The 72,089-nt window shown below is 36.3% G+C and overlaps 1 protein-coding gene and 1 long non-coding RNA gene across 4 annotated transcripts in view; both read left to right on the forward strand.

The window, feature by feature from the left end:
- Nucleotides 1–6,353: 6,353 nt before the first annotated feature.
- Nucleotides 6,354–48,960, forward strand: Stx7 (syntaxin 7). Of its 3 annotated transcripts, none has more exons than XM_027938502.3 (10): nucleotides 6,354–6,473; nucleotides 13,082–13,232; nucleotides 38,122–38,191; nucleotides 40,083–40,176; nucleotides 40,978–41,115; nucleotides 41,936–41,988; nucleotides 42,355–42,451; nucleotides 43,350–43,422; nucleotides 45,081–45,163; nucleotides 47,636–48,960. In XM_027938502.3, exons 2-10 carry the CDS (start codon nucleotides 13,148–13,150, stop codon nucleotides 47,726–47,728), a joined length of 786 nt encoding a protein of 261 aa, XP_027794303.1. In that variant the 5' UTR covers nucleotides 6,354–6,473; nucleotides 13,082–13,147; the 3' UTR covers nucleotides 47,729–48,960. The 3 variants fall into 3 exon arrangements, with proteins under 3 accessions (XP_027794303.1, XP_071469114.1, XP_027794304.1); XM_071613013.1 differs by lacking the exon at nucleotides 47,636–48,960 and adding an exon at nucleotides 46,984–47,620; XM_027938503.2 differs by lacking the exon at nucleotides 6,354–6,473 and adding an exon at nucleotides 10,935–11,008.
- A 22,866-nt stretch (nucleotides 48,961–71,826) lies between these two features.
- The window catches only part of LOC114095319 (uncharacterized), a 2,307-nt gene continuing 2,044 nt past the window's right edge, over nucleotides 71,827–72,089 (forward strand). The window contains exon 1 of the long non-coding RNA XR_003583226.2: nucleotides 71,827–72,089. This exon is cut by the window's right edge and continues 1,224 nt beyond it. This is a non-coding gene — a long non-coding RNA (uncharacterized lncRNA).

Raw genomic sequence — 72,089 nt, forward strand, 5'->3', positions numbered from 1 at the left:
GTTGCTGAGCCTGGCCTGGAACTTCTGATCCTCCTGTCTTAGCTTCACAAGTTGCTGGTATCATTTTTTTGAATACAGTATGGAAATGGGGAAAAAAAAAACTGTTAGGGTCTATAAACAAGTCAGGATGGCGCCTGGCATTTTGCCAGAGGGAGTGGTTTGTGAAGTAACACCAGCGAGCCATTAAGTGTGGAGATTCCTTATTGGTTGACTGCTGTATCTAGTTTATGTTAATTAGGATAAGCTGTTTGTAATGTATATATACCCCTCTTGTCCTACAATAAATGGCTCCCACTCCTGCTGTATCAATGTGCACAAGTTGTTCGCCACCCCCCGGTTATTTTGCTGCAGCCGGACTGAGGCAAAAAACCCAGTAAATTTGTTTTGAAGAAAACTCCATAGACACCATCTTGACTCTATTGATGACAGAACCTAACATTACCAATAATAGATCATGCTGATACCACGTCCAGGATATAGTGATAAGGGTGCGAACACTTCATCTCTGTGATAGTTTTTTTCCAAAAATCTACAACCCAGTCTAAACATGTGAACACAGACAAATAATTTTTCAGGGACACCCTGACAAATAAGGAAAGATTAGAAAACCAATATGGTTTGGGAGAAGACAAAGGAAACTACTCTATAAAATGCAATATGTTATGCTGGATTGAAACCCAGAACAGAAAATGGATATTAGTGGAAAATGAAGGAAGTTCAAGTAAAATCAGTAGTTTAGTTGATATTACTGTACCAATGTTAATTGCTTTGTTTCGTCAAATGTACCATGGTTATGTAAGATGTTTACCTTCAGGGTATATGAATGAGATGCAGGAGAAAGAACATGCTCATATACAGGATGCTGGAACAACAAACATAAACTGGGACTGTCTTAGGCAAACTGGACACTCAAAATAGTCATTCTATTTCACCAGTATAAAGAACTTGGAAACTTGGACTTGATTTTGAGAGCATGTTTCCCATAATGCACATTCCAAAGTCTTCACAGATATGAAATGTAGAAAAGTTCCACTGTCAAATAAATTCAGAAATACTGGGTAAAAGAAAGATACAATTGTTTCTTTACTGAACCACTTCTGAAAGCCTTTAATTTATAAACATGATTCCATGAATCGTCACAAATGTCATATGTTTCTCAAACATTTCTTTGTTTAAAAAAAATACCTTGATTCCTTATCCCAGCTCACACAATTTTCCTCCCACCAAGATTTTTTTTATTTTTAATTTTTTCTGGGTATTTTTTTTTTTTAATTTTTAAATTTGTTTTGATTAGTTATACATGACAGTAGAATACATTTATGCACTTTGATATATCATACATAGGTGGGATATAATTTCTCATTTTTCTGAGCAAACATATTGTAGAATCATAATGATCATGCAGTCACATATATACATAAAGTAATAATGTCTGTTCTGTTCAACTATCCTTCTTATCCCCACGTCACCTCCCCTTCCCTCCCTTCCCTTTCCTCGACATGATCTAAGGTAACCCTATTCTTCTGTAGTGCCCTCTGCCTTATAGTGAGTTAGCACCCGCATATTAGAGAAAACATTTGGCCTTTGGTTTTCTGGGATTGGCTTATTTCGCTTAGCATGATATTCTCCAACTCCATCCATTTACTGGCAAATGCCGTAATTTTCATTCTTATGAGTAATATCCCATTGAATATATACACCATATTTTATTTATCCATTTGTCTAAGCTCTTTTATTTTTAAGCAATATATTTTAGGTCATGGTGTAATTGTGGGGATGGTATAAAGGGAGTGCTGGCTTCACATTCATGCTTCAAGCAGTTCAGTAACAACTTTGAGGATGATGAAGTAGAGTAGAATTAGATGTACCAGTCACAATGGCTATGGCAGTGGGTCAGGACACAGACAATGTGGGACAAAGACAGCTCATATAAACAGCATTTAGGAGGCAAAATTTGAAACAAACTGCTGTGGTTTGAATGTGTCCCCCTAATTTATGAGTTAGAAACCTAATCCTCCAATTTATATGCTAATATATTTGGAGGTGAGGCCTTCAGGATGAATAGATGAGGCCATGAGGGTGGTGCCCCATGATGGCATTAGTGGCTTTATAGGAAGAGCAGGCGTGTTTGCCATGTGTGGTAGAATGAGGCCCTGACCAGAAGCCAAGAAGAGGCTGGTGCCACACTCTTGGTCTTCCCAACCTCCAGAATCATAAGCCATAATAAACTTCTCTTCTTTATAAATTACTCAGTCTCATACATCATTATGGCTACAGAAAATGGACTAAGACACAAAAATACTGCTCTGCTATCAACATAGGATTTCTACGGAATGTCTATGTCTTACCCTATGGTTAAAGGTTAGAACAAAATCGATCCTAAGGCTTAGTGGTTTTTTGTTTGTTTGTTTGTTTGTTTGTTTTGGCATTGTGTGGTCTTGGAAAACAAGAGACTGCAGAGACATGCAAGGTTCTTAAAATTAAGTTGTAATAAAATTAGTTCTTGTCTAGAATTTATGAGCAAATTCCCTGCTTCATTTACTTCTTTTGTGTCACTTATTTCTCTAGTTTCCCACAAAATCACACAGTCATCACTGAAAAAAAGCTGCTTCTGCTGTTTGCTCCTCCTCCTCCCCTTCCCCCCTTCTCCTTTGACTTCTTCTAATTCAATGACTATTAAATGAATAGGGAATTATTCCCTTCTGCTCCCTAGAATTGGTATTCCAGACACAGGTGATACTGCAGCAGGCAGTTCGCCATCATACAGGGCAGAAGTTATATACGAAAATTTTATCTTAGCAGGGTGTGGTGATGCATGCCTGTAATCCCAGCATCCGGGGAGGCTGAGACAGGAGGATCCAGAGTTCAAAGCCAGTCTCAGCAACAGCGAGGCACTAAGCAACTCAGTGAGACTCTGTCTCTAAATAAAATACAAAATAGGGCTGGGGATGTGGCTCAGTGGTTGAGTCTCCTTGAGTTCAAGCCCCAGTACCTCCTCCCCTACCCCCCAAAACAAAAGTTTTTTTTTTTTTTTAATAAGAAAACAAATATTCTAATAACAATTCACACTCAATGATTTACTTTTGATTGCTCCTCAAAATCTTCCCAAGAAGGCCTATAAACCCCAAATGACTAAATCTGAAGTGCTTTAACCATAGATAATTCACTTTTGCAATTGTAAAAGGATTTGCTTTGCAATAGGTGAATTTATCACTTGTTGATTTAACAACTAATAGACTTAATCACTTGCTGGTAATTATTGAACTCCACTTGGCTCAAGAAATCTTTCTTTATTCCACTGACAGGAATATACTAAAATGGAATACTATAAATGTTTGAAATGCTTTTGAAATTCACTGATCCTCTGTGTTTCTAAATTTTGCAGGGTTATCTATACTTATTTTATTCCATGTGGATACAAAAGGGAGAAATCGTATTCCTAAGTTTTAAAAAGACCAGGAAAGAATTCATTCATGACATATTGTAAAATATAATAAATTGGGACAAGCCCAGGAGTGGGATTAGGACTGCTAGCTTTGGTCCTAGTATAGTCAGTAACTAGCTGGACAACCTGAATTAGACACCTAGTCTCAGGGTCTTCCATAAGGCATTGTACCTTCCCCTCCTGAAGTCCAGCATTCCAGCAAAGGTAACATGAATGGATGTTTAAAAGTGGGCTAGAGCTCACATAGATGTAAGTTCCTTTTGTGATAGTTAGTTGAATGCCTGAGACAGTCTTCCTGAGTTCACCAATATATTCTAATTCTCACATCCAATGCACAACTTTGTTCTTAAATTATTTTATTTTTTGGTTAACTGACATTATAGACCATTAATTCTCTTCAAAAGTTTTTCTTCATTCTCTAATTCACCTTTTCCTGGTTTGTTTTGTATTTGTTTGATTCTTCCTATTCATGGTTTTCCTTTCACTGCCCATTTCTTAAACACAGATAGTCTGTGACATTCCATACTGAGTTAGTGAGCTCATTTCTTCCCAGAGCTCTAGGCAGGACTCTATCCTGAACTCCAGCTCACATTTTCAAGTGCCAGGAAGACAATTACATGGATATTTAACATGGATATTTAACATATCTGGTTTCTTAACAATATGTCAAAAGCTAAGTTTATTTTCACTATGTTCTCTCACCTTATCACTACTATACTCATACACAATTGCTGTATTAGCAACTTTACATCTCAGAGAGCCAGCTACATCATGTTCAGCTCAGTTCCACAAGTCATAAGATTAGGAAATATCTCTTTCATTCTCATATCTAGTAGATTTCCAAGTCTTCTTAACGATTTCTCAAGTCAATCTCCACCTTTTCTACTACAGTGTTTACCTTAGTTCAGTCCATCAAAATCTCTGATGTCTTTTTTTTTTTTTTTTAATTGAGAAATGCTATCATTTCAGAGACTTCCTAGGTGGTCTTTCTGCCTTTATCCTCAAGTGTTTTTTCCCTTTAATTTTCCCAACCTCCCACAGTTTTCTTCATGGCATAGAATTATGAGTACCTCGTACTTTTGCTTAAAATTCTTTAATAGTTCGACTTCTGTAAGGTAGTCATTGAACATGAATAGAGGTTTTTCATTTTAAGAACCCCATTTGCCTTTTCAGTCTCCATGTCTCTAATCCATACACTATGCTTTATTTAAATAATTTACATAGGAATCCCTAAAAGTTTACACTTGCCTATTGCATTACAACATTTTACATATTGTTTTTTTTGCCTGAAATATCCTTTTCCATCTTGTATTCAAGTGAAATCTTATACATGTTTAAAAATCCTATCATACTTCCTCTTTGAAATTGGCCCTGCCCCAAAGTAAGGCATACTCATCTCTAGGTTTCTACTGTGCTTTATCCAAATCTCTATTAGCACATATTACAGTGCCCTCGGAAAGCATCCTTGAGATCCTTGATGGAAAATACTATAGCCTATTTGTCTTGAAATCTCTGTGCAATGGCAAAGAACCTAGAACATGGAAGGATCCTATTGAAAATTTCCTGAATGAATAATATGGAAGGAAATACTCTAGATTCTGAATTAGCATATTTGTACCTGTGCTGTGTGACCTTGATGTGCTTTGAGGTTTCAGTTTCTTTAATATGTGAAATGAAGAAGTAAACCTAGATTTTCCATTAGGGACTCTCCACCTTTAATTCCTATTATAGAGGTTCAAATATATATAGTGTCTAATCACAGAATTTTTTTTTAAATACAAGAATGTAAAAAAAGAAACTTCACACAAAAATCTGACTTCCTGTATGTCTTGAAAAAGCAGTAAATTTAACTGTATTGGGCCAATATTTCTATAAGTCCCCATCAGGGACTGGGATATAGCTCCGCTATACAGCACTTACCCATCAGGCCCTAGGTTTGGTCCCCAGCACTGGAAACAAAGAAAACCAAACAAACTAAAACAAAAACAAAAATCCACAATGTTTTTAGTTGAATCACACTGCCTTTAAGGGTGTATGAGCTCTGAATAACCAACATGCCTACTTCTCTCTAGAAGAGGAGCATTTACAAGAGCCAGAGAGTAATTTAGAAGAGCCAGAGAGTAACCCTGACCTTATTAATTTAATTATATGTGTATGCATAAAAGCAAACAATCTATAATTTGCTCATGTAGTACTAAAATATTCTGGTTTTGTTTTTTGTCTAAGTGCATCCGGACTTTTGATATCACATATCATGGTGTTCTTTCAGAAAATATTACCTTAATATAGGCAAAGGCTAAGCCAATACATCTTCTAATTGATTTGTTGGAGTATTTTGTTTCCTTGAAGCAACTGATGCTTTTCAATTAACAATTACATTATGTTTGAATAATTATCAGTGGAACATTTCTGATCGTTTTCAAACTCCGTGAAAACTATACCCTGCGTTTCAAAGATGACTTGAAATGTACTAGGATGACTCGCATGCACTACGAAAATCTGTCTACCAAGTGAGCACTTGGAGGGGACTCCTCATTTATTCCTTCGTAGTTCTTGCTAGGATTCCATATTTGTGTTCGCATTTTTAAATGGAGCTGTGAATACAGCCTACTGAGAGTTAAAGGTTAGCAAACAGGATAGGAATGAACTGATGGGGCGGGGTGAAGACACGAATCCAGGGGTTAGCTTCACCGAAAAAAGAACGCCACCGCCCTCCATTTCCTCCGCTTCGGTTCTGCACGCAGGTCTTCATCATCTGTACTTCAGGCTTCAAAGAATAGCTCTCTTGGAATTTTGCTGGTACCTCCATTCCTTAGCTTGAAAAGAAGGGGTGGGAAGGGCCGCTGTCACTCAGCCCCACAGGCCAATGGGAGAGAAGTGAGCCCCGCCTCCTTTCCTGGGCTGGACTCCGAGCCTGCGCGCCGGGCGCCGTCTCGCCACCGCCCATCAGCTGAGAATTGCTGCTGGGGGCTCTGGGGCCGGCGGATGACAGTCGCCGTAGGTGGAGGAGGAAGCGGAGGAGGTCGGGGTAAGCCTGGAGAGCGGGCAGAGGTTATTCAGGGCTAGGTGTCCCGGGCTCGCAGTGTTCCTGCAGCTGTCGCGCGTTTGTGAGCGTTGCCTGGTGGCCACCGCCCTGCGGCAGGCTCCCGAGAGGCGAAGGGCCGCCCTGCGGGGGCCCTGGGAGCGCCAGCAGCTGTCCACGCCCCCCACTCGGCGCGGCTGCGCGGCGCGTTGCGTTTTCCCCACACGCTCCGTGGGGCTCAGCAGGGCCGGGCTGGGCGGGTCAGCACGACTGACCGGGTCAGCTCCTCCAGCCCCACAGGCTTCCCCAGTCTGGTCCGCCCCGCCTTCCTCGTTGGTCCAGCCGTCACCTTCCCGCCGACACCCTGGTCGCACTGCCGAGGCCTTCTAGATCCAACCAGTTGCCCTGTTCCTCATTTTTAACTCACAAATTGAAAAAAAAAAAAAAAAGCCACTTATGTTATAGAGGAACTGAAACGCTTATGTAGCAAACGAGCTATTTGCATTTTTTCCGAGGCTCATCGTGTTTGGTTTTGTTTGGCTTGATGATTGACAAGCTAACTTTTTTTTTTTTTTAAATTATTATTATTACCTTCTCAGTACATGTCTTTAATAGGAATATAGGTAAAGATCTTTAAAACAGATTCTTTCAAGGATTCCCACCTTCCCACCTTGTTTTCAAGATTACTTAAATTCAGACAAAAAGGAAACAAAAAGAATACCCTTCTGGTCAAATGCTGTCATTTTTTATTTCCTCTCAAATTTCTTATATTTGTTTGGAGACATTTTATGTATGTGTGTGTAAATATGTATATATGTAAATATATTCATATATGAAAATATATACATGTATGTAAATATATGTATCATTTTGATCACTTCAGATCCTTGTATTCTGATTATAACTATGATTTACAACTTGGCCAGAATTTGAAGGAAAGGAAGTAATCATGAAATGCTGTGCTGTTTGGTAATGTTGAAGGTGGATGTTTCTTTTGCTCATGTGTGCTCAGTGCCAAATCTGGCAAAGATAGATATGAATGTTAAATTGTGTCTTGTGATGTGAATGAGCCTTTGGTCTGCAGGCACCTTTGAGAAGTTGGCCTCAGACTTGTGACCAGTTAAGAATTAGGCTGTAGTTCAAAATTTCTGTAGAAATTAATGTGACACTATATTAGCTCATTAAAGTCTGCCTCATTTTTCTTTAGATATTTTATTTGTGCTGCTCCTGATTAACACAGGCAATCCTAATTTTGTTATGATCCCTTAACCTGAGTGCTGGTGATTGAGAAATGAATTATATAAGGATCTGCAGTAAATGTGGATAAAATTGGCTGTAGTCCCATATGACTTGAAACTTTAATATGTAAAAGAGTGAAAAAAAATTCTTGGTGCAGTGAACTAAAATCAAATACTGTAGTATGATAATTAAAGAACTGAGCTAAAGAATGCACTTCCTATAGTTTGTGTAGAGAATACTCAGTTTGGAGACTGAGCACCCTCATATTCACTGAGCATCTACTATTTACTGGGCTATGGGCCATCTCTCCTCTGTTTGTATTCCAGAGGTAAGAATAGATAATGAACAACGTATTAATTGGATCATTTCAAATAGCAATGAGTGTTTTGAGGCAGTAAGTTAGATTGGTGGAGAGTGTGAGGAGTGGTGACTTCTTATTTCATATCAGGCCTCTCTAGCATGTGATTCCACCTTGCTGGGAAAAGGAGCCAGTCACATGGAGATCATGGGATTCGAGTCTTCTAGAGAGAGAATGGCAGTCAGAAAGGTTCAGGGCTGTAATAAACCTTTATCATTCAGGTCTAAAAGAAAAGTGAACTCACCTATTGCCTGTACAGCTGTTTTAGAAATGATATTATTTACCATCAGACTGGGTGTGTGCTTTGAGGAAGTAAGTACATTTGTTTATTCATTCTACAAACATTTATTCAGCATGTACTATGTAGCTAAATGCTGAGAATAGAGCAAGTCCACAAACAGACAAAAAAAAAACAACAACAAAAATACATCTACTTACAAACACACACACACACACACACACACATTTGGGGGCACAGGTGGAGGAAAGTACAGTATTTTATGTCAGTGCTGTTATTGACAAAGTGAAACTGACCACTTCTTTGCCTAGGCCAGATTTTAAAAAAAACATGAAGCTTGTGCTTAATAGAAATCTTAAGGATGTTGCAATATGTCCAGTACTAACTGAGGATAGTGTTTGACATTCAAGATTCTGTATTAAAATTCCCTTTGTTCATTATTGTTCCTTAGAAGCAGTCTCGAGAAACCTCTCTTTATGAGTGTTGTACTTTGATCTTCCCTTCCCCTTTTTCTCTTTATAGTGCTTTTATATCTTCATAGAAAGATAATTATTGAGATGATGAGTTGACCACTGTCCAGCAGAATTTTCTGCAGAAATGGAAATGAAGAATAAATGAGCTATCCAAGCTGCTGGTCACTAGCCACATGAAATTTTTGAACATTTGGAAGGTGGCTGATATGACTTGCATTTGTCTCTTAATTTTCATTTTAGCAGTCCACTGACACTAGGAATTCTTAATTGGCTTTCAAAGAGTGCTGTAGTGCATAGCATCTTGGACTGGGACTGGAGATAGTGATAACATTTGAAAAATAGCATTGATTTAGCCTACGTGCAAAGATTGTAAACTTTTATAGTTATTTCTATATCCATTTGTGTGTATTTTTTTACAGTAAAGTTAGTTATTTGGTCTCTTTATTTCTCTTGTCTCATATCTCACATCTCAACAGAGGAGCCTTTTAGGTATCACTTATTAGTAGAAAAGGAATGTGTTGTTCAATTGTTACCTCAATCAACTTATGTTGTCCTAATTTTAGGAGTGAAGATAGCAAAAGTTCATATGGGGCCTACAGAAAGGTGGTAAATTGGCTAATTCGAATTTAATGGGTGCAACTTCCTTAATTTTGTTATACAGAAAGGTTTATTGTTTTAAGAAAATGAGCTCTAAGATTTAGTTCAAATTTTAGCTTTCTTGTTTATCCTCAACAAGTTACTTGCTCTCATTATGCTTCAGTTTCTTCATGTGAAAAACCACAATAATTATATATCCTTCAGAGACTTGCTGTAGGAATTAATGGAAAATGTTAAAAGCATAATGGGTAAGAAATAGGCCTCTTGCAAATTGCTTTTTATTCTTCACTCAAGACTTACCTGGGGTGGTCACATCTGTGTTCTTTGTCTAAGAAGTTCTGGACAATGGAAGAGTAGCAGCTCTTTGGATAAATGAGCCCAGATTGCTCACTAACAGGAACTTTTAAAAATTTAGTTGCAAATTTATTTAGCATTTCAATTGGGATGATGACAACTGGTTGTCTTGTGTCTAATTGATTCTTTGGAAAGAAGACAGCTACTCTTGAAACACTGAGAAGACTTAGGCTAGATGTGCATGAGTTTTGAGGGTTGAGGAAAATACTACAAATCGGTACATGAATTAACAGGACTCTGATAATACTCTGTCTGTGGAGAGAGGTAGGTCACAGTTGACTGTGTGGTTGAAGAGTTTAGAGGCAGGCCCTGCACATACATAAGCACATCACACCTTTCCTCTGTGTAGGCTTTAAGGGCATTTCGTTCCTGGACATGCATTATCTCATTTTGGTCCTGGCAGAAGACCCAGATGATAAGTATCTTGCTCAAGGTCAAGATTTCCCATTGCCAATTGCATTGGCAGCTGTACAGGCAATAGGTGAGTTCACTTAGTTTCAAAGACATGTAAACTTTAAACTAAGACAAAGTTAAGAGTATGACTTGGAGATGTGGATGTGATACTCATTCTGTCCATGGTTAAAGTGGGTGGAGGACTCCCCCAAAAGAACACATTAATAACAAATAGAACATTTTCTTATTCACAATGTATTTGTGTTAGCTATAAGCCAGTTTTTCTAGAGATCTAGTTGATAAAAGGCAAGGAATAAAGATGTAATTGAGCCAAGAGAAAATTTTCTTTATCCATATAATAGAATATTATTTGTCAGAAAAAGGAATGAAGTATTGATACATTTCTGCAGCATAACTAGCCCTTGAAAACATTGAGAGAAACAATCCAGTCACAAGGAACACATATTGTACTATTCTATTTATATGAAATCTCCAGTATAAGCAAAAGACAGAAAATAAATTAGCAATTGCCACTGGTGGGGGAGGTTGGGTAAAATGAGAATAACTACTAGTAGGTGTGAACTTTCTTTTTAGATTAATGGAAATATTTGAAAAGTAATATGGTGATGGTTATACAACTTCATATTTTAAAAAAATTAGGTTGTATACTTTAAATGAGTGAATTGTGTGTGAATTATATCTTAATAAAGCTCTTATTTTTTAAAAATGCAGAATCAAGAGATCCATTTGGTAGGATGCTCAGAGTAATGTTGGTCTGACTGAATCTTCACATCTGGTCTGTTCTGTATTGGCTCCAGCTCCTCAGGAGGCTACAGGCACAAGTCCTGGAAGGAAGTTTAATTCTTCTCACCCTGCTGCAGTGGCTCAGGTGTCTGAGTTGAGATTTGAATTTGCCCTTTAATGAAATTGGTTTCAGTTCTACATGTAGGACTTGGTTCAGAAGAGACAAATTGAACCTGTGAAACAAGGAGAATAAAAAGCATCTAGAAGCCCCCAGAACCTCAGGTGGCCCCGCACATTCCACAGTGCAACAGAAATGCAGGCATGTTCTGCCATGCCATGGACTGGGCAGATTCCTGCTGTTCTACCAGCTTATTCAGTGTTCAGCGCTGTCCCTGAAGACAAAGGCATATGCAGTCGGTGTCCTCTGTACCCCTGAGCTCCACATTTGTAGATTGAACCAACTGTGTGTAAATGTTATATTGTTTGAATCACATCTGTATAGAACATTTACAGACCTTTTCCCCACCCCATTATTCCTTATACAGTGCAGTATAGCAACTATCTACAGCGCATTTACATTGCATTGGGCATTATAAGTAATCTAGAGATGATTTAAAGTCCAAGAGAAGGTATATGTGAGTAATTGCAAATAAATTTTTTTCATAGGAGGGACTTCAGCATCCTCAAAATTTGGCTATCTTTGTAACCTCTTCTCCCCTATTCAAAATCTCCAGTGGTCTTTTTATTGCAATGTATTTTGACCAAGCCTGGCATCCAGGGCCCTTCCTATTCTGTGGCATTTGTTCTGTTTGGTAACTTTTAATATGAATCCTGGATTGAATCCCCCCTTCCACGAGTGGAAGGGTTTTGTTACCTTGAACCAACTGGTGAATCTTCATAAGCCACAGGTTGCTTACCAATCATTAGACAATCTCTGTGAAAGTCTTCTCATTTCAGATATGTGGTAGATGTTAGGTTGTTCTTCTCTTTTCCTGTCATTTCTGCCTCCCTTTTGTCCAGCCATGAATCATCAGATCCAGGACTGGACAAGATCCTCCCCTTCTTTGGCAAATACTTGAGTCCTTTTCACATGTTGTGGGTCTATCAGGCCTGGTCTTCATGTTCTCACCTTTGTTACCCATACTAGTAATACCCAAGTCTCAGGATCTCATGTTTCTCTTTCATAGATGCTTTCGGAATAAGGGCAATAGTAAGTTTTCCTTTCTGTGGCCTTTGTCACTTTTGCCGAGCACATGACTTTTTATTGAATTGCATTGTTTTTTGTTGGTTTACCTTATTAATTTTATCCTTTCTCCTAATTGACAAGCTGGATTTGAGTTTTGTATCTGCTAAGTGCTTCATTTAGTGGTAGACTTGGAGCAGGCTCTTACTAGTATCTGATGACTTTGCAGTGTTCTGATGCAAACATAGTGGGGAGATAGATGTAGTAGTTGAAATTCTTTGTTTTCACAGTGCTGTGCTATGTGAATACCGCTTTGCAACTTCCTTTCTAAACCCAGAATGGTATGGTGTGGATTGAAGACAAGAAAGAAGTTCATCTTCCTTTCCTTCTGTAGCAACCCCTTGCTTTGCCTCATATTTTGAGATGCTGGCTGCTGGAAGAGAAGAGGAATTTATTCTCCTTGCTGTCAAGAACATGATGAGAAAATTATAGGATATCTTTTCTCTTCTCAGTTGTGTCTCTGCCCTTTCAAAATTTAATCTTTCCTACGAAAATTAGAAACCCATTAATTATGTGTCCCTGAGCTGCCCCTGTGTATGTTACATTAGATACAATGAAGTTTCTGGGAATAGCCCAAAGTCTTGTTTTCTGTTAATAATTACATGTCTAATCCATGCTGAGAGTTGTTTTGAATGTTGGAGAAAGATTAATAGCATGTGGGTCCTGCTTTAGAGTTGCTTGCAGTTTCTTTAAGGAGGAATTATACACAAAAAATACACCTGATCTTCCTTAGATCAAAGAAATTTTCAAAGAGAATGTGCAATTAGAACCTATTTTAATTGTTAAGCATGTTGAATACAACTTTTCCCCTAAAAGTCCAGCCTTGTTTTTTGTTTGTTTGTTCGATAGGCATGAGAGTTTTGCTAATGATGTGTCCTGTTGCCAGATTTCAACCCTGTAATCTCCCAGATTGATGACTTGGAAAATGTAAACAAATCACTTTTAAAATACAATTATGTGACTATGTCTTTCTAGATGACCGCTTAGAAAACTGAACACCCAACCAACATCTGATGAATTTAGTGAGTCAACAAATCAGCCATGTCTTACACTCCAGGAATTGGTGGAGACCCTGCCCAGCTGGCTCAGCGAATCTCTTCCAACATCCAGAAGATCACACAGTGTTGTGAGTTGAGTTTCAAATTGACTTCACTATTTGTTTTCAATTCTTAACTGAACTTAGTGGAGGTTCTTAAAAGGATAATTTCAGCAGTTGTTGGAAGGTGGAGCATTCTTCTAAGGACAGAGTTTAAAGTAATAGAACTCTTTAGAATGAATATAAGAGTTAAGTATAATAGAAGAGACGATACTGCATTTTTCTGAAGAATGCCAGAGCCAGTCACATAATACATTATTTCATTAATGAAATAAAGACTTAAAAGGATGAGAGATACTTGTATTTGTTCTAAAACCATTGGTTCTGTATTAGATTTGAGATTTGCTGACTCAGTTCCATAGCAGAGTAATCCTTTTTGTGTTGCTATAACAAAATACTGGGAGTGGTAGGTTATTAAGCAAAAAAAAATTTTTTTTTTTTTTTTGGAACTGGGTATTGAATCTAGGAATGCTTGACCACTAAACCACATCCCTATCCCTTTTTTTAAAATCTTTTTTGTATCTTGAACAGTGTCTCACTATCTCACTATGTTACTTAGGGCTTCACTAAATGGCTGAGGCTGGCCTTGAACTTGCAATCCTCTTGTTCTCAACCCCCTGGAGCTGCTGTGCCTACCACACATTAATTATTTAACTCACAGTTTTGTGCTTCTAAGAGCATAACATCTTCATCTGCTCAGCTTCTGGTGAGATCCATATGGCAGTAGGGATCACATGGCAAGAGAGCAAGTCGAGGAAGCCAGTCTTGCTTTAGTTCCAAGAGAGAAAATAATTAATTCCTCCTAGCAACATAATCACTTCTCAGAGGCACCTCCCAACAATTTGGGGACCAAGCCTCAGCATGCATTTTGGTAGGGACAGACCCTGTTCAATCCATAGTACAATGGAAGTTTTAATCTGTTGAGACAGATATTATAGAAGATTCCCCCCAAATTATCCCTTGCTACACTTCTCAGAGACTGATTGTGATGTTTTATTAGAAATTATTACTCCTCAGAGTATATGTACAAATTAAAGGAAATATTCAAGTTTGAGCCTTCAATATTTTATTTATTAATTTTTTTCCTAAATCACAGCTAAATTATACATTGTGAATTATTCTAGTCATCTTGCTATCATTGATGTTCCATCAGGGCATTGCCAGAATTCTTTGAGAGTATGTTATTCTTCAGCCTACATTCTTAAGACTACTTCTTATTATCAGAATTTTAACACACTGCTGAAATATAAATGTTTGTAAATGACTGCATTGTACTTTATCTAATCATTAACCTCCTAACAGTTAACACTTTACCTGAATGATTTAAATGAGATGCCAGTGGTTTGGAGGCAAAAGGTGTAATTAGATTATGGATGGTTCTACAAAAGTGCCACTGTGTACAGCCATGTAAAATAACTCTTATTCTGATTGGGATTTTTCTTTGCTATTCTTAGAGGAACAAGGAAGTGAATATCCCTGAGTATAATGCTGTCCAGAACAGGCAGTGTAGAAAGGGTCCATTGTGGACTGTTCCAGTTTTTCCCAGGGCACCATCACTGATTCTGCCTTCCTCTTCCAGCCTCAGATCTGTTCTGATGGTGGCTACGGAGCCACTCCTTTTTGTGACTCCTCCTGCTGGTTAGAAATGTTGCTGATCTGCATCAAGTGAATCTAGGTACCTGTGTGAAAATTAAGAAAGTTCATAATTTTAATTTATACATGTGGAAAATCAAGACATTTGTGAAGAAAGGAGACCAGAGGCCCCCTTCCAAAAAAACAGGGTATGTCTCCTCTGCTGGCAACACTAAATGTTGTCAGGAATTTGAGGAAGATAATGAGGAGTGACTACAAGTGTTCTCAGATTGTAGAAGTAATAAGCACTAGGTGGTGTGAAAGTACAGGGATTGGAGACTGTGTGTGAACTGGAACTGGAAGGAGATAAGGGAATCAGGCCACAGTCACTAAGAGCTCAGTTAATCTAGCCAGAAGTGATAACTTCGGCCAGAGTTGAACATTCATGGCCGGGTTGCTAGCTCTGTGTATGGTTTTACTGTGACCCCCCTCCCCCCCTTCCAACTATCCCACGTTTAGAACTGTTAAGAAGACCGGGACCATTAAGTCAGGAGAAAGTACAGTCACCATCCTTGATAAGCAAAGCAATGTCCTGTGTGGAAGCTGTGTGTTCTGCATGAACATGGGCCTCCACACCTGTTCAGAAGCCGCAGGTAGCCAGGACTCAACTGAGAAGGGCTTTCATATAATACACGTTGTTAAGGGATGGGATCACCTCCCTCAGGAAGAGTGAAAGCACTGTTACTAAGTGAACAGAAAAGGTGGCCAGATGCTTCTCAGGTCTGTTAATCAGAGTTTTAAATGCTGGAATAATGGTTCAGACTAAGTGATTTTTAATTTTGATATTGTCCCCATTTGTTCAGCAAATAATTCTTTTAACACCTCATACTTGCTAGAAAACTTTCATACCATTGCAATTTAGCAATAAGTAAAATCTATAAGGTCCTATTCTCATGTCGTTTAGAGTGGATTAAGTAGGAACAGGTTATATAAAAAAATAATGAACAGTCCAATTTCCTATGAAGAAAATATAATAAGGTAAAAATGATGTGAGAGCAAGTACCTGGCAGAAGCTGCCTTCACTTAGGTAGTCCCTAAATAAGGACAAGGACGGGCTTGCAGAGAAAAGATATAGGGAAAGAACATTGCAGATGTAGGGAATGGCTAGTATTAAAAACAATAGTGTATTACTCAACTGTTAAAGAGTGACTTTATGACGCTTTCCAGTAAATGGATGGATCATGCTAAATTAAATAAGCCAGCCCCTTAAAACCAAAGGTTGAATGTTTTCACTGATATATGGAAATTAACTTTCAATAAGTGGGTAGAGGAGAGGAATAGGTAACAACTGGGGTTGTAGCTCCATGGTAGGATCAAGGGAAGGAAGGGGGAATAGGAAAAGGAAAGATAGTGGAATGAATCTAAATAATTTCCCTGTATACTATATGAATACGCCATAGTGAATCCCACCATTGTGTACATCCACAAGAATGGAGACCTAATCGGAATAATATACATTCCATGCTTATATAATTATATCAAAATGAATCCTATTGTCATATATAACTAAAAATAACCAATTTTAAAAAAGAGAAAATGACCTTTTAATGCTTTTTAAAAAATTCTAAAGCAGTCCAGAGCCTGAGATAGTCAGAACAATGGAGCAAGGGGCAAGGGTGAGAGGAAGAACCAAGCCAGTATGTCCAAAGTACAGCACCTGAGGCCAGAGTGGCTGGAGAGGGCTGGCTTAGTGGCATACAGCTGAAAATTCTAGTGACTTAGGAGGCCAAGGCAAGAGGATCACAAGTTGGGCAAGTCAGCAAGATCCTGTCTCAAAATAAAAAGGATAAGGCTGGGGATGTAGCTCCATGGTAAAGTGTCCTTGGGTTCAGTCCCCAGTACCACAGAAACAGAGTAGCTGGAGAGGAATCAGAGAGGAGGCTATGTGACTCGTGTAGGGCTTTGTAGGCTGTGTGGGGAGTTTAGATTTCATTCTAAGAGGGAGTAGAAATCAATTGAAAACTTTTAAGCAGCAAGAAATACAATCAATCTGTGCTTTGAAACTATTACTTTGACTGCTACTTAGGGAGCATAGCCAGGGGATATAGTGGTCATTGTAGAGGTCTGTAGAGAGAGAGATGCTGGCTTGTACCAGGGTGATAAAAAGGATGGAAAGAAGCAATGGGTGTATTTTGGAAGCAGAGCCAGTAGGACTTGCTTATGAAAGTGAGTGGTGCTGAGAGAGAGGAGTCAGAGGTGACTCTGTAAGTTCTGCGTTGAGCAACTGAGTGAATGGTAGTAAGTATATGTGAGATGGAGTGGGCTAGTCAGGGGGAGTTCTGTTTTGGCCTAGCAAATTTTGAGATGTCTTATGGACATCTAAGTGACTTATGAGATGTAGCTGAGTGGTAAACTGCTTGCCTAACATGTGAAAAAAAGTCAGTAAGGGAGGGAGATAACAAATGGTTTAGGTATATGCCTTTGGAAATCAAAGTGTCATCAGGCATAAGTGGTTATTAAAACCATAAATCTGAATTAAACCTGAAAGTGTGAGTTAAGAGTAAAGGGCTAGAGAATTAACAACTGTTAAAACAGGAGGACAGGGTAAAGCAACATGGGGAATCTGAGAAGACATAACCAGGGAAGTAAGAACAAAAAGAGCATATGGTAGATTACTAGACATTAAGGAATGTTCAAGAGTGAGGCATCATCTGTGGCTAATGCTACTGAGAAACTAAGATAAAAGCAAAGAATTGGATTCAGCAAACTGCTAACTGTGAAAAGAGTGGTCTCATGTCTATTTTCAAAGTGTAGATTTGCAGAGTTCTGCACACCTCAGCTTTATTGATCTCAAGGTTATACATAGCCATTAGGGAGGCTACAAACCTCTTTGAACTGTTGTTCACCAAAATTGGGGATTGCTTTCATTAGAGAGAAAAGGGATGGCTCAGTATTTAGTAGCTAGCAGACTCTGCCGTGGGAGTAGAATGAGGGTCAGGGAAGGTGTTACATTTTTCCACCAGAAAAAGAAGATTCTAATGAAAATATAAGTATAAAACAGATGTATTTGAAGGCCAGAGGGGATTGGGAATGTACTGCTAGTGAGAGATTTATCTTTTCTCCACTGTACAAGGCATGGCTGATCTGGATGGAAATGGTTGAACAAAGATGGGAGAACTCTCCAACTGGCCTGTTTTTAAGTGAAATATGAGGGAAAGTCATCAGAAAATTAGAGGGAAAATAGAATTTTATGCAATGGAATGAAAGTTTATAAAATGGAATGTTTTGGAAAGAAAAAAAGAGTGCACTGCTTATGGTTGGGAAAGTTGAGACACTGAACATACCAGAGGGAGTGGAAAAGGAGGATTTGACAGATTGAGTACACGTTTGAGATTGTTGGGTCATGAATTTAGTGAAACCAGTCACCACTGTGTAATTGTTCTAATTTCTGAGATTCAAAAATATCTAAATGAAGAGAGGTTTAGATTTAGACAGAGCAAACCACTGTTTAAAATCTAGCCCATCATCCAGTACACCTTCCTGGTGAGGACTATGCAAAAACCATGTGGAAGTGAGAAGCAGAAGTGAGAAACTTTAGTTCATTCCCCCCACCCCCCAGCCTGGTGATGCTAATAATACTGGATGGATGTGATGAATAAAAAGTACTCAGCACCCTCTTTAGGCTCTTTTCTTCACGCTAGCATTTGCATCTTCTGAATTCATGTCAGTGCAAATTATTTATTTTGTAGAAGAATCTAAAGATAGGGCATTGTAAGTACAGTAGTTAGCATGTCAGCATCTGCTCATCCAAAGCTAAAGGTTTCCTGAGGGCTGTAATGAGGAAGTTCACTTTCATCTTGGACTCAGTCAGATATATGACAGCTTGTAAAACATCTGAGTTGTATCGTTTAGTTTATACCAGAAAACAAAACAGCAGTCAAAAAGATTTTTGGTTCTTAGAGAACCGCCCCCCCCCCAAAAAAAAAACAATAAGATTGGAATTTTGTTTTATTTTACCAGTATTGTAATCTGGCAATTCTGTTTGTTCAAGAACAGGATAGAAGAAACAAAGTGTTTTTAAACCTAAAAGTTGTTGGGTTTTTTTGTTTTTTTTTGCTATACCAGTTTTTGTTAAAGATATTCTAAAGTGCTATGTTTGCTTCATTAGTACAGTAATTAAACCATATTACAGTGATATAACTTGAATATATTTAAGTTTTATAGTTGTTTACATACATATGTAATAGGTATATTTTATGTATTGTAGATATATGATTATATTAAAATTATGTAATTATAGAAATTAAAATCATAATTATTATAGACATATACTTATTAAGATAATGCAGGTTTTAAAGAATAAGTTAAAGAACTGTAATGAGCTAGAAGTTTATTGTAGAATTTCTCTGTGGAACATTAAAATGGTTAAGCAAATACTTTTATCCTTTGGAAGCACTGACTCTACAGCAGAGTCAGTCAGTTGTTTTTGTCACTGTCCTCTCACTGCATAGACATTTTTCTTTATTGCAGGCCTCTCATGGCATCTAGTCATTTAAAAAAAAATATTTGTTTTTAGTTGTAGATGTACACAAACCTTTGCTTTATTTATTTATTTTTATGTGGTGCTGAGTTTCAGACCCAGTGCCTTAAGTGTGATAGGCAGGCACTCTACCCCAGCCTGCATCTCATCATCCTTCACCCAGTATTCCGGGCAGTCATTCCCAGTAGACTGAAACTGACATGTAAATAAGACTGTTATTCTAGATCTAGAAGATCATCATGCACATAAGGAATACTTACATTTCATTCCCAAACTCCAGATTGAGATTTTCAAAAGTAACATTTTTGTTAGCAACCTGGAAATAAAATATCTACCAATTAGCTTTCTCTGTCATCCCTCTGAATTTTCTTTGAGACAAACTCCTACCTGTGATATGTAGCATAAAAGTAAGCAAGCCTTTCTGGGTTGAAATGTCTGAGCCTATTATGTGAGTAAACCTCAGAAGAATGTTTTCCCCTGGACCATTCATCCTTGCTCAAACACCAGCAATGTAGAAAAATGTCTCTAGAACACACAGAGAGAACTCACATTTTTAAAAGAAGCAGAAGATATGTATTGAAATATGTAACATGTATAAAGTTGGAATTTAAAATTAAACTTTTAAAAGTAGAAGCATGCTCATATTATGTAGTACACAGATTATTAATGTGTAGTTCAATGAATTATCCATCACAACACCACATGTCAAGAAATAGAATATTATGCACCCCAGAAGTCCATTTCATGCTTATATGCCATCCGTGCCTTCCAGAGTATCCCGACTTTTAACATCATTGATGAATTTCCCTGGTTTTTGAACATTAATCGAATCAAGTGGTATGTTTTACTTTGTATTGGGCTTCATTCTCTCATCATGTTTGTGGGAATTATCCATTTAGCTGTAGGCCATTAGTTCTCATTTATAGTATTCCACATTCAAATGTACCACAAGCTGTTCTTTCCAATATTTGTGGACATTTGTTGTATTTCTACTCTTTGATTTATTTTGGTTTTGTTTTTTGCTATTATAAACAGTGCTTCTCTGAACATTCTGTATTTTTCTGTTGCATGTGTGCACTTCAAATTTGAATTGTTGGGGCATAGGATATGTGTTTGATCAGCTTCAGTAGATACAGCAAAAATAGTTTCCTAAAATAGTTGTACCAGGTTGTACTCCCACCAGTCAGTGCATTAGAGTTAAATTGCTCAAAATCCTTGCCAGCTTTTACAGACTAAAATTTTACCCATTTTAGCTATATTTTTATCGCATTGTGGCTTATATTGTAATTCCCTGATTAATCAGAGTTTTGAGAAAGTAAACAAGTTGGGAAATTCAGTGGATAATAGGAAAATTTCTATGTGTGTGTGCACGTTCATTTCCTGAATTGGATCCAAGTAGAATGAGCTTGAATAAGTTGTTCAACTTTCCAGGATGTGGTTTTCTTACATATTTTTTCTGTGGGCTCAATTTTGGTCTCTCCAACTCTAAAGTTTTGTTTAGATTTTTATTCTCTTAGAGTCCTGAAAGCTCTTGTAACATATGCAGGATTATTACTAAAAGGCCAGTTGTCATATCTGGGTCCATGATACATACCTATTTATAAAATTCCACAGTGAAAACAGCCATTTACTAGACCAACTAGAGTCCCACCAAGATTTGTGAACTTTTTCTAAGCATTAGGAAATGGGATTGTTGTGAGTACGAAAGTTTCTACTGCAAATCCTATCAGAATTAATAAAACTATGAATTGTAGAAATTGATGAATAAAAATGAGAATAACTGACTCTAAAATGCAGTCCTTGAGATAAAATTTTCCCATACTTACGTGTTATAGTAAGTCTTACTGCTAATGCTCATGAGAATTCCTGCATTTGAGAATTTTTTAAACAAATAATTTGAAAAAGAAAAATGGGGAGTGACTAAAAGTTAACCGCTAAAAAAAAAATTAAGCAGATCCATTGGTGACATAAAATCAATGCTTCAGAATTCACGATATAGAAGTTTCTGCTTAAATATGTATAATGTATCACATGTTCATCTCTGTATGTTTTCCCTAAAATTTGGGATGTAAGAACTTTCTAGGGAGACATGAAGTGTAAACTTCAGCCCATGTTATGTTAAGAGAGGTGATGGAAAAACATTTTTGTTAAATGATTTATTTCACTTTTTGTTATTTGCCTCCTTCAGAATACAGTTATTACTTCAACACAGTCTTGTTTAGAACTGAAAAAAACACTGTGTTGTTAAGTAGCTTTTCACACTGTGCAAATGCTTTCCCTGTTTTAAGAAAGATCACTTTATGACTTTTGTCGGCTCAAGGTTCTTAGGACTTTGAGATGAAATTAAAAGTCTGTATAAATGTATACCGAGTGAGCACAGTTCTTCACTTCAGGGTCTGGTGAAGCAGACACTTGTTTTTGCGTGTTAACACATGACTTCTCTTTTTGGTGAGCTTTTCATTAGTAAGAGTTCCAGTCCTGAGAAGTTAGTGGGTTTACTCATATTTTTTTAAAAATATGAGTGAACATAAGTGCTGTGTCTGACTGAACTGTGTATTTATTCTGGAATAGGGGATGGGGATGTATATCAATGTTTCTTTTTCTTTTTCTTTTCTGGGTTAGTAAAATAGGTAAAATAAGAATGCAGCTTATACAGGAAAAGTATGCTGTCTACTTCTAATGTCATATATCTGAAAATATTTGGTTGAGTTTATTTTCCCTTGAGGAGAAAAACTCAATAGCTTTGATTTCATTATTGAATTTTTCCCAAGCTTAAGGTGTGAAAATTAATAAATGATCCAAGGCAGTTTATTTTTTTGGTTCTGGGGATAGAACTCAGGGGCACTCAAACACTGAGCCACATCCCCAGCTCTAATGTGTACTATTATATATTTTATTTAGAGACAGGGTCTCACTGAGATGCTTAGTGCCTTGCTGTTGCCGAGGCTGGCTTTGAACTCAGGATCTTCCTGCCTCAGCCTCCCATGCCACTGGGATTATAGGCATGTTACATGCCCAGCTCCCAAGGGAGCTGAAGAGTGAAAGTCTTCTTCTTTCCAGTGACTTTTTAAAAAAAAAATATGAGTGAACATAAGTGTTGTGTCTGACTGAACTTGAGCAAAACTCTTTGTTTTTTGAATTAAATCTTTTACAATGTGACTCAGTGGTGCTGCAGGGAACCTTATCTGACTAATCCTGTCTGTGAACCATCTTTGTGCCTCTGCCCAGAGCATGAACTTTCATATCCTTGGTCCTAACCCTGAACTCTGACAGTGAGAGTCTTCCCTCCCTACATTTAATGTAAATGCAGATTTCATTTGTCTATGACCCGTTTGCCCATCTCTCCATCTCTGCTGTCACCACCCAGAAGGAAGCTGCTGTTATTTCTCTGGAAGCCTACAGCCTCCAAATTGTTCTCCCTCCTTCCATTCTTGCCTGTCTGTAGTCTTTTCTACTTAGTATCCAAGGCATACTTTTAAACCTGTCAATCAGATTATGTCATTCCACAACTTAAAACTCAGCAACAGTGCTTGAAACTTACTATTACATGTGAATCCCAATGTGCCCCCCCAGAGCATCCTCCATATCTAATCCCTGCCCCACTCATCATCTCCTACCTCTCTCTTCCTTGCCATTGCCACAGTCTAGCACATAGGCCTTCTTCTTGCTTCTTGAACAAGCGGGCTCATTGCACCCCAGGTCCTTTGCACTTACTGTTCCTCTGCTTCACACTTCTCAGATTGTTATGTAACTGGCTCCTTCTTGGCATTCAGGCCTCTGAGCAAAAGTCACTTCTTTAGAGATGTCTTCCCTGACCATTATTTTGTTTCCTCCAGTCATTCCTTTTCTCACTAATTTGTTTTGTTTTTATCAGTAAATTAAAGTACTATTATTGTTTGTTTTTTTCTGTGGTCCTTACTAAAATGTCAGTGCTTAAAAGAAAGGTTTTAGTACGTGTTGCCTACAGAACTATTTACATATTTTTTAATGAAAAGGAGGTCATACTGTACTTATTTTTGGCTGTTTTTTCCCCCTCCATGTCGACTGCATGTTTTTCATTATATAGATACACCAGACATCACGCAACCAGTCCTTCGTTAATGGACATTTTATGCTAAGACTGCATGTTTAAAAGTTGAGCCTTCCCCACAAATGAACCTCTTAGTTCTATATAGATAAAGTGTAATGCTCATTGTATGACAGAAATCTTTGTATGTATATTTTTCGTTACATTTATTTTTAAGTTACTACAATAATTATTAGTTTTTATCACCATAAATATAATCTATGCTCAGCAGTTGTATTATGGGACTGCTTTTTGTTTATTAAAATACATTTTGTGGTCAGTTGTGTAATGGCCATTCAGCTGCCCTGTAAGCCTACCCCCTTGTATTTGTGGTTGGCTTGGCACTGTGCAAGAGTCAGACTGTAGAAGTTAGGCACAGCTAGTTAGTTTTGATTTCCTGAAATGACAGTTTTTGTCCTCATTTCCTTAATTCTCTTATGTTTTTACTAATCCCTAAGCAATATTTTTATTAAGGAATAATTAATTGCCTTTTGTACTATTGCAAACAGGGTTTTTCTTAAGGCAGTTGGTTAATTGTTCTGCTTATTAGCTGCTTTGGAAGAACCCAGATGTGCTACAAAATACTGTCCTGTGAGTCCAGATGCATTTATTTTCCCAGTCTTCCTTCTTGTTCTGGTGACATACCATTATCATTATTTGAAGGAATCATCAATGGAATAACATACGAATCATACTGAGTCTTGTTCATCAGCACATATGAAGTCAAAGATAATGTGCACAGTCATTGCTGAGATCCACTTCTAGTTCACAGTCTAGAAGCCTTCAGCAAAGTCGAGCTTATACCTGTTTAATGTAAGCGCTCAGAGCACTGCCCTCCTGCAGGTGTGGGTAGAAAGACAGACAGGGGGTCCAGATACATTGGTGAACTTGTTGTATTGTAATACCTGTACTCCCTGCTTTATTTAAGTCTCTTTCTAGAAGGCATCTAAACTAGTATTTTTTAATGCTTATTTATTTGTGTCCCAGGGATTGAACCCAGGGGCACTTAACCACTGAGCCACATCCCCAGACCTTTTTATATTTTATGTACAGACACCGTCTCACTAGGTTGCCTAGGGCCTCGATAAGTTACTGAGGCTGGCTTTGAACTACCAATCCTCCTGCCTCAGCCTCCTGAGCCTCTGGGATTATAGGTGTGTGCCACTACAACCAATCTGCTCTTTTATTAACTATTCACTCTATGCCTTATATCAGGTATTATGTGTCTTTTTTTTTTTTTTTTGGTACATTGTTATCTTCCAGTATCTGGTGAGATTTAAAAAAACAATATATTAGGTTTGGAGCAGTTAAGTCATTGGCTCAAGTTCATACAACTGTGGGAACGCTAATACTTGAACTCAGGACAGTCTGATTGACATAGCATTAGGATTTTAAATTATATCTTATTATGCCCCAGGGATTATTTATGCATTTATGTTCATTCATTCATTTCATAAGTATTTATGAAGTACCTATGATGAGCCAAGCAGTCTGGATACTAGCAATATCAGTGAATAGGATAAGCAGAAATACCTGTCTTCATGGAGTGAGACTTTAGTGAAGGAAGACAGACATAAAATAAACAAGTCAATTATATAATATATTAGAGGATATTAAGTATTATGAAACACAGCAAAGACCAAACTGTATTGCTCTGGTAGAGGGGACTGTGTTTATTAAGAGGATATCTGGGGAGTCAGGCTTTACTGAGGAGTTGAAAGTGGAACAGATATTGGAAGGAAATAGGGAATGGGTCCTGCAGAATTTGAGGGAAGAACATTTTACACGGGAAGAGCATGTACAATGGCCCTTAGTGGAAGTTCACCAGCTGCACTAGAGGAATGGTGGGGTGGGAGAGTAGGAGCCTGGGTCCGGTTGGGTAGGGCCTTGCAGGACTTACACTTTTAACTTGGATGGAATAAGAATTGGAGCTGATGATGATGGTGTATGAGAAGAGAGGCGCAGTTTTAGATTTGTCAGTAGCCAGGACAGAGGGAGAGGGGCCAGAACAGATATGGTGGCAGACTGCAGAATTTTAGTTTAGTCAGAAAGCCCGTGAAGACATGGGAAGTGAGGACAAGAGGCAGGACCAATGTATGGTAGCTTGGTGGACCATGTGTCCTTGTTAATGATCTGGGCATACATGGGATGATAATTTGTAAGTGACCCACGTGAAATCAGGATTGTGGAAGAGGTATAGCTGTTGGTGATGAGAAAGTGTCCTGGGAGCGTGTGACTGAGGGAGACAGAGAGTTCTGGGGAGAAGAGAGCAAAGAACTAGACCAGGACAGTTGAAGCATTCAGCCCCAAGCACTTAAGACAGGCAGTGGAACGAATGACAGTGGGCCAGAGCTGTGGTCTCCAGGGTGAGGGCCAAGGCCAGGAAACCAAAATGACCACAGCTGCCCTGGAAGGTGTAGAGGGTCTGGTGCTTTCAGTGTGTCTGTCTGTCTTGTGCTCCTCGTCATTTGGTCTTCATGTCCGAATTCACTTTTCTTTTTCTTTCCTGAGCTCTTCTAATTTCTGCTTCACCCGTGCCTATTATTTGTCCATGTCCTCTAGGAGCTCTTTTGTGATCATCCTTTAAAACTTCAATTGTGTCAATTTTTTTGTGTTTTTTTTTTTAAAGGAAAAAATTTTGTGGGTGTTTTGGATTATATTTTTTAGTTTATCCACTTTGTGGCAGCCTTGCTCCTGCTGTGTATCCTGTAGGAGTTTTACCACTTCTTCCACACTTTAAAGTGATCTTTTGTGAGGTTGTTATTCCTCTTTTTTATTCAAATGGAATGAGTTTGATTTTCCTGGCAGGAGGTTCCTGTGACTCTGGCAGGAGAGTGTCTCCTTTCCCTGCTCAGGCCTCTTTCTGTACTGTCCTCAGGGACTTGATTCTCTCCTCCTCTGCTTCTCAGAACCTCACCTGGTGTAGGAGGCTTCCCCCTCCAGTCCTAATGTCACTCCATCACCTCATGAGTCTCAGAATGCACAGCCACCTCTTTGCAAGGCCTTGCCCTCCTTTTAGAGAAAGGTCACGTCAGCAGTTTGTTGACCTCTTTTCACCTGCCCTGGCAGACTGCCCACTCCTCCTCAGTTCCCCCTCAGGGTGAGATCTTCTCTCTGCTAAAAGTTGAGTGTTCCTTATCCAAAATGCTTGGGACCAGCAAGTGTTTCAGATGTCAGACTTTGCATTTTAGTATATCTGTTTACTCTTAAAGAAATACCTTGGGGATGAGGCCCAAGTCAAACATAAACGTCATTTATGTTTCATAGATCCCCTTGTACATGTAGCCTTCATGTAACTTTATATGATATTTTTAATAATTTTGTGCATGGGATAGGGGTGTAACTCAGTGGTAGAGTGCTGGCCTAGCACCCACAAGGCCCTGAGTTTGATCCCCAGCACTTGTAGCATCTTGTTGCCACTCAAAAAGTTTTAGAATTTGGAACATTTCAGATTTTGGATTTTCAGATGAGGGATGCTCAATCTATAGTGAATGCTGGTGACCGTATGTAGTTCTGTCTGTCACCTCCTTCCCTCTGCAACTCCCATTACTCCCGCCTAACCACCAGGCTTCTTGCTCAGGATCTGCTCTTTTCTGTTCCTTTTGGCCATATTTATATCCCCACATTGGGGATATTTTTCTAATTTCTATAAAAATGTAGTTTTCATGACTGTTCTCCAGCCAGCCCCCTCTATTCTGTATTGTTTGCAGAGGGAAGATGGGGATAGCGTCAGAAACAAGCTTCTGCCCTGTTCCTATGGAAGCAGATATATTCAGTGTTTTAGATACATCTAGATAGTAATATCTTGGCAGTGAGAACTGATCAGAAATTGGGAATGAGGTAAGGGTTTGAGAATCATTGCCATATATACCGAGGCACTTGTGACATGGCTAATCCTCAGCTGCTTTGATAGCAGAATTTTGGGGCCATAATTTTGGGTGATGAAAAGGAAGCTCTTAGATGTCCTGGGCCATAGGAGGCACCAGGAGGACTGCAGAACTGCAAGGTACTTCACCATCGCCATGTCCCTGCCTGTTTGCTCCTAACACAGTTACACTCTGCAGAGGCTGTTCCAGTCTACCTCAGAACAGGTGGACTGAGCAGGTCTGTGTGATAAAATGTGAGCAAAGAATATCTTTGCTAAGAGAGACAGGTTGTAATGTTCAGGCCACCAAAAATCCCAGATTATTATTTACACACAGTTTTCAGGTAACCCCACTTTATTGTTAAGAATCATATCTTCAGATTTAACTATTTAATCTACAATAGTGTTGAGCTGCCCAAGTTTACATTTTGTTAACGTGTATACTTTTCTGCCTTAGAAGTATCTGGGAAGAAAACCAATGAAAAATTTAAAATAAAGCACATTCTAAATTCAGTATTGCTTTGCAGAAGTTGAATTTACCTGTAGGGATTCTGAGCTGGGAGTGAAAGCACAATAAACTGGGACTTGGGTCCCTGGAGGCAGAGGCTCCCCAGTGAGCTTCTCCACCCTAGACTCACACTTTAGAGGATCTGTCTTCACAATTTGCATCATTGCTTTTACCCACTAGCAAGATAAGCTTCTTCCTGTTCTGGTCACAAGACAGAGCAAGAGATAGCTCATTAAAAAAAGCCACAATTATTTTAGTAGCTGCCTTTCAGATCTTCTAGAAAGTGTTTTCACTTGTGAACTGCTTTTGAGAACTTTACTTTTCTTAGTTTTTCTTGATACATGAAATAAGTGAATAAAGTTCATTTGTTTTGTTGTTGTTAATAATTGACTTTTTTGTGTTGATAATTGATTTATTTTCAACTCATTGATATTTTCAAATAATGTATTTTCCTCTACACCTTTTGCTTTTTAATGAACCTGAATTCTAACTCTAAATTTACCAGTAATAGCTTGTTTCATTCTTATAGAGATCTATACTGTTTCCAGAATGTATATATTCACATATATCACTTTGTTTAATACTCAAACTCTGATGCAGAGAATTTTTGGTAGATGAAGGAAGATTTGAACCTAAACAAAGATATGAGTTTGTTTCTTATGACATTCACTATATGTAACTGCATTATAGTAATCATATATGTGTAAATATATGTGTGTGTTTGTAAAACCACACACACACACACACACACACACACACACACACACACATATACACATACATTCTTTGCTAGAAAGCTTTATTTTTTTAACCAGTGATTGAGCTCAGGGTGCTTAACCACTCAGCCACAGTCCTTTTTATTTTTATTTCATTTTTTTAAATTTTGAGACAGGGTCTCACTAAATTGCTTAGGGCCTTGCTAAATTGCTAAGGCTGGCTTTGAATTTGTGATCCTCTTGCCTCAGCCTCCCACACCACTGGGATTACAGGAGTGTTGTTATACCTGACAGCTAGAAATCACTACTCCACTAGATGGCAGCAGACCCACGTGGAACTGAATGGATTTTCCCTGCTGCTGCTGAAGAGCCAGAAATGGAACTGTTTCATTTTGGAGGAAGCAGTAATACCTTTTTAGCATGCCTCAAAAGTAGTTTTTTTTTTTTTTTTAATCCTTCTGTTTTGAAAAATGTAATATATTCTTTAAATTTCCTCTCTGAAAGTGAGTAATGGTGAGAATGGGTTCAAAATTGTAGAAAGTGCAAAAATAATTTGTTCATTGTAGTCTCATAAAGATATATCTTGATTTAATCTTATCTCTGTGAATTAGATAATTTTTTCTTCGAGAATCTGATTACTTCATAGAGATAAAATTAATAGTTCCTTTTATAATTTTAGATTTATTCCTTTATTTTCCTATTTAGTGAATTTTTCTCTTTAACTGAATTTAAGTCTGCACATTAGTAGAATATAACTATCCTAAAACTCATATGTAACACCCCAGGTAAGATAATACAACAGAACCATAAAGACCAGACTTTGGGAGAAACTAGGAGGATTATTAGTTTTCTAGATCACCATCCTGCTTGTCATCTGCCTAGAAACCTCTTGTCTTCCTTTTTCTCAGCTCTTTTTTCTCAGACATTTTTACCATTGTCAACTGGGATATGAGAAAATAGCCTTTGAAACATTTATCCTACTATTCTTACTCTTCCAGAACCTGGAGAATAATGAAATAATGGAGTGGTAATACAGCAAGTACTCTACAAAAATACTCGACATAATGAAAAAGTAACTGATTCTGTATCTAAGTTGAAAATTACAGAGATTCAACTCAGTATATGTGCATGTTCAATGGAAATTTTGCAGCTTGATAAATATTTTAGCAGACAGTGCTAATAATACAATGAGTACTTAGTACATTTAACATATTGAGTCTAGTTCATAAATATAAAGTTTAGTGATTTTTAATAATTCAGGACAGGGAGCAGCCAGTTTTTTCTGTGAAGGGTTAATTACTAAATATTTTATATTTTTAGACGTATGGTCTCTTGCATAGTCTTCATTTTGTTAGTGGTATTGATTTGGGTTTTTGTTAACTCCCTAAATAAAATACCCATTCTTAGCTTGGAGGACTGTACAAAACTAGGTTGCTGGCTCATCAGGGTCCATAATTTGCTGACCCTCGTATAGGAGGGTAATGTTAGTCCTATGTAGAATGATGTCTCTGGAATCTTTAAGTTTTATAAAACCTGAAGAAAGGGAAGACATTTATCTATTGATTTGTTTCAGCTGGACAGAAGGATGCTATGCGCCACTGCTTGGCATGAAACTTACTTGTAGCACTGTTAATACTCTGAAAATCTAAGCCCAGTTCCTTTAGATGACTTTTTAAAGTGAGACACACTTCGTTTTTTCTTTGCTTTGGCAACTATCACACAGCTGGATTATTAAATAATCTCTTAAAAGTCTTTTATTCTCTGTTCTTTCAGCACATTGAAAAATATTGCTTTGAAAACCAAAAGGTCTACATTCTAATCCCAGTTCTTCTACAAAGCTACAGTTTCTTGAATATATCAAGAAATTGGAGTATGCTTCCAATTTCTTTGTAAAATAGGATTAAACTAATGTCATATGATATTTTTTCTCAAATTTGATTTGGTGATTTCACCTTTATATTTCCATAGGGCCTTTATCAGCTGATCAAACAAAGCCTTTAGTTGTTCCTTAAGTGTAGACCTATTCAAGCAAAGAACACTGCCAAATTAATGTTCTTGTCAAAAAACCTCCCATTGTTCCTGCCACATAGCAGACACCCAGTAAACCTTGAGTGAATAACAAGTGCACATAGTTATTTTTTGGAATTCATCTCTTATTTATGCTTTGTGTTTTAGAAATACATGCCATTTCCCTTTTTTAAATGTATTCTTATTGTTATACATGATAGTAGAATGCATTTTGACACATCATACATAAATGGAGTATAACTTCTCCTTTTTTTGGTTGTACATGATGTAGATTCACACCAGTCATGTCGTCATATATGTACATAGGGTAATAGTGTTCAGTTCATTCTACTATCCTTTCTACCCACATACCCTCTCCCCTCCTTTCACTCCCTTCTGCCTAATCCAAAGCACCTTTATTCTTCCCTAATGCCCCACCCCTTATTGTAAGTTAGCATCAGCACATCAGAGAAAACATTTGACCTTTGGCTTCTGGGGATTGGCTTACTTCACTTAGCAAGATATTCTCTGGCTCCATCCATTACTGGCAGATGCCATGATTTCATTCTTCTTTAAGGGTGAGTCATATTCTGTTTTGGGTTTGGTTTTTTTTTTTGTGTGTGTGTGTGTGTATATATGTAAAATGATGTCTCTGGAATCTTTCTGTTTTATAATACCTAAAGAAAGGGAAGACATTTATTTATTGATTTGTTTCAGCTGCACAGAGGATGCTGTAATACACTGCTTGGCCACACACATGCACACACACACACACACACACACACACCCCACATTTTTTTCTATCTGTTTATCTGTTCATAGTATAGGTATTATGATTTGAGCTGCTAAAAACATTGATGTGGCTGTGTCACTGTAGTATGCTGATTTTAAGTCCTTTGGGTATAGACCAATACATGCCATTTCTTACATTAAGTTTAATCTTTCCAGTGTTCTACTATGGTAATGTTATAAAAATAATCATTGAGAATCAACAGTATGGTAAATTCTGAAGACATAAAAATAAATAAAATATAGTACTTGCCTTTAAGGAGTTTAACTGTTAGTTGTGGAGACTAATAGGTAATCTCTTTATATCTCAGTATGGTAAAAACGTTTGAATTTCTAAACTGAAGTGTTCTGTTTCTAAACTCAATGCAAGTACAACCTCCATTTAAGATATATTTGGATATCTTAACTTAAGATATATTTAGATATCTTCAAAACTCAATGCAAGTACAACCTCCATTTAAGCTTTGCAAGTTATACTCTGTTAGGACACCCATATTAGAGGTTCTTTTGTGTTTGGGGCATTTTTATAACATTCATTTTATTTATTGTTACTACCTTCTCTTTGGATATGATTTTGTGACTTTTTTTCTTTCCTTTTACAGATGAGATACTACGTGAGTGTAGGGTCTTGTCTTCTGTTTGCATTCATGAGAAGTACCTAGCACTCATTCAGTAGATGCATCATCTTAGGCAATAATGTAATGGTTGCATTCCTAAGAGTCTTTATTTTATGAGGCATCATATTATTTAAACAGTTGTTTGAGTGAAAAATGAGGTTGTTAGCCAAAGCGTTTGATTTGTAAGGAATATCAATATCCATAGAACCTAAATAATACTGAGTAAATCCAACTTTTGCTCACTAACTAGTTTGTATATGAGTCTAGTATTTTGTTTTTGTGATAGTTACTACTACTGTCTTTATTAATCACCTGAATTACTTGCACTGAAGGCATACAAAGCTCAGAGACTCTCTTAAAACAGGTTTGTTACTTTAACAACCAGTTTTTTCCCTTCCAAAGACTGGTCTGTGATATTACATTTTATTGGTCATAATAACCAACAAGATCCCAATTTTATAGAAATTTGGGGTATTAATGTGACCAAAAATAGATTGCCTTTATAGTTTATCTCTTTTTGTGTCCTACAATGAACATGTTTCTTCTTTTTCATTCTTAAGCTTAAAAAAAAACCTTGCTAACATGCTAATACTCTGTCATACAACCAGAATTCCTCTCCTCTTTCAAAAAAAAAGGGGGGGGGCAAACTAAAGAATATTCAGTTTGTCTAGTACAAAGCCTAATGGGCATTTTTTTAATCCATCTATTATCTTCTTTCAGATTGAATTGCAGTATTCCATAGCCTGTGGGCTAAACCCCAAGTCAGTGCAGCCACTAACAACACAACCCATATGAAACAGTAGAGGAAATGGATAGGGAAGTCGACACAGTTAAGATATCTAAATATATACATTGTGAGGCAAGAAAGAAAACAGTCACAGGCTGCAGTGCAGTATTTATTACTAGTTTCTCCTATAGTAATTATAGTAATAACTCCGTGCTCCTTTTGTCTTTATTCAGCTGTTTGGGATAAATCACACATTCAGTCTTGGGTTCCTATTGCTCCCGTTCACATGCTCTGTGGTTCTGATGGTTATGATTGAAAATGGCAGTATTATCAGGTTCCCCCCTTTCCATCTCCTGAGGTTACATCCCCCGCTCTTATTTTTGTATGGACATACCCTTATTTCCTCTTAATAATGACTTCAGTTGACATTATACTACCTTGACCTTAAATGGCCAGATGGAGTCTTAGCTTCTGCTTCACTGGGGACATAACTACATTCCCATGAGTGTTGTCTCCAAGTCACCTTGAAGTATGGAAGAAAATTACAAATGGGTAATTAGGTGGAATTGTGAAGCATTTTGCTCTACTGTCACCCTTTAGTTCTCAAGTCTAAGCTTTTTTATGGTTATTTGTGAAGTCGCACCTTAGAATGGTTCTTTGAGAATATAAAGATCCTGTAGTGTAGCACATTAGCTTCACAAGATTTTTGTCCCCTGGGAGGCATTATAATTGAGTCTTCATGGACTATCAAACACTTCTAGAAGTCCAGCAACTTCTAGATAATGGAGATCAGTGAATCCCTTTGTCCTTAAAACATCCATTATTTTTTTTCTCTGTAATTTCTTGATCTGAAGCACTCATGTATGGGACGTCATTATTGGGATTAATTCGTGGAATTAGGAATGGTAGAAGTGTGGGGGAAGGGTAGAATAAGCATTACAAAAACCCAAAGAAGGTCTGGGTTGTGGCTCAGTGGTAGAGTACTTGCCCGCATGTGTGAGAATTCGATCCTTAACACGTCATAAAAATAATAATAATAACTAAATAAAATAAAGTTATTTTTTTAAAAAAAGAGTAGCACTATTTTAGTGAGTAAAAAATTCTGCCTCCTCTAAAGTGGAAGGGACATAATCATCTTGCCCCTCAAGAATGGCAGGCACCCTAATCACCAGTAAACAGATCACATTTTGCACTCGGAGTCACCATCTGAATTAGCTTTGGCTGTTAGCCATCTGCATCCTCCAGACAGTCCACTTAGATGGGAACTGCAGACATCACCACTCCTTGCTCCTTCGCAGTGGCATTTCTGAGCAATTGCCTAGGATTAGGTATTGCTCTTAATGTACTCTTTTGTCCAAGTGAGTGTATTAGCTTTGCATCACTGTGACAAAATACCTGAAATTAAAGGACTTCAAAGGAGAAAACACTTAGTTGGGTTCACAGTTTTAGAGCTTTCAGTCCATGGTTGCCTAGCCCAGTTGGTTTTAAGCCTATGGTGAGGTGGGGTGGTACAACATGGCAGAAGAACACGGAAGAGAAGAGCTGCTCACCTCATGGTGGTCAGCAAGTAGAGGGGTTGGAGGAAGAGAGCAGGGAACAGAATGTATCCTTTGAAGGCATGTTCTCCTTCCTTCCATGAGGCCCCACCTTCTGAGGTTTCTGCCATCTCGCAATAGCCCCTAAGGTTATTTATAAATCCGTAGTGGATTAATCCATTGAGGAGGTCAGAGCCCTCCTGATCTAATGACCTCCCAAAGGCCCACATGAACTTTTGAAGACATTTCAAATCCAAATCATAACAGTGAGGAATCCCTAAGGACCCCAGTGGTCTCTTGCTTCCTATAAGAGCTGTTTCTCAGGGAGTATGGGGGAGAACTGGGGACAGGTGAGTATCTGTTGAGAAACTGGGGAAGTTACCTTGTAATGGATTTAGGCTCCCACTGCGCCTACCAGAAGCAGTTCTTTCTCCTTACTTCTTAAAGCCTGAATAATTGTATACCATACATTATAGTTATTTTTGTCTTTCCAGTTATCTTTTTCTTTCCAAGATTGATATTTTTTTAATCTATTTTTGCTATTGAATTTATTCATAAATATGGAAGTTCCTTTGGTTGGTCGGTTTCTACTAGATTGTTAGTCTCTAACTTTTGTTTTTAAGGCTTTTGATTTTGTAGTAACAGCCATACTCATTTCTTTTCCTAATTTTTTACCAATCTGGTAGGTGAAAAGTTGATTATCAGTGGAATTTATATTTTTTGCCTTTTATAAACTATAAGATTATAACTTTTGTCCATTTTATAATGGAGTTGTTTTTCTATTACCAGTTGTAGGATTTTTTTCTGCATTATATTTTCATCACAGTCTACAGTTATTTTTCTCCCATGTATACACACACAGGTTATACAATATATATATATATATATATATATATATATATATATATATATATATATTTGTAATATATGTGCATATTTTTCACATAACATTTTAAAATTTTATGTGGTCAAATTTTTCAGAACCTTGATAGTTTTTATTTTATATCTTGTTCAGTTAATATTGTATTCCCAACTCCAAGATCATACATCAGATCACATGAGAAGTACATATTTATATTTACATGTAGTAATTTATTTTCAGTTTTTAATATTTAAATTCATAATTCATTATAAATTTATTTTGCTAGATGATGTGAAATAGGGTTACATAATGTGACTTTCTTATAGAAGAAAAACCCTCTAGAATGGAGATAAATATGCCTCTGTTGTATAGAGAGCCATGTCACACTTTGTATTATCAACATCTTTTTGTTTTTTAAATAAAAGCTGTAAGTCCCATAAGGCATCCCAGGAAAATCTGTTAAGGTTGAGAGGGAAATATGTAACTGATTATAAGCAGCCACACATTAAACACAACAAACAAAATTTCTCATCCCACAAAAACAAACTTGATCCCCCCAAAAGCAAGAAGAAATTCCTCTGAGTCTAGCAGAATGTTGAATAACTGTAGCTATATACAGTTCCTCTTAATTATTTATATTTTCCACTTTAACTTGAAAGCAGTGTTTATTGTCTCATACTCAGTGAACAAAAGTTATCCTGCATTTTGGAATAGTTTATCATTGCCTTGATGCTATAAATAAATAATGACTGTTTAAAGCATTAGGCTTTATAAATAAATTCATTTTAAACAAAAACAGTGGGTGGTTTGGATTGTTCTTCTCTAGTTCTTAGAAATGAGAAAGTTATTTAAGATGAATTTTCAACTTATTTCTTCTTGGCATTTTTTATGTATAATATTCATAAAAATATGAATTTGTAAAGAACCTTTTTTTAATTGCAGTGATCATAAGCTTATGAAGTATGGGCCTAACAAAAATATGAATCTCCTAATTTTTCGTCTTAAATTATGTACATAATCTAAACCTAGAGAAAGGGAAAATTATAGTACAATGAACCGTTCACCTGGGTTCAACAAAAATTGTTGACATTTTTCAACTTTTGTTTAATATATCTCTCTATATATATCCAGATTTTTCCAGTTTCTACACTGTTTTTTAATGCTTTTTAAAAAAAATTTAGAATCCAGTAAAAAAAAAATATATAGTTCCTTTTAGGTGTTTCAGTCTTTTAGTTCTTTAATTTTAAAAAGCTCCTCTGGAAATGGGGATGTAGCTCAATGACAGAGCACCTGCTTAGCCTGTGTGAGACCCTGGGTTCAATTGCCAGCAACACAGTAAAAATAAAACACTTCACTGCCTTCTTTGTCTTTTTCTTCTTCTTTTGCGATATTGACATTTTTGAAAGTCCAGCCAGTTTTCTTGTACATTATTCCACAGTCTAGATTGATCTGATCTCTTCTTCATTATTAGATTCAGGATAAAACTTTTGGCAAGCAAAATACTGAAGTCATATTGTGACTTCTCTCCTGCGTCAGGCCAGGAGGTTGACCATGTCTGTGCATCCTGTTCTTGGTGCTAAATTTGATCATGTTTTAAACAACAGATTTATCTATGATGAGGTTATCTTTTAAATGTCATCTGTGTCTTTGATAATTTGAAGTTGAATGAGTATCTTCTGATCTTAGTGTCCTTTAATGATCCTTGCCTGAATCAGTTAATATGTAATAATTGAAAAGTGATTTTTTTTTCTAATTTTGTCATTCCTTCCTCATTTACAAACTATAATCCATTCACTTTATATTATATATATATATTTTTTCATTTTAACATTTCTTTTTTTTTTAAATTTTTTATTGTTGGCTGTTCAAAACATTACATAGTTCTTGATATATCATATTTCACACTTTGATTCAAGTGGGTTATGAGCTCCCATTTTTACCCCATATACAGATTGCAGAATTACATCAGTTACACATCCATTGATTTACATATTGCCATACTAGTGTCTGTTGTGTTCTGCTGCCTTTCCTATCCTCTACTACCCCCCTCCCCTCCCCTCCCCTCCCCTCCCCTCCCCTCTTCTCTCTCTGCCCCCTCTACTGACATTCATTTGTCCCCCTTGTATTATTTTTCCCTTTCCCCTCACTTCCTCTTGTATGTACTTTTGTATAACTCTGAGGGTCTCCTTCCATTTCCATGCAATTTCCCTTCTCTCTCCCTTTCCCTCCCACCTCTCATCCCTGTTTAATATTAATCTTCTTCTCATGCTCTTCGACCCTACTCTGTTCTTAGTTACTCTCCTTATATCAAAGAAGACATTTGGCATTTGTTTTTTAGGGATTGGCTAGCTTCACTTAGCATAATCTGCTCTAATGCCATCCATTTCCCTGTAAATTCTATGATTTTTGTCATTTTTTAATGCAGAGTAATACTCCATTGTGTATAAATGCCACATTTTTTTTTATCCATTCATCTATTGAAGGGCATCTAGGTTGGTTCCACAGTCTTGCTATTGTGAATTGTGCTGCTATGAACATCGATGTAGCAGTGTCCCTGTAGCATGCTCTTTTTAGGTCTTTAGGGAATAGACCGAGAAGGGGAATAGCTGGGTCAAATGGTGGCTCCATTCCCAGCTTTCCAAGAAATCTCCATACTGCTTTCCAAATTGGCTGCACCAATTTGCAGTCCCACCAGCAATGTACAAGTGTACCCTTTTCCCCACATCCCAGTTGTCATAGTTACTTGCTTCATGAGTTTTAAGCCTCACAAGTCTATGCCAGTAAAGTTAAAATCTATGTAGTATTTTATTTATTTGCTGTCCTGATAGAGTAGGGAAATATTATTTTTTGATAATAAATGCAGTTGCACATTTTTACATTCCCACTCAATTTTCTTTCAAAATTAATCCATTTTTGTTACTAATTAGATTTGAATAAACCACTGATTTTTTCCTTCTCTTCTCAGTGTTGTATATCATTATCTTTTTCCTTTTCTTTTTAAACTGCCAGATTACCTAATTGCTTCTAACTTGATTATTTCTGTAGCCCTAACATTTGTAAATAATAATAAATAAATAATTTGTAAAAATTACACTTTTATTTTTCATTATAATAGCTGTGGAAATACAGAGGAGCCTAAATCAACTTGGAACACCTCAAGATTCACCTGAATTGAGACAACAGCTGTAAGTATTTAATTAAACAAGAAAAGAAATGAAAAGTAAACCTATTTCTATTGTTATATGGCTCTATAGAATGTGTTTACTGGAAAAAAAATAGAAAACTAAAAAGGTGTCTTTGCAGCCTTACCCAGACCAAGCTATCATGTATTCTTTTTCCCTGTCCAGAAAGGCATATGTTTTTATTTTAGAGATCTGGCTTATTCTATCAAATCAAAATTTCTTTAGTTAGTTTTTCTTACATTTTAAAAATAGGTTGGTTTCATAACTTTTGAAAAATTACCCTCTAAGCTCCTCAATTGATGTGATTATTTCCCACAGTCAACAGTCCATGCAGTGATGAGATTTTTACTTGGTTCTGGTACATATCCAGTTATTTGAACTGTCTCCCCAAAAGTTTATACCTATATCCCTGAATTTCAGAGTGTTAGCATCTATTAAATGAAAGTTATAATTAAGTTGCGTAATACATGTTCCAGTAAATTAATATGCTCTATGGACAATAATAATATTTGTCTGTGACATATTATAGAGTTTACAGTGTTTATACATATCATCTCATCTGAACTGTACAAAATTAGAATGAGATAGATTAAAAGAACTACTTCTAGTTTGCTTTTGGGAATTTGATGAATTGCCCAACATTATTCAGAACCTGACTCTAAGTCCTCAATGTTGTTATTGCTACAGATTTCATGTAGCATATATGTAATAAATGATAGCTCCAACTAACAGTATCCACGGAAGGAAAATTACAAAGAAGGAGAAAGTCAAAGGTAGGTAATAGCAATTAATATTTTTTAAGAAGTGCAACTTGAAAAATTTACTCTTGTCTATAATTTATATTTTATTTTTCTGTAATGGATAGCTGTCAGCATGGTAAAAATGCTCCAAATCTAATAGTTGCATATTAAAGTAAAGTAGAATGGAATTGCACAATGCTTAACAGTTATAGTATTAAGATAAGAGTTAATTGTTGAAATTCTGAGTATATAGATATGATTATTATTGTGTCCTTTTGGAACTTTGACAATAATACCATTCCCAAGATTCAAAATATGGTAGAGATATAAATAGGTTATAATTCTTGTTGATCCCATACAGATATCTATACTTAGACATATTCTCAGTCTCTCTTTAGTGTGGCCAGTCCATGTTTAAAATACATGGCATTATATATGAGAGCACTAATGTTTATAAAGCATCAGCTTAATACAGCTTATTTTTTTCAGTGTCAAAGTTCTTAAGTTAAAAATTGTACCTTATAAGCTAGCTAGGAAGATACAAACACAAGTATAATTTACTTCTTTTCTTGTGTTTCATTCCCTTTACAAGAAAATGCTGTTACTTTTTCCATATCAAGTTTAAATAATAGTAAATTTATACTATTATTACGTATTTTTCCTTTTTTAAGGTATTTAGAGGATATAAATGTCCATATAAAGAATTAGGAAAGACCACCGTGTATGTAAGATGTGGGAAATAAGTCAAAGGCAACAGCTAACTTCCCAGGTGTAGGACTCAGAGTAAAGTCTCCTACACTTTCAGTACCTCAAACATAGAGGACCAGACAACCAGCAATCTCTCTGTCAAATTCCCTCCCCACTGGAGTCATTTGTGTTCCTAAAAGGCTACTGATATTATTTTGCAAGCTTGATTGTCACGTGTAAATGAAGAACTTTTGCTAAATGTTTACCAAAATATAGGATCAGAAAATTCTGTTTTGATAGAGGAAATTTAGAACCAGTTTATAAAACTACTTCAAGTAGTTTAAATGCTTGGTAAAAAGAGATCTTTTCGAAATCTGTTCATCTGCATTGATTCAAGTGGCAGAATTGTAGCTTAAAAAAATATATGGGTTCTTTGGCTGTAATGCATGTTTTCTTTCTCACTTTAGGCAACAGAAGCAGCAGTATACTAATCAACTTGCCAAGGAAACAGACAAGTACATTAAAGAGTTTGGATCTCTACCCACCACTCCCAGTGAACAGGTATCAGGCTTTAAGACACATCATTGATGTGTTGAACGTGAAAGAAGTCAAAATGATTGTAGGGTCTTTGAACTGTGATGCTAGAAAGGAAATGAGGGGACAAAAAATAACTTATTAGAGATTAGTTCATGGAACAAAAAACTGTATTTAATTTCTCAGGTAGTATCTTGTGGTTTAATAAAGCAAAAATTATTGCAATGTAGGAGCCCTGACCCATAATTAAGTAAGTGCCCAGAAAGTGCTTCCTGAGTAATTGCTTCCAGGCCTTCAGACTGATTCTGTGCATCTCCCACACTTGTTCAAGATGTGAGGTCGCCTAGGGGCATATTTTTATGTCCTTTAATGGAAGTTAAGCTATTACTTAGGTAAGAATAAAAGATTTTATTTCCCAAAACAAACTACTTGAAAATAACCTCAAAGACCCAGGTTTTAGCAGCTGTGAAAATCTGAGGTGAGAAATCCAACAGAATGGGCATTTTGCCTTACAGTAAATGCCATTAAGGAGTTTGAATCTCTGCCCACCATCCTCAGTAAATAGGTATCAAGATACATTTGTGTATTAATGTGAAAGTAGTCAAATGCATTGTAGGATCTTTGAACTGTGATTTGAATATTCTGTCAAAATGTTATTTGAACATACTGTCAAAGTGTTATTGAGAGTTAATCAGTAAGTCCCTGTAATTGCAGAGAGTGCAAATTTCATGATGAAGTAAAGAGCCAGCCATTGGTAAAACAACTATTGCAAAATCTGTTGAACTTCACAGCTTGATTCTAGTACACATTTTCCTCCCTTTCTTCCAGCGTCAAAGGAAAATACAAAAGGATAGATTAGTGGCTGAATTTACAACATCACTAACAAACTTTCAGAAAGTCCAGAGACAAGCTGCTGAAAGAGAGAAAGAGTTTGTGGCTCGAGTAAGAGCCAGCTCCAGAGTATCCGTAAGTATTCTTCCTTACGGGTAGAAATACTCTGAAAGGGTCCCATAAAAGTCTGCATTAGCATGATTTTATATATCATAAAGATCTGTGAATATCTTGGAGATCTACATTTGAATATTTATTTTCAGACTTTTCTGCTCTATTTTTAAGAAGATTGTGGGTTATGTATTGTTGTGGTTGTTTTGTTCATGCCATGGAACAACAGATTACAGATCATATAAAAATTATAGAAACATATTTTGTCAAAAAAGATTAGGAGTTGAATCCTGGTAGTGTTTTCACAGTGACTTGATCTGAAGCTTCCCACTGTGTACATGCTAATGTAGGTAGCACTTTACTCCTGCATTATTTAAAAATAATATTGAGGTGAACAGAACGAATGTACTGTAGAAATACTGAAAACCAGTATGATCCTGGAGAAAATAAATGAAAATATGATTTAAGGTGGAATATTGAGTTAGTCTAATTTTAAAATCTAATTTTAATTGAAACCATCACAAGTTGTTTTGTTATTCTTTAATATAGGTTCCACAATTATATTAAATTTTAACCAAGTAATATTTATTATTTTGCCTTTGAGAATATTTAATGAATTCCTTCCTTACCAACTTTCATTACTACTTGAAGCAGTTGGCCTAGAAAATTAGAACAAGAACTTTTCTTTCTCTCCTTCCTTACACACACACACACACACACACACACACACACACAGAAAATCCAAATACATAAATAAATTTAGATTATTTTAAGGGAAAACGTTTTTTCATTGTCTGTGATTTCTTTGATCTTTCTTAATCCAACCTATTACTAAATTATGCAGGGCACATTTCCTGAGGATGGCTCAAAAGAAAGGAATCTTGTATCCTGGGAAAGGTAAAAAAAAAAAAATACAAAACAGTTTATAGATCAAAATTATCCAAATAAATATTTATTGATGTAATTTTTAGTATAGATTTTTCTTTTATATGAGGTTTAAGTTGGCTAAAAAGAAACCCAGTTGCCAAATACAGCTTTCAAAAATAAAATAATAAATCTAAAACCATATAAGATAAAATAATGAGTAGAATGAAAAATGAGTATAATTTGAGTTAATATGGCTATTGTTTTTTTAACACTTTTAAAAATGAGCAATGCTGTGACTTTGAGGAATGAGGTATCCTATTTAGTGTTTCTTAAATAGAAAATAAGCCCCATTATCTTGAATGTCAGTTCATATATATATTCTTTTCTTTTTATTAGCCAAACACAGCCTCCAGTGCAAGTGCAAGATGAAGAAATCACAGAGGATGACCTCCGCCTTATTCATGAGAGAGAGTCTTCTATCAGGCAGCTTGAAGTAAGCTCCACATCACAGAGTTGAGCTGCTGCATTATTGTCTTAGTTGATGCTCAGAGTGCTTAGATAATGCTGGGGAAAGGTCAAGATTGAAACATTTACTTAAGTTTTCTTTCATCAAGACAACTACAGTCTGTTGAGGGCCTCCTCTGTGCTAGTCCCTGTGTTATAATTTCTTCATGTTCATTATCTTATTTAGTAGTCCTCATTAAGCTCTCTGAACTAGTTAGTTAACTATATCATTATCATTGCCATTTTACAGATGGAAAAATTAAGACCCATAATGAATATGTAAATTGCCCCACCTGCTTAAATAAAATATTTAAACTTTACTCCTAAATTAAGCAAACTGATAGTTATATATTGAAGATAAGTAAATTTCTAACTTTATTTTCTAATAAATTTACTTCTTTATCCTGTAAGTGAAATTTATAACTTGACTAATCCATTGCATATTTAAATTTATTAATGTGAGGCTTTAAATTTATATTAAATTTAAAGTTTTATTCTTTTAAATTGTCTAATTGGTATATATTTTTGCTAAAAATATATCATAAGAATATTTACTCTTCAAAGCAGGTACTGCTTTGATAATAAAAATATCAGATTGCATAAAATGTATTTTGAAATCCACAGCCTTTCTTTTATTATAGATCCTTCATTTCCATCCTGCCTCACTTCATATTTTTAATGTTGTAACCTTATTTTAGAGACATAGTAGCTGTTGTTCAGTCTTTTTAGTTGAGATTGCTTGCAGTACAATGTTTCCTGATGTTAAATCTAAGTGCATTATTGCCTATGTTTGAATATTGGTTTGTATATTTTAAAAAAATCTTCCCTTTATAGATTGGTAGCTAAATTTCATATATTACATAATTATATATGTCTTTTTATCTTAGGCTGATATTATGGATATTAATGAAATATTTAAAGATTTGGGAATGATGATTCATGAACAGGGAGACGTGATAGGTAAGCCCTATTCTTGCAGACATAATGGGGTGGGTGTAAGTAAGTTACATGTAATTTACCTGTAGTAACTTTCTCCACAAAAGAAAACTGCTTACATTTTTTTTTCTCCGTGGGTTCCCTGGAATCAAAAGCATAACCTCTACAACAAAGTGTCACCCTTGACCTCATCCAAAACAGACCTCTTGTTGTGATCGTAGTTGAAATGATCATCTTCATTTATTTCAGAAGCCCCAAATTAATCAGGGCTTACTGCTTCTGAGACCATAGAAGGCACCATGTAACATCATTCCAGTTTATTTCCAAGGCCTCTCTTTTCAGACTTATCTCAAGTTAATTCTTATCATGCTTTGGAACTTTAGGGCTACTTAGGGCATTTGTAATTGTGCATGCTGTCTTGTCTTCTGGCCTATAGAGAATAGGCAGCCATTTGCCTGATCATTCATGCTAATAGCTTTTGGTATATTCATTTCAGTAGATTATTTATATACCAGGATTTTTTTTTTAAAGAATCATTTTTAAGTTACCAAAATTACTTGTAAGTTTAGATATAATACTTCTTCACTTAAGTTGTAATTATCAGCATTGATCCAGGATCCTGATAATTTTTACATTTTGAAATATGGTGCCTATGTATAAAGATATATTTAATGTTTTCCTGGATTTGGTTCAATTGAAATACTGCACCATTAGTTTAATATAAATATTATTTGTTCATTCTTACTCTCCTCTGTAATCACAGGATAACATTAAAAAAAAAAAAAACAATTTAGTCATTCATCCAATGAATGTTTATTGAGCCGTATGTCCAGGCACAAATTTAGGCCTTTAGTATTCAACTGAAATTAAACAGCAGATAAAAAGCCCTGCCATTATGGTTCTTATGTTTGGGGGAAAGAGACAGTTTAAAAAAAAATAAAAGCAAAGTAAGTAAATGGTGATAAGCAGTATGGGGAAAGTAAGGGTAGGATAGGGAGATGGGACCTCTGGAATCAGCACAGAGGTGGGCTGATTATGGCTACAGAGCAAATGACAGTTTTCAATCTCTGAAAGTAGATTTCAAATTTTAAAGTAGATTGGGTTTACAAAGATAAGGGGATAAGAAACTGAAAAACATTAAGGACTAACATGATAATTTGATAACTAAATATATGTATATTAGGGACCAGACTTTAGCATTTGGGTTGTTTTTGTTGTTGTTGTTGCTCTATAAGGAAATGATATTCTTTGGAAAGTCAAGGTACTATCTTTTTCCCCAAGTGATGAAAATCTTTGGTAGTAAGAAGAAGAGGTTTGATCTCCCGCTTTGCATACTGGTCTTGAGATAGAACAAGCATTGGAGCTTGAGACTGAGACAAGCCCTTTTTACTGACACTGATTTGATAAGGTCAGGGTGATAGTTCTTTGGGGGTCCTTCCAGTTAGAACTGGAGTTGTATTAAAATGAGGGCAATCAGGGTTCTTTTGTTCAAATTTTTTTGTATTGCTTGGACTAACAGAAATAATATAGGAAAGAATTATAGCCAACTTAAAAAGTTCAACTTTGTGATAAACTACTATTCACCTTTGAAGAATAAGCATATGTATTCATATTTTGAATGAAAATGGAGCATCAGTATGTTTTTAACAGTTTTATGTGTGTGTGTGTGTTTTATTTTAAAGATAGCATAGAAGCCAACGTAGAAAGTGCAGAGGTACACGTTCAGCAGGCGAACCAGCAGCTGTCAAGGGCAGCAAATTATCAGGTAATGTTAACTGTGATAGATTTTCTAATAACTTGAAATGGAGAGAGAGAGAGAGAGAGAGAGAGAAAATATGAGATATGAGAATCACACACACAGAGATCAGTCATGTTTAAAGTGACTATAGATGTTAATTTTTAAATCTCATGGATTTAAAATTTTAAATCTCATGAAGCTAGAAATATGCCAGGCAGTTTAAAATTGGTTTTCACCTGGATATGCTCAGGGTTGAACCAGAGGTACTGTGATCTCCAAGGGTAGTGTTAAAAGTTTAGTGTTAAGAGTTCTGATTGTGGCAGTAGACAGCTCCAAGCTTTCTAGTGGTCGTCTCTGAGATCATTGTGACATTTCAACCCAGAACCCTCCATTTCTCACTCTTCCCTTTTATCTTTTCTTTCTTGTTGTCAGTGGCAATTTGGGTTAATGGTGGAGATGCTTGTCCTAGAAAGATTGCTTCTGACCCTAATAATAATTTTATTAGCTTGGAGTGTTATTAATCATTAGATATTATCCACATTCTGCCCTTCTCCAGGAATGAATGTATTTCTTTATTGAATCAGAATCCATATTTATGTGTCAAATACAAGTTGTGTCATCTATACAAATATTAGGACCATGAACTAATAATGTATCATATTATACTTAAACTTTTGATATTTAATAAGTATAATGCCAGGATTGGGGCAACCCCTAAATAGCACAATAGCATTTGTTTTCTCTTTTAGAGCCCAGTTTTTTTTCTTGTCATGATAATTATCATTTTTCTCAGATCTTGTTACTTTCTTATAAAATACCTAAGATATTTTCAACTTCTTAGACATTTTCCATTGTTTTAAACCTTTCTCACTTAGCAGTTGCCTTTCATGTCACTGCCATTTTTACACAGGACAAATCACTGCATAAGTGACATGGAAAGAACAGTGAAGCTGTATGTAGATTGCTGAGGAAAATAGTGATAGCCCATCATATTTGCTGTCAGTGTCTCCGATTTACCATTGTGTGTATAATTCAGATCTGCAGCTTAGCAGCATCTCCTGATGTGGACTTTAGATGTCCCTCATGAATAGTTGAATCACATAAACACAGGGTAATCTGTAAATACCAGGGGTCTTTTGGAGCTGTTAGTGCATAACTGCTGAAACAGAGTATAACAGGATTCATCAGTGACTAGATTTATGTTGTTTTGTTTTGCTTTTGGATTTTTCCTCCTTACTTTCCCTCTTCCTTGTGGAAGGTCAAGCCTACATGCACCCTGGGGGAAAGGCACATGTCTTCCCAGGCTGCACTCCAACTCTGAGAGCTGCCTCCAGGCTTCATTCCCACAGGCCTCAAAGGGGTGACACTTGGCTAGACCGCCCAGGTGTTGAGAAAGGAGCTAGCTTTCCTATCATTCCACTTGGAAGCCTGGTATTAAACTTATGCCCTGCAAACCTTGGTGCTTCTAAATGGTTGGCTAGAAGCATAAACATAGAACTGTGAGCATAAAGAAAGTTGATAAATGCTCTTTATCACCCAAGGACTTCATTCCCCAACATTAGGGGAAGTACCTCTGGGCACCAAATGAACCATGACTGAGACGAGGTGATACATGGGTCTGTAACCAAGTAGAGTCTGGGAGAAATATTTATGCCTGATTGATATCAAAACTTCAGAAAATTGTGTTTAATATATGAAGAAGGCACAGTTGAATATTTAATATGTGAAATACTTAAAGAATTTATATTTGTCAGGGTAATTTCAGAGTCTGACATGTATTGTTTTGTAAATGTTATAGTACTGCTAATTGACACAAAGTACATTTATAAATTTTCCTACTTTGTAAGAAAAAGGATTCCTGCATGTTGGTGTGAGATGCACAGCCATTAAAGAAATACAGAAATCTACAGCAGAGCCAGGAACGAAGAATGTAACAAAATTCTTAACTTCTGTATTTTGAATGACAACTTATAATTTTGTTAGATCTTCAGTGTTTTATTTGTGTGTTGAGATTTGGAATATAATTTCCATTAATATTAAAGAATGGGAACAATTTTGCAAACTAATAAATTTACTATAGGAAAAATTGCCAAACATTTATGCTTGCTGATTGATATTTTCAGAGAACTCATATTTTAGAGCAGCTATTTGATATAATTTTTTAAAAAATGTATAAGCTTTTAAGCTGTTCTTTGTTTTAATTTATAGGTAACCTGTTATCTCTTAACTCTGTATCTTTTTTAAGCTCAACCACGTGCCCAGAAAAAATAACTGACATTTAAAAATTTCTCCCTGACTTGTAGCATTAATTCAAGAATATTTTTTGAAATAATAGTACCATATGTGTTGTAGAGATTTTTGAGAAACAAAACACAGCCAGAAATTTGAGGTCAATAAACTGTTATTGATTTTACTCTTGAAATGAACCAAATTATCTTCAGTTGCCATAGAGACACCCCACTGAATCTGTAAACATGTTTTTTGTTTTTGCACCTGCAGCGCAAATCCAGAAAAACCCTGTGCATCATCATTTTTATCCTTGTCATTGGAGCTTTGATTATTGGTGTCATCATATGGAGATTGACAAGCTAAAATTAAAAAGGAACACACCATTGCACTACATTGTCTAAATTATGTAGGAAGATCCTGTAATCATGTTTTTATTATTATTTTACAGTTCTTGCATTAAGGATGGTTCTCATACTTATTTTTATTGGCAGGGGGCTCCTTTGGATTAAATCTGATATTTTCTAATACTGAAACTTTTTCTAAATATTGCTGGTGAAACTTCCATACTTTTTGATTTAGTAATTGTTAGTTTTCTGCCCACATTGTATATGCCTTGCATTTATAATTTATTTACTCTATTTGACTCAGTTTTAAAATTAGTACATTTAATGGTATATGTGCTCTGTTCATATCTGTCACTGTATAAAATGCACTTGATTTATGATATTTTGATTTAAAAAATCTCAAATTTAATTTTGATTTGGGCCAGCAGAGGAAATAATTCTGGAGAATTTACATAATTAACCTATCATTTTATGGGATTGTTTTTCTAGTTCACAACAGCACAATTTCTCGATTTCATTGTTATTGTTGGATTTCTTTTAAGACCCTTGGTTTCTGTGAATAAAATCAATGAATAATGTCCTTGAATCTCTCATGTACCTGATGTGTATATATTAAGCATTTGCTGTAGATTGCCTAGTGAAAATACTGAGGATATTGTTTTCGCATCCTGTCTATTTAAGTCTGATGTCTACTAGGGAAAGTGTAATTACTCTAAATGTCTGACATAATTTGGAGGAAAGGTATGGAAAATCCTTACTAATATCTATTCTGATTTGTTTTAAAGATTCCTACTTGTTATTCCACTCAGCTTTCTTAATGCTGTCTGGTTTTGTGGGTAATTATCTTCTTTCCTTGTATCCTATAGAATAAGGGTTATATATGTATTTTAGGGTCAAAATTACTTTTAGGAAGTAACTTCCCACTGTTGTTGTTTTTGATCACCTAAAACTTAAAATTTATTGTTTATGTTGAATTCCATTTTATACCATTATTCATCAGAAAAGGAATTGGATGTTTGCCAGTTAACTCACTTGCCTTTTCTAATCAATGTTGTTTTAATGCACTAATCTGAATACTGTAAAGACAATTATCTTAGTTTATAGTATTTTATAATGTTCTTATTATAGCAGTTTGGTAGTGAAGACAGTGTTTACTATGACAGCTCTGAGACTTCAAATGAGAACGAACAAAATATTATGTAACTAAGTAGATTGTATCCTTGCAAACAAATAAAGCTGATTTCAAAGGTCTTTGGGGTAGGTTTATTTTATGGGGATTATGTTTCCAAGAGATTCATACTTCCCTTACACTTTTGGTGCTGTCCTCACTGAACCGTCAACACTGGAGATGTAAACCACATAGCCTGTGGCAATTCCATTCTGCATCTTTTGGGATTACCAGTTGACTTGAAGTTTTTTTGGGGGGGGAATCTTGGACAGTTTCATCACTAATAAGTAGAAGCAACTTTGCCCATCAGCAAAACTCAGTTCTTTCCCTGAAAAGACTCTACAGAAAACTTGTTGGTGAGTGATTGGAAATTTTAGACTTTGTGTTGCTTTAGTCAACAGGGTGGGTGATATCAGGAAAATTTATACAAATACCATCTATTCCGGTGGTCAGCACAGTCCCACGAGGCCTGCTGAACATGGTCTTTCTTTACTAATGAATAGAAACACACATGCTGTTGCATGCATTACCCTACAGTCTTATAACTACATGAAAGTCTCAGTGGCATCCACATATCAGTTTTTACCAGTTAAACTTGAAAAATGCTTATTCTCATACAGGCCAACCACCTTTATTTCCATTTACTTCATGGTAAGTTCTCAATAACACCAAAAGCACTTATAATATTTTAGCCGGGCATGGTGGTATTTGCTTATAATCCCAACATCTTGGGAAACTGAGGCAAGAAGATTACAAATTCAAAGCCAGCCTCAGCTACTTAGCAAGGTCCTAAGCAATTTGGCAAGACCCTGTCTCAAAATTCAAAAAATGGGGCAATGGCTCAGTGGTTAAGTACCCCTAGTACCAAAATAAATTAATTAAAAATTTAAAAAGAATATTTTAGCATGGTTTTGGTATATTTAAGATATAATCATTTATAAATAATTTTAATTTTAACTGAACACTTATTAGTGATTTAAAACAGGAACTTTAGTATCTTTTTTATAAATTTATTCTGATTATGTGTATATAACAGCAGCATGCATTTTGATTCATTGTACACAATTGCAGCACAACTTTTCATTTCTCTGATTGTACACCATGTAGCATCATACCATATGTGCAGTCATACAAGTTCCTAGGATAATAATGTCCATCACATTCTACCATCTTTCCTGCCCTCACACCCGCTCTCCTTCTCTCCCTCCACTTTGCCCACTCAAAGTTCCTCCTTTTGTCCCATTCCCCCGCCCCCCATCCCCGCCATTATGAATCAGCATCCACTTATCAGAGAGAACATTCAGCTTTTGGTTTGGGGGGATTGGCTTATTCCCTCAGCATGATATTCCCCAACTCCATCTATTTACCTGAAAATACCATAATTTTATTCTCTTTTAATGCTGTGTAATATTCCATTGTATATATTATACACCATAGTTTCTTGCTGGGAGCCATTAGCCAAGTAGGTATGACAATTTCCTTGCCAGCGTACCCCATGTTGCTTAGTGGAAGGACTCGTGGAAATAGGACATTTTGCAGTGACATTGCATGTAGGTGACCTTGCTCAAGGACCAGGGCGGATCCGGGTTTAGGGTGTTCCCGGTTTATAATCCAGGTTTAGGGCGTTCCCGGTTTAGGTTCCAGGTTTAAGGTTTAAGGTTATTCCTGCTGGGAATAGGGCGTATCCTGCTGCCTGAGTTCCCCTTGAGTTCTCACGGGATTCAGACAGTATTTTTGGGGAGACAGAAGCCGAGTTGGGGTGGATTTGGGCAGAGAATGTGGATTTGGGCAGAGAACGTGGATTTCCCCGGAACGTGATTGTAGACGGCTGGTGTGAGTTCCGGAATAAAGAGTTGCTGTTTGAATCTACAAGCTGTGTGGTGGCTCGTGATTTTGTGCCCAGCCAGACTGCGGCAGTTTCTTTATCCATTCATCTGTTGAAGGACATCTAGGTTTCTTCCACAATTTAGCTACTGTGAATTGAGCTGCTATAAAATTGATGTGACTATGTTACTATAGAATGCTGATTTTGAGTCCTTTGGGTGTGAACTAAGGGGTGGGAGAGCTAGGTCAAATAGTGATTCCATTCCAAGTTTTCTAAGGAATTTCCATACTCCTTTCCAGATTGGTTGCACCAATTTGCAGTCCCACCAGCAATATATGAGTGTGCCTTCTCCCCCACATCCTCACTAACATTTATTTTTGCTTATATTCTTGATAACTTCCATTCTGACTAGCATGAGATGAAATATTAGAGTAATTTGAACATTTTTTCATTTATTTGTTGGTCAATTGTATATCTTCCAAAAAGTTTCTGTTCAGCTCCTTAGCCTATTTATTGATTGGAATGTTTGTTTTTGTGGTGTTAAGTTTTTTGAGTTCTTTATACTGGAGTGCTCTATCTGATGTGCCTGTGGCAAAAATTTGCACCTAAAATATAGACTCTCTGTTTACCTCATTGATTGTTTCTTTTGCTGAGAAGAAGCTTTTTAATTTGAATCCATACCATTTATTGATTCTTATTTTTATTTCTTACACTTAAGAGTCTTGTTAAGGAAGTCAGAGTCTAATCTGACATGATGAAGATTTAGACCTACTTTTTCCTCTATTAGGCACAGGGTTTCTGATCTAATTCTTAGGTCCTTGATCCACTTTGAGTTGAGTTTTGTGCATGGTGAGAGAGATAGGGGTTTAGTTTTATTTTGCTGCAAATGGATTTCCAGTTCTCCCAGCACCATTTGTTGAAGAAGCTTTCTTTTCTCCACTGTATGTTTTCAGCTCCTTTGTCTAGTGTGAGATAACTTTGTTTATGTGGTTTTGTCTCTGTGTCTTCTATTCTGTACCATTGGTCTACTTGTCTATTTTGGTGCCACTACCATGCCATTTTTATTAATGTAGCTTTGTAGTATGGTATTGTGATGCCTCCTGCTTCCCTCTTCTTGTTAAGGATTTCTTTGGCTATTTCTTTGGCTATTCTGGGTCTCTTATTTTTCCAAGTGAATTTCATGATTACTTTTTCTATTTCTATAAGGAATGATGTTGGGATTTTAATTGGAATCACATTGAATCTGTATAGCGCTTTGGGTAGTATGGCCATTTTGACAATATTAATTTTGCCTATCCAAGAGCATAGGAGATCTTTCCATCTTCTAAGGTCTTCTTCAATTTCTTTCTATAATGTTCTGTAGTTTTGATTGTAGAGATCTTTCACCTCTTCTGTTGATTCCCATGTTTTTTTTTGTTGTTGTTGTTGTTTTTTAAGGCTATTGTGAATGGAGTAGTTTTCTTAATTTCTCTTTCAGAGGATTCATCACTGGTATATAGAAATGCATTTGATTTATGGGTATTGATTTTATACCCTGCTACTTTGCTGAATTCATTTATTAATTCAGGAAGTTTTCTGGTGGAGTTTTTTGGATACTCTAAGTATAGAATCATGTCATCATTAAATAATGATAGTTTGAGTTCTTCTTTTCCTGTTTGTATCCCTTTAATTTCTTTTCTCTAATTGCTCTAGACAGGCTAGAGTTTCAAGTACTGTGTTGAATAGAAGTGGTGAAAGAAGGCATCCCTGTCTTGTTCCAGTTTTTAGAGGGAATGCTTCCAATTGTTGTCCACTTAGAATGATGTTGGCCTTGGGTTTAGCATAGATGGTTTTACAATGTTGAGGTATGTTACTACTATCCCTAGTTATTCTAGTGTTTTGAACATGCTGTATTTTGTCAAATGATTTCTCTCATATTTTGTCATATGATTATATCAATTGATACAATGACATGATCCTTTAAGTTTATTGATGTGATAAATTATGTTTATTGATTTCCATATGTTGAACCAATCTTAAATCCCTGGAATGAACCCCATTTAATCATGGTGCACTATTTTTTAAAAATATGTTTTTGTATGTGATTTGCCAGATTTTTAATGAGAATTTTTGCATCAGTATTCACCAGGGATATTGGTCCAAAATTTTCATTCCTTGATATGTCTCTGCCTGGTTTTGGTATCAGGATGATATTAGCTTCATAGAATTGGTTTGGAAGGGTTCCCTCCTTTTCTATTTCATAGAATAATTCGAGAAGTACTGGTATTAGTTCTTCTTTGTAGGTCTTATAGAGCTCAGCTGTAAAATGTCTGGTCCTGGGCTTTTCTTGGTTAGTAGACTTGTGATTGCATCTCCTATTTCCTTGCTTGAGATTGATGTGTTTAAATTGTGTATGTCCTCTTGATTCAGTTTGGGTTGATCATATGCCTCTAGAAATTTGTCAGTGTCTCAGTGTCTTCAAGGTTTTTTATTTTGCTGGATTATATGTTTTCACAATAGTTTCTAATTGTCTTTTATATTTCAGTAGTGTCTGTTTTTCCTTTTTCATCCTGAATTTTAGTGATTTGAGTTTTCTTTCCCCTTCTTTTCATTGGGGTAGCTAAGTGTTTGTCAATTTTATTTATTTTTTTCAAAGAACCAGCTTTTTGTTTTGTCAATTTTTTTGAATTGCTTCTTCAATTTCAGTTTCAATTCCATTGATTTCTTCCTGATTTTAGTTATTTCCTGTAGCTTCTATTTATTTTATTTTAGCATTGATTTCTAATTTCATTCCATTATGGTCAAATACAGTGCAGGGTAGTATCTCTATTTATTTATTTATTTTAAATATTTTTTTTTTTTTAATTTGCTAAGACTTGCCTTGTGGCATAACATATGGTCTGTTTGGAGAAGGATCCATGTGCTGTTGAGAAGAAAGTGTATTTGCTCATTGCTGGAGGGAACATTCTATATGTATCTGTTAAGTCTAGCTTATTAATTATCTTATTGTATTCTGTAGTTTCTCTGATTAGTTTTTGTTTGGAAGATCTATCCAGTGGTGAGAGAGGTATATTAAAGTCACACGGTATTATTGTGTTGTGGTCTATTTAGTTCTTGTTGCTGAGAAGGGTTTGTTTGATATACATAGATGACCCGTTGTTTGGGGCATAGGTATTTATGATTGTTATGTCTTGTTGATGCATGAATCCCTTAAGCAGTATGAAATGGACTTCTTTATCCCTTTTCACTAGCTTTGGTTTGAAGGTCTACTTTATCGGATTTGAAGATGAAAACCCCTGCTTATTTACATGGTCCATGTGAGTGGTATGTTTTTCCCACCCTTTCACCTTCAGTCTGTGATTGTCTTTTTCTGTGAGATGAGTCTCTTGAAGGCTGCATATTGTTGGGTCTTTTTCTAAATTCAGCCTGTCAGTCAATCTAGGTCTTTTAATTGATGAGCTTAGGCCATTCACATTCAGGATTATAATTGAAATATGATTTGTATTCCAGGTCACTTTGGTTTATTTTTGGTTTTTAACTTGACTTGGTTTCTCCTTTGATCGGCCTTTCCTTTAGTATAGTTCCTTCCTTTACTGATTTTCATTGTTGTTTTTCATTTCCTCCTAGAATATTTTGCTCAGAGTTCTCTGTAGTGCAGGCTTTCTCGCTGGAAATTCTTTTAACTTTTGTTTATCATGAAAAGTTTTTATTTCGTCATCAAATCTAAAGCTTAATTTACTCCACTCACATGGACCATCTAAATAAGCAGGGGTTTCCATCCTCAGATAAAGTGGAGTTCAAACCAAAGCTAGTGAAAAAGGATAAAGAAGGACATTTTCACATCCATTTTCTTTCAGAGCTTGGTATATGTTGTTCCAGGGTCTCCTAGCTTTGAGGGTCTGGGTTGAAAAAAATCTCCTAAGATACAAATTGGTTTCCCCCTATATGTGATCTGATTCCTCTCTCATGGCCTTTAAGATTCTATCCTTATTCTGTATGCTAGGCATTTTCATTGTAATGTGCCTTGGTATAGATCTGTTGTAATTTTGTATATTTGGTGTCCTGTAATCCTCTTACATTTGATTTTTCAATTCATTCTTCATGTTTGGGAAATTTTCTGATAGTATTTCATTGAAGAGATTTTACTTTCCTTTGGTTTGAATCTCTATGTCTTCCTCTATTGCAATAAATCTTAGATTTGGTCTTTTGATACTGTCCCATAATTTTGGATGTTCTGTTCATAGTTTCTTGCCATCTTCACTGTGTGATCAACTTTGTTTTCAAGATCATATATTTTGCCTTCATTATCTGACGTTCTGTCTTCCAAGTGATCTAATCTATTGGTGATGCTTTCTATTGAGTTTTTTATTTGGTTTATTATTTCCTTCATTTCAAAGATTTCTGATTTTTTTTTTCAGAATCTCTCTTTCTTGAAGTAATCTTTTGAAACCTGTATTTGCTCCCTGTATTTGCTCTCTTTGTTGGAGAATTTTTGCCTTAATTCACTTAACTCATTCTTTAATTCATAGATCATTTTAATTATATATGTTCTGAACTCCTTCTCTGACATTTCATCAACTGCACTGTCCATGGATTCTATTATTGTAGTATCTTGGTTTGTTGGGGCACTTTTCTCCCTTGTTTTTTCATGATTTCTATGTGTCTCCCTTTCTTGCAGTGTGGATTTGAGGTATTACAGTTTCTACCCTATAATCTTGTAGTGTCCCAGCAGATTACCCGTACCTCACCTTGGTGTTGGGCTTCTGGTCCCCGGCCATTGTTCCACGATAAATGCTACTGCATCTAAAGGTGGTGGTAGCAATAGTGGAGGTAACTCAGGATAGCAGTGAGAGTGTCCCAAGATAGCTGCAACCACTTTCAGAGTTGAGGCTGAAAGGGTGGGCTGGCCTAGTCAGAGATACAGCTGCCTCCAGACCCTATCTGTTGTCCCAAGGTGGAGGCTGCTGCACGGAGAGGGATATGACAATGGCTGCAGTGTCCCAGGATGGAGATGAGCTAGACCTGGGCTCCAGTGTCCCAAGATGGAGGTGAGCTAGGCCTGGGCTCTGGGATGGGTCTTGTCTTGCTTTCTATGGAAAACAATTTTGAGGGAAAATTTGACACAAAATATTTGGAACACAAAAAGAGTACTCTTGATTAGCAAAAAAAAAAAAAAAAAAAAGGAAAGAAAGAACATGAAAACAAAATAGCAAAATAAAAGGATTCTTGAAGTTTTTAAGTCAATTTTAGAATTTTTAAGAAAGGTGTAGGTTGTAGTATGGAAAACAGAGATGTTTTTGTGACTGGACAACATGGCTGAGTCTGATTCAAACTGAAGAAGTTTCCTCATCAAGTGACCTGTTCATTTCAGTAAGCTTGCAAGGCATCCTTGAAAAACACAGATCAAGATTATCCTGCCTCTGAAATAAAATGGAAGTGTAGCATTCTTTGACTGTTGTATTGGTTATTAAATACTATCATAATGTTTCAATTTTGCAAAGTGATTTATGGTAAAAGAATAACTAGTGCCATTTTGACAGAGTACAGTATTTTTTCAGTAGTAATGGGCTTATCTTAAAAAAAATATATATAGATACAGATGCGGATGGAGTCCAGCCTAGAAGAGCAAACGATGGATGCAGTGTCTGGAGTGGGGTCCACTCAGCACGCTAGGTGCTCCAGCAGTACCTACATCAGAGACCAATAACACTGCTCCTTGAAGAGGGTGTCTTGGGCTGTTCATTGTCTTCCCTGCTTTTGTTCAAGATGGCAAAATCATATGTAAAAAGTTGTGTTTTGGATATTAATCTTTTTAGACAAATCTATTATGAAAATAAAAATGACTTTGGAGGCTTCCTAGTGCATGAAACAGGTCTTTGTAGTTAGTGTAATTTTTATTTGTTAATGTAGAAAAATTAATGTCATAGTAAAAATGTAAAACCTATATAAAGAAAATAGTTACTGTCCCCTTTAATAGCTAAGAGTGATTCACAAGACTAGCTTATTTCACATTTATTATTTGAAAGTCAAAATTGAATGTATTTTTTAGATGCAATCAGATTGCTGCAATATAAAGTTTCAGAATAGGATACAGGAAGTTCATTGGGTAAGTTGAATGACATTTCAGTTCACTTAAATGTGATGAAAATTCCTCCTTAGTTGTAAGTGAAGAACATTCTTCTTTCTTTTCTATAAAAATATTTCACAATTCATTTAATAAAAACAAATTAACTTATAAATCCAAGACTTCTGCAATCTGCCATAAGATTTAAAGCAGCTTAACCTTTTAGCAAGGAAATGCATTTAATCAAAATTTACACCTATAGATGCCTGAAAATGTTACAGCTTGCCACCTTGGCAAAATTCATGACGTCTCTACGTAGGTGCCCTCACATAGTTCATAGATCAATGAAGAGAAAATCATTTCCCCACGTACTTAGGAATCTGTATCCTCAGAATACTGTGACACTGGAAATAGGAAAGAAATTGTCTGGATATTAAACATGGAGTTGTTTTCCTTCAGCTGGATTTTCCAGTTAGTAGATTCCATGAAGCACACAACTCATGCACCACGTTAACAAGATAGGACATTTTTCGCCTCGGTGCTGATTTAAATGCTTTTAATATTTCAGTCAGGAAAACAGAATTCACTTTATTTGCAAGCATAAAGCATTTTAAAGTAGGAAATTAGAAGTTTCCAGTTATCAAATGAGGCAGAAGATGTCTGCTGCACTGAGAGAGTGAATCTTAGGAGCCCCTGCTCTGAATCTTCAGAACATATGGAAGTTCTTGCAGTCTCGGCATGCGACCCAGATGTGTCCAGGAACCCAGACCAGCCAGCCTGCTGTTAACAGCACCAATGCAGGTGAAACGCAAGAGATTTGGAAGCTGCTGTGAAGACCCTGTCCCCTACCTGCCCACACATCTGCCTGGTGTGGCATCTGAGGATGGAGGCCCTGTCCTTTTCTCTGCCTTCAAATCTCATGGAAATTCCTCCTCTCATTTCCAACCCTAACTTGGAATCAGACAGAGAAGAAGATTCTGGGAAATGTAGTTTTTGTTTTCCCTGCAATGCAGAGGACACTACAGCCTGCCATGGTAATGAAGCAAACACTGTGATCTACAGAGAGGACAAAGCAAGAAAAGAACTCTCTTCCATTAGGGATTCTATGATGAAAATTAGGACTGCATCTAGATGGTAAGTGGGTCAATTTTTCTGACCACGCTAAGAAGAATATAGTTAAGACTGGAGCCCCAGTACCCACCAGTTTCCTTTCTATCTCCCTTCCTTTGTACCTACTCTCCCTCCTATAGTAATTGCTCAATAAATACTGAACTTAATTTAGCACTTATTTGGGGCCAGCTTTTTTCCAGGCTGCTACATGCTTAGGTACAGAGAGTTTAAGAGTGAACTGGAAGAATATGGTCCTTGCCCTCAGGGAGCTTACATTTGGCAGTTGTCATATGAAAAGCTCTAATTAGAAGAAAAATGACCATTGGGAAAGCAAGAAAAGGGATGTGTGAGGATGAAGTCCTCCTGTTTATCTTGTTATACACTCACCAAGTAACTGAATCTAATTTTCTTTTCTCAATTAACAGACTAATAGAAAATCAATAGTTTTCTAAAAAGAAGCTAATCATTTAAGTGATGATCTCTGTGTAATGTGTCCAAAAGAAAATGTTCTCCTTGGGGCTGCAGTTGGATAAGAGCTGTGGTGCCTTGAGAGTCAGGTCTGACATTAATGAGACATTCACAGTTATTGCTGCCAATAGAGAGGAGAGAATTAGAAATAAGGGAGAGAAAGGAATTTGAAATCTAAGCTAGGCATGGTGGTGCAAGTCTATTATCCCAATGACTTAGGAGCCTGAGGCAGGAGAATCAAGTTCAGTACCAGCCTGTGCAATTTAGCAAGGCTCTATCTCACAAATAAAATAATTTGTGGATATAGTTTAGTTGGTGGAGTGCTTGCCTAGCATGCATGAGGCCCTGGATTCAATCTCTAGTACTAGGGATGGGGGTGGGGAGCATTTCATCAGAATGCATTTGAATAAATGCATTAATTATGCACCTTATAAAATGTACCTTAAAATGTTTGTGATTTAATCTTATCTTGTCCCTTAGCAATTTTTAATGAAAATGGAATATAGAGAAAATCCTCTTAATGGTTCATACTAACATTTTTTTCCCCATAATTTAAATACTGTATCAACCTGCCCATTCTTCATTTGGTTAACATGAAAATGAAGCAATATCATACTTTTCTCTAAATTATCCTAACTTTAAATGCATAAATTGAACTAAATAACTAACACACTAAATAAGATTTTATATACACTATTGCTCCTGGCAAATTTTTAAGAGGTTAGTCACCTAATTACTCAGAGTGGGATTCTGCAGGTTTTGTGTAGATGGCGTTTCTGCTTAAAATGGAAGTGGTGGGAGGCAAAACCAGATTTCCTGCATGGTCATTACATGAATAACACCCCTCCTTGTTTCAGAGGGAGTCTTCTAGAACTGAACTGAGTTTTTAAATAAATGTGAAAAGGCATCAATTCCCACATTGGCCAACCCCAAGTACAATTTTTTAAGCGTTTACTGTAAGTACTGTTGGACAGTAGTTGCTAACTCTAATACCTATTAGCCTTGGCAGATAATTTAGAAATGTAATTACTTAGCCTCAACTAGGATTGATTTGTACCTAGTTTCACTTTCTAATGCCCAGTGAAAGTTTTTATCAGCGGTTTAGTGGTATGCCTGAAATACTGCACTAAGACCAGGAAAGAAAGAATTATTTTTCTAGAAACCAGGGAGTTAAGGTACCCAAGAGTTAAGGTACAGTCTTTTTCCTTTTTAACAATTTTTCTACATAAAGATTTGACAGTGAAAAGCTTTCAGATCAAAGCTGATCTTTCTGTCAGTAATGAGTCCAGAAACATGCCAAATTTTAGTGGGGAATAAGTCACATTTTATTGCATTCTTTTTCCAAACCTAGATGCTATATTCATTTTTACTTCATTTCAAGGTGTTTCCAAGTGAGCCTGACCAGTCTGACCTCTTTCCTGCCAAATTGAATGTTTCAAGCTCCCTAAAGATTACCATGATTTTAATATTTATTACTAGTTTGCAGTGGGGAGTATACCAAGATTTAACAAGATAACCTTTGTCATATTCATTTTAGTTCTACCCTGGATGATTAGGGCATTTCTTACTCAAAATTAGGGCCTTTCCTGTTTTTTTCATTTCTTTTCCTGATCTGTGGTCAAACATTTTTCTTAGTACTTCAGAAAGTTTTTAATGTTGTATTAAGCTTTCTTAGGTCTGGAACTGAGGCAAGTGACCATTACTTTCCTTTGGAGTGGCATGGATGTTTGTAATAAAGAGCCCATTCTCTATAATGTGTAAAATATATTTAATGCTAACTTTGATTTCAGATAACTAGATTCTTGTAAGTTGTAAGAAACAATACAGGTGTCTTATATACCCTCCATGCTTTTTCTCCCAAAGTATCTTAGAAAAGTATAGTCCAATATCACAATAAAGATATTGACATAGATCCAGTCAAGAGAAATTTTACACATAGAACCTATTCCAGCACAAGGATCCCTCATGTTGCTTTTGTACCCATACCCACTTTGCTCCCATCCCTATCCACGCCTTGATCTTTGGCAACCATAATCTGTTCACTTTTTTTTTTCCATTTCAACAATGTCATATACCTGGAATCATGGTAGTACGTAGCCTTGATTGATTTCTCATTCAGCATAATTCTCTGGAGATTTCTCCCAATTGCTGTGTATACGAGTCCATCTGTGTTCCCTGGTGAATACTGATCATACAACACTTCATTGAACTATTCACCTGCTGAGAGGTATCTGGCCAGTTCTTTTTTTTTTGCTATTATGAAAAAAAAAATTGCTATAAACATTTGTGCACAGGTTTTTGTGGAGCATGGTCTCCATTTCTTTAAGATAAATGTCTAGCAGTGCAGTTGTTGGATCATATGGTTGTTGAATGTTTAGTTTTTAAGAAATTGCCAAAATTACTGGTTTCCAAAGTAACTGTACTGTTTTACATTCCCTTATGAGTGATTTAGTTTCTTCATGTCCTGTACAACAGCCTTTGGTGGTATCATTATTGTTTATTTTAGTCATTCTGATAGGTATATAGTGATAACTGTGATTTTGATTTCACTAATGGTTAATAATGTTGAACATATTGTCTATTGCCTATTTGCCAACCATATTTCTTCTCTAATTACATATTTCTTCATGTCTTTTCCCCTTTTGCTAATTGAACTTTCTTTAGTTGTTTTGAGATGTCAGTTAAAAAAAAAAAAAAACATGGATTCTACATGCCAGTCCTTTATTGCATACGTGATTTGCAAAATTTTCTCCCAGCCAGTAGCACGCCTTTTCATCCTCTCAACTGAGTGTTCTGCAGAGCAAAAATATTTACTTTTGATGAAGTCCAATTTATCCATTTTTCTTTTTGAGTCATGTTTCTGGTATCAAAAACTCATTGCCTGACTCTGATTCCTCAAGATTTTCTCTTTTATGTTCTTTTTAAAAAAGTATTATAGTTTTCCATTACTTTTAAGTGCAGATGCATTTTGAGTTAAATATGTATAAAATGTGATATTTAGGTTGAAGATCTTTTTTTTTTTTTTTTTTTTTTTTTTTTTGCTTACGGATGTCCTGTTGCTCCAGCACCACTTTTTTCCCTGGTACTAGAGATGAACCAGGGGCACGGTATCAGAGAACTACATTTCCAGTTCTTTTTATATTTTACTTTGAGACAGATCTCACAAAGTTGCCCAGACTGGCCATAAACTTGCAATCTTCCTGCCTCAGCATCCCCAGTCATTGGGATTTCAGGTATGTGCCCATGGTACTGGCTGCCCCGGCACCATATTTCCTTCATTGAATAGTTTTTGTTCCTCTGTCAAAATCATTTGAGCAAAAATTAGATAATGATAAAAGGTCAGTTGGACATTTTTGTGGGTGTGTAGCTATGTTCTCCCTTGTGCTCCATTGATCTATACATCTACCTCCACCAATACCAGTCTTGATTACTATAACTAATGAGTTTTGAAATCAATCTGTTTGCTTCTACTTTGTTATGATTTGGGTCTTTAATGTCCCCTGAAAAGCTTACATTTTGAAAGCATGGTCCCCAGTAGGGCAAAGTTTGAGAAGTGGGGCTTTTAGGATGATTAGGTCACACAGACAGTTACTTTATCAAGAGATTAGCTCATTTGATAGTAATAATGTGAACGGGTGGTAACTGTGGGTATTGTGAGCTGGGAATAGAGGAAGAAAGTCACTGGGGGCATGTCCTTGGACTTGTCAATGTTTTGTTGATTTTCTCTCTTGTTTTAATGTTTCCAGTTTTATTGATTTCTGCTTATTATGTCTGCATTTGCTTTCCCATGGGTTACCTGAACATTTTTTTAGAATTCCATTTTAATGGATCTTGATGTCTTCTATGAAGCCATTTCAGTGGTTGCTGTAGATGTCTGTAGGTATTAACATCACACATATACATTGATCATATACATCTTAAGACACCTGTTTCATCATCACTTCATCTGTTCTAGCCAAGTAGAAAAATCTTTCCTTCTTTTATGTCTCTTAACACTCCCCTATTTATAACTATTTCAGGTATTTCCTGTAAGTAATTTTAGAACCTCATTAATGTCATAATTTTTGCTTCAACCATTTAACAACTTAGATGTCTTGAAAGGAGAAGGTAAGTCTATATTGTATTTGCCCAGAGTTTTGCCCACTGGATTTATTTCTTCCTCCAATTGCAAGCTCATCCATTTATCATTTTTTTCCATGCTTAAAGAACGTCCTTTAGACTATTATTATTATTATCACTATTATTGTTGTCACTCTTTTGACAACAAATTCTCTTTAGTTTTCCTTAATCTGAAAATGTCTGGATAGTTCTACATTTCCACAGGATGTTTTCAAAGGACATAAAATTCTAGATTGGTAGTTCTTTTATTTCATCACTTGAAAAGTATTATGTTACTTTTTTCTGGCTTCCATGATTCCTCATGAGAAATCCAGTTTTTCAAATGCTTCCCCCACCATAGGTAAGGTATCATTTGTCTTCTTTTTTTCTTTCTCTCTTTGTTTTTATTTTCATGGTGTGTTGCAGGGCAGATTATTTTTAACTTATCATATTTTAAGATTGATCATCTTCTTGAATCTGTGTGTTTATGACTTTTGCCAAATTTAGAGATTTTTCAGCCATTATTTTTCCAAGTATTTTTTCAGCCTAACCACCTTCTTTCCTTTGCGACTCTGATGATACAAACATTAGTTCTTTTTTTATAGTCCCAAAAGTTCTTGAAAAGTCTTTTGCAATTATTTTGCCTATTGTTTAGACTGGATAATTTCTAATGTTTTATCTTCAAGTCTATTGATTTTTCCCCCCGGTATCTTCTATTCTCTTATTAAATCCTTCAATCCAGTGTTTTACTTTGGTTGCTGTAGTTTGCAGCTCCAAAATTTCCAACCCTTTACAGAAAATGCTGAATTTTGCTATGGTGGAGAGGACTAACTTAGACAAAAGCTGATTTCCTTTAAACCAGATAGATAGATAGATAGACAGACAGACAGATAGATAGACAATACAATATCAGCAAAATGTCATATAAGCCAGGAAATACCTAAGTGGGGAATAACCAAGCTGATTCAGTTAAGATCATTTATTTCAAATTTAGAGAACATACATGTTCCTCAGGCAGGCCTGTGATTTAGAAGGAAAATGGTGGAAGAATGTTTTATCATCTCTAATTAAAGAAAGAGTTCTTAGAAAATACACAAAATATTAACCATCTACATAAAATCAGGCACTTTTTATTTAAAACTCTTCTAGAAATAGTGTTTGTTGATGAAGAAGCATGGAAGAGGCCAGTCAGCTAATTAGTGTCTACTATTCTAAAACTCTTTCCGTCGCACAATGGGTACCATCCATCTGAGGGTCTCTTGTGCAAGAGCAAGGGCATGGTGTCAAATATCACAAAAAAGCTTTCATTGTTTTTTTTTTTTTTTAATCAATGTAAAGGAGATTTTCTTTAATATTAAGATATGGAATTGTTTGTAATGCCCAAGTTACAGCCATTGTCAGTACTTGTTAGTATTTCTTGGTTGTCTACCCAGCATCCATAGCACCTTTGTCAGTTCTTCATGGCCCTCAGTTTTCCTTTTGGAATAGTTGCTCTCCTCTCTTGGTTAGCAGACATTATGTCTGCATGGATTGAGTCCATCCTAACTCCAAAGGTGATAGGCATTACTTTACACAAATCAGTCAGCCGACTCATATTCCTTTACCTCCATGATTGGTTCAGACACGGGCAGAAAGCAATCAGCCTGTGACTTTCCTCCCACCTATGATCTGGTTAGGGCAACATGTAGAAGGTAGTACTCTGGGAGTGAAGCCAGATACTAATGAAATATTGTAATAATGATGAGAGAGGATACAGCAGGGAAAAGACATGAGGGTGGGTAGAGTCATTCATTTATTCATTCAATAAGCATTTGCTGAGTAATTCACAAATGCTGGGCCCTGAGAAAAAGCAAAAATCATCAAAATTCATCAAAATCTGACACTGGTTACAATAAGATAGTTGATAGTTTCCACACTTAATGAGAAACAGATATCTCATCCTTGAATTTAGGAAGACTTTTGTTTTCCCAATCAGGAATTTTAGTTCCAGAAGAAGAATAAAACAATGAAAACATTGTATAAAAGTTCTCTTTCAAACTTTTTTTCAGCCCATGGTTTTTTCACCCTCATCATCATGGTGCTGAGAGGCCTCAGGAACACAAATGGCTCTGTGTTCAGACCAAGTACTTGGCCTCCAGAAGATGAATGATCAGACCTACTCACCATATGATTATAAGGGTCAGGTAGTTTAAAAAGAAATTACAATCTGAATTGAACCAAGGATGAACAGTGTTGCTATTGAGCTACAAATCCCAGCTAATAAGCATAACCTTGTAAAGAGAGGTTAGTGTTTGGGAAACTGCATGTTCTTGCAGAAGGGCAAAGCTTTTGCAATATAAATAGTTGTAAGGGTACTAGCTTTCATCTTTGATGCCTTAAACGTCTGTATTTAGAGTTTTTGTGTCCAGGGCTAGATTGAGTATTTTAGAAATTGTGAACACTGGAAAGATTGTGATGACAACCCTTCTGTAACTCAAAAGAAAATTTATTTTTCCAAAATGTTGCAAAACTCACATGAATACTAAAATTAAAATGGCTTTTTTCTCTGTATTTCCTTATTTCAAAGTGCTGAATAAATTCATCTGTTTAGTTTTCTTAGTCATTTCTGATTCCTCTGTTTTGTGGATGCCCTCAATGCTTGCTTAGCCTAATTCAGCATTGATTGCATTACAAGTATCTACCAGTCTTTCTTTATTTTCCAAAATAAAGATGGAGAGGAAAAATGTTATTTAGAGAGGAATTTGATCACTTATGGCAAAGAATGTGCTTTGATTTAGGTTCCTCTGAGCTTATTAAGAGCGTACTTGAATCCTAAATGTGTCCTTTTCTTACACAATGACAAAGTAATATGAGTTTTAGAAAAACAGTGCAGGTCCAAATCTTCACACTGTAGAGTGTTTCTTTAAGACTAAACCTGATTGGAGCAGACACTTAGATGGGTAAGGATCACTGCGATTCACTTTGGTTCCAAAGGCAGGCCAGCCTCTGGCTTTACTAAGGTTTTAATTTCTAAGACTTGGTTGAAGTGTGCCTCAGAAGAGGGTGAGTTTGAGCCAGTCATTTTTTAAAAAATATTTTTTAGTTGTCAATTGACTTTTATTTTATTTATTTTTATGTGGTGCTGAGAATCAAACCCAGTGCCTCATACATGCTAGGCAAGTGCTCTCCCACTGAGCTACTACCCCAGCCTGAGCCAGTCATTTCTGACTAAATAAAGAAGAATGCTTGAAAATCTACTATCTCTTCTTCTTCAAAGCTGAAGAATGCTTGAAAATCTACTCTTTCCTCTTCTTCAAAGATGTTTATGTTTTAAAAGATTTTTTGTTTGTTCTTTTAAAATTAATTTATTTATTGATTGATATGTTTGTTCCATGGTATGGAGAACAAATTAAAAGACTTGACAGCTGCTGCTTAATGATTGCATATGATATTTCATTATTACTATTATTTATATTTTTAGAATCTCAAAACCTTAAATTCTCTGAAACAAAGCAAGAGGAAATTGAATTTTTCCTTTTTTTTTTCCCTGATCGTTTTGGATGAATAGTTAACTAGAAAAACATTTGTCATATCAAGATCTTAAAACAATGGCTGGGGCTGTAGCTCAGTGGCAGAGCGCTTGCCTAGCATGTATGAGACACTGGGTTCAATCCTCAGCACCACATAAAAATAAACAAATAAAATAAAGGCATTCTGTCCATCTAGAACTACAATTTTTTTTTTAAATCTTAAAACAAATGTAAATATTCCCTGAGGGAACAAAAAACTCATTTTCCTTATTTTATATTTCAGTGCTTTTTATCTAATTTTGTTTCTCTTCTTAAGACTGTTTCCAGATATCTAAACTTAGTAGTTTAGTTGTCTTTTCTGTAATGATAATATTTGTAAAGCATTGTTGTTTCTCATTGGAACATAATTTGTCATTGAGAGATAAAGGCACAGGCAGACACACAAACACAACCACAGGCATGGTGGCTTCACTTTCCAAACTGAATTGCATTCCAGCCATTTTTAATATTTGCTGTCTTTCTTTGGATCATTAATTATATTAAATTCTCTACAATTATTAGATTCTTTGCCCTTGTAATTTCTTTAAAACTATTGATGACTATTTGCTGGAAAAGCTATTAAGAGGGAAAGGACAAATAGTTTTTCAAAAGCAGTCTTTTTAAGGAATAAGTTGTCTCTATGTAAATTATCATACTAACTAGAGGAGTTAAGAAGGAATGAGAAGACCACATTTGGAACCACAATACCTCTTGATGGGCATCCATATTCCTACCCTTCTGTACTCCTTCCCTTTTAACCAGGGATATGATAGTTTCCAAAAGGAAACTTGGATTCCAAGGCTGAAACAAGCAGAAGTGGAGCTCATGCCTCTGAAAACAACCATCATAACAGAAGAAAAAAATGCACTGGACAGGTTACATAGAGCAGGGAGTCTTTATTCTAGACTATGTCAAGAAGGGAGAGATTGAACTCAACTGAGCTTGAACAAAAGGTCACACAACAAAAGGCCGAGTGTTTGTGAACATTGTGATAAGCTGGTAGAAAAGGCCAGGAGGACACTGGCAGGGAGGACATGAATGTGATGAAGCCATCTTCATTTGCTAATTGGAGCTCACTGGAGTTAGGCTTCTCCCTTCCCACCGAGCCTGCTATTTTTCTTGATGATTATATTTCACAGGGATGGCTCCCAGGTCCTTGAGAAAGACATTTTTGGATTGTAGAAGATTTACCTTTCAAAGTGGTAGAGAAATAATTTATAATTGCAAGTTTTCTAAAGCAAATGATCTACAAAAGGGACGGTTAGTCAAGAAGAGTTTGTTTAAAGTTTAGTCAAGCTGGGATGAATGTCAGTGCTCTCTTAGTAATTGCTACTGTTTATTGAGCTCTAGAAGTCAGATACTGGCATTGAACTTACATTTATTGGCAATCTTCCCAAAAACTCTGTGTGTGTTTCTATGTGTGTGTTTGTGTGTGTGTGTGTGTGTGTGTGTGTTTTCCAACAACTTTTCAAGAAAGTTGTACTTTTGCCCTATTCTACAGAGGAACATTACAGATGAGAAATCTAAGATTTGATGGGTTTAAATAACTTACCCAAAGTCACACATCAAGTAAGTGCTACAGCCAGAATTTGAACCTAGAGAGTTTGCCCACCGGCAGAGACAATACATTTTATGACCAGAGCATCCACTTCATGGATGAATATTCAGAGCAGCAGCAGAATCATTGCCAAATACTTCTAGAGAATGTGCACATAATAGATTTGCTGTTGTCATGTCATCTTGAGAAGAATGCTCTTTTCACTATGACCTAGCTGCACTCTGGGGTATACCTACAAATACAATAGCATATGGTTTTTTGTCTCAATTTTAGAAGAACCCCAGTTAATCAAGCTCTATACTTGCTCATAAAGATGAATTTTTTTTTAGGCAGAGTGAGAATTTTTTTAATATTTATTTTTTAGTTTTCAGTGGACACAACATCTTTATTTTATATTTTTGTGTTGCTGAGGATTGAACCCAGCTCCCCGTGCATGCCAGGCGAGCATGCTACCGCTTGAGCCACATCTCCAGCCCCATAAAGAGGAATTCTAATAGAAAAAAATAACGAAAGACTAAGTATAGCCCTTAAAATGTAATATTAGAATGCAAACTTGTTTTAATATCTAAATTAATATAATGTATTAATATAATGTATCATTTTAATAGATCAAGCAAATCCTCCCATGATCCTGAAATGCATTTGCCAAATTCGGTATTCATTCATGATAAAACTTCCCATAAAATAGGAATAAAAGGAAATTTATTTATCCTGATAAAGACCATCTTTAAAAAACTCAAAACACCATTCATAAGAGTGGAAGACTAAATATTCTGCCTCTTAGATTGAGAATGATAATGAGATAAGGATGTTCACTCTCACCACTTCTATGTAACATCACATTGGGGATTTTAACCATTGCAAAAGGCAAGGAAAAAAAAAATCCAGATAGTTAATGAAGAAATAATTGCAAATAATTGTTGTTATTTGCAGATAATATAACTTTATGAAGAAAATCAGATGGAAACTACCAAAAAAAGCAATAAGAATTAAAAAATGAGTTTTGCATTGTAGAGTATAAAATTGGCATCCAAAAATAAACTGCATTTCCTTTATAATAGCAATGAACATTATACAAGTGAAATTAAGAAAATAATTTAATTCTCAATAGCATTAAAGAGTATACTTAGGAATACATTTAACAAAGGAAGTATAAGACTTAGACATTGAAAACTATAAAATATTACTGAGAGCATCTTAAAGATAGCTAATAAATGAATATGTATTTTTATTTGATTGAAGTCTCAACATAGTCATATGGCAAATATTACCTTATGAATCTATAAGTTAAATGCAAACTTTATCATAATCCCCATATAAATTTTTGTAAAAATTGACAAATCAATTCTAAAATTTATGTGGAAATCCAAAAGCCATAAAATGGCCAAAACAATTTCCAAAAACAGCATTGGCTGAATTTAATAAAACCAGAGTAATCAAGACAGTATGGTATTGGTACAGGAGTAGGAATATAGATCAAAGAAAGAGACTTGAAATTCCAGATATATTTCTGGTCAATTGATTTTGTTACTCTAGATTTATTAAAAACTAAAAATTTTGTGTCTTCTGCATCTGTCTCTGCAGGGTTAGACTTAAGTAAATGATAACCCAAGTAAAAACTAGGCATCAGCTTGTGTTAGAGCCAGGTACATTGGGCCTGGGGTGAGACAGAAAGAATTAGAAATAGGTAGAAAGGAAACATAAAGGAAAGACAGGAAATAAAATTTTAAAGATCCACCTGCTTTTCCAGGTCCATCAGTCCCTAAACCAGTCTCTTTCCCAAGCCTGTTTCTCCCAAATTCCTGTGAAATCTGAGCATTGTTATTGACCCCCACCCCCACCTCAAAAAATAGATTCAGTAAATAAAGATACAGTATTTTGAGAAATCTATAATTTAGGGGACTTTCCAGTGCTATTTACTAATAATGAAGAACATATCAGCCTAGGGATTCTGCATTTGACCTCCTCAAATCATCTTGAGATCACCAGACTGATATCATTCTGACATTTCCCATACTTACTGCTCACCAGATTTCCTTAGAAGAGCTGGAAATTCCCAAAATATGTCCCTCACTCTCAAGATGGCCTGCATTCTCCCTGAATATATTCCTTTCTTTATAATCAGAGACGCTTCTCTCTGGAGATTGCTCCCATTCTTCCTTGAACGTGTACCTACTTTCTCAAACAAATCTGTGTATGCCTCTGACTGGTGAGGGCTAAAATTATTTTCTGTCTTTTAAGCAAAGGACCACACTGGTCATGAGTCAAGTTCCCAACTTCTTAGACCCTCCTCCAGAGACAATTCTTCTCCCATAACAGGCCCTCTTTTTAAAAAGAGAATTCAAACTTAGCTATGAAAGTGAGTATTTAGAATGAGGCAACACATTACAAAAACCATGCAGACGAATAGCACAAACATCACAAATTCCACAAAAATAGCAGTATTAGCTGTCTCCCACTTTTATAACAACTTTTTTCCCTATGTTTTTGGGCTATGTATGCTTCATACACCTTTAAGCATGATTGATAGACTTGGAAAGTTCAGAAAACTTTCCTGGAGTTTCACCATTCATTATTAGTCCTGCTGCATCTGAGTTTCCTGCTTATGCAAGAATTCAAAAGTCATGAGAAAACTTCAGCTCCCTGGTATCACTGGTTTGGGTTATAATGGCTGCCTCCGCAGCAGATGGATCACTTTTGTTAAACATTTGCCACCTCCTGTTAACCACTGGGTAGTACCTGAGAAGAGTGTGTGAAGAACAGAAATTTTTTCTTGAATCCTGGGTCACAATGACTCAAAAGAAAGAAGACATTTCCTTGGTCCTTTCCCTAGGGTCAAAGAATGGATCCTGAAACAGGTCATGACTAGAGGCTCCAGCTGATGGTGTTGCTGCTGAGAGGCTGCACATCCCACTATAGCCCCAGTACCATCCCCAGAATAGAGAGTGATTCCCAAGACTGGGCAGTAGTGAGTAGTGCTGAGGTAGAAAACATGAGAACAGGTAGGAAGGAGATGTAAGGGACAAGACAAGAGTGGCCAGATTTCAGGTCCACTTTCACATGGATTTAAAGTCCAGATTTTAAAGTCACTTTCACATACCTTGATCACAAATAGCACTATTCAATCAACTATTAGACCTTATCCTCAGGTACACCAAGGTAGTCCTGTGTTCACAAAGCAAAATGCATCAACAACAAGAATAAAATGACTTGGGGCCCACCCAGATAATGTCCAACATATCAATAAATGACACTCCTCCATCCCAGTAACATACCCAGTTAACAACACAAAAAAGAACTAAAATGCCCTCTTTGTGCCCTTCAGTAGATGAATGGATAAAGAAACTGTGGTATGGTATATATACACAATGGAATATTACTTAGCATTAAAAAAGAATAAATCATGGAATTTGCAGGTAAATGGATGAAGATGGAGAATTTTATGCTAAGTGAAGTAAGCCAATCCTAAAATACCAAATGCCAACTGTTTCCTCTGATATGAGAATGCTGATCCATAATGGGGATGGGGGCGCATGGGAGGAATGGAGGAATTTTAGAAAGGGCAAAGAGGAGGGAGAGGAAGAGAGAGGGCAGGGGGGTAGTAAAGACAGCGGAATGAAATGGACACCATTACCCCAAGTACATGTATGAATACACGAATGGTGTGACTCTACTTTGTGTACAGCCAGAGACATGAAAAATTGTGCTCTATATGTGTATTATAAGTTGAAATGCATTCTGCTGTCATATATAACAAATTAGAATAAATAAATAATTTTTTTAAAAAAATGCCTTCTTCAAGCGTGTCCCTGTACTACTGATATTGCATGTGTAAATATGACTACTAAGATGTAGCTAGCGTGTTCCTCTCCAACGCTCACACTCTATCTCTGTAAATGTTCACTTCTTTCTTTTATTCAATAAATTCAATCTGTGTTCACTCTGACTCATCCTCAAACTCCTTTTTGTGACATCAAGGACTCTTGTTCCAATGACAGTATTTTATGCCTCTGCACACCTCTGGGACCAGTGCTTCTTCCCTGGTTATCCAGAAAACACACAGTCTTAGAATAGCTAGTGCAAATGGAAGGCCTTAGAGATTAAGCCTCATTAGCAACCTGATAAATCCATTAATCCACCTCTGACCACAGCCGACACCCGTCTGGAGGGTGACTTGTATACATTACCAAATAATCCTCTGTCATGGTACGTTAAAAGGCAATTATCCACGTGTTCTCATTAGCATGACATCCCTACAAAAGACCTTGAAATCCGTTCAGAATTTGGATTTGGCCAAGTGGAGACCTGCCAAAGAATAGACTGTGTAAATAAAGAGGAGAGCAGACTGAACTGCCACTAGAGCTACTTATTTGCTGTGAGAATTTCTTTTGAAAGACTGAACACAGGGAAAGGACGATACTTTCCAGCTGGTAGCGAGAGCAGTCAACACGTGAGATCAGCACAAAACATACTGCAGACAAGGTCTTGGACAAACCAGAGCAACAGAGCATGAAAGATGTCCAGAAGGTTTCCATCAGCATGACAGTGAGTGCCCCTTTGCT

Source organism: Marmota flaviventris, chromosome 6, assembly GCF_047511675.1.
Source record: "Marmota flaviventris isolate mMarFla1 chromosome 6, mMarFla1.hap1, whole genome shotgun sequence".
Lineage (NCBI taxonomy): Eukaryota > Metazoa > Chordata > Mammalia > Rodentia > Sciuridae > Marmota > Marmota flaviventris.

Coding starts and splice junctions, on each gene's coding strand:
- Stx7 (XM_027938502.3), top strand. CDS start 13,148: ATGTCTTACACTCCAGGAATTGGTGGAGACCCTGCCCAGCTGGCTCAG. Junction 42,452..43,349: donor CTTCTATCAGGCAGCTTGAA/GTAAGCTCCACA, acceptor TTTTTATCTTAG/GCTGATATTATGGATATTAA. Junction 43,423..45,080: donor TGAACAGGGAGACGTGATAG/GTAAGCCCTATT, acceptor TTTATTTTAAAG/ATAGCATAGAAGCCAACGTA.